The 72,089-nt window shown below is 44.4% G+C and overlaps 1 protein-coding gene across 1 annotated transcript; it reads right to left on the bottom strand.

Annotated features, from left to right (window-relative positions):
* Positions 1-21,711: 21,711 nt before the first annotated feature.
* LOC124795096 (glucose dehydrogenase [FAD, quinone]-like) lies at positions 21,712-69,268 on the bottom strand. Its single transcript, XM_047258930.1, is given in 4 exon segments — positions 21,712-22,150; positions 22,152-23,367; positions 51,290-51,640; positions 69,240-69,268. Coding segments are annotated over 3 exon segments (1,896 nt in total). The 5' UTR covers positions 51,626-51,640; positions 69,240-69,268; the 3' UTR covers positions 21,712-21,806.
* Positions 69,269-72,089: the final 2,821 nt, after the last annotated feature.

Here is a 72,089-nt window from a genome sequence, read left to right as displayed (position 1 = left end):
ACAGTCATGCTACGGAGTCAAATTTGTTTGGCAGACCAGGAGACGGGTCCACCTGCTCACTGGAGTCCACTGGGGTTTCAGAGGCTCATGGGAAAGTACCTACGTTCCGAATTAACCGAATGCGAGACTGCGTACTTACATTTTTCGGGAACGCGCAATTAATAACAGATTGCTGCCGTTCACGACTTAAGTCGCCGAACGCATCGTGGTGTGCCACCTTGACTAGCAGGAGGGTAAAGTATTCGCTGCTGCGGCGTAGGGCTCTAACCTATGTTTCTCAGCACCCTGTTCTTTCGAACCATATTTTTCTTTTTTGAATAGTATAGATGCTTGGTGGTGGCATAGTTTTGTGCCATAACCTGCATTCACGTGTATGAAGTCAGATAAAGTGATTAGTGTTCTGGTTAGTGTCGTGTGTCGATCCCCAGCTGATCACTTTGTACACCATAGACCCCATGTTAATGAAAGGGTTTGTTAAATAAAAAATGTTTGTGTAATGTTTCTTTCGTCGTTTTTGCTGTCTTGCAATGTTAATAATGAATCATTTAGATCATAACTTCTCCCTGATTTCTGATTAACAGTTCCTTCCTATTTTGTTATTACAGTCTGGATTAGAAACATATGTAGAAGCTTTTCATTTGGCGTCCCCTGACAGGATCTCTTACTTTTTAACGATAGTCTTCCAACCGTCTAGGGCAGGAATGAGGAAGGGAATAATACCACCTGGCGTGTTGGGTATTGGTGGAACCCTGGCTGGTTCAATCGATCTTTCTTTTCTTGCTCCTTTCTGCTTCAGGGCGCCTTTAGCTGCATACAACGATGACAGGATACAGTTTTTCATGCATCATTTGACTGTCATCTTTTTCCTTAAGCGCCCTACGTGCAGCGCTCGTAACTTGGCTCAACTTCTTCACAACCACTCCCAGCTTAAATTTACCACTCATAGTGTTTTCAGTTGCAAACGCTCCAATGCATTGGCCTATATGAGTACCCCTCTCGCACATGTTGGCTTTGCTTTATCAGCTAAAATTCGAACTACGGTGTGACGATCTTTATTTGCTGCTTATGCAATGCCATGTTCCATACACTCTTCGTCGAGCAGATTTATCCCCTTATAACTGCATGCCCATTGAATTTGAAGATTTGTTCCAGGTACACAGTAGTTATGTCCAAGAATGTCTAACTCCACTGGTAGTTTGTCGAGAACATCGCCTCCTAGTCTAAAGCGTCTCTTATCACGCATGTTATGCTACTGAGGTGGTTGCGTTCAGCGCACCCTGTTTATAGCAAATCGTCAGCGTCAATCCAGCTTTTTTGTGATGATGGAAAACCAAGCCAATTAGCTAACGCTCTATTCCTTCGACGCCGTATGGCCCTTTCTATGAGCTGCACATCTGGTTCCGAGCCCTTCTGTAACTCTTCTGTGTAAAATCATCCTGCAATTTCAATACCACTGCTGTCGTTTGAGAGGTAGGTTCTCTGCACTTTGGACACTGCGAATATCTCGGCTGATCAGCTTGGCATGTATGACTTCTCAAACGCTGTCTTCCGTTTTGAAATGCGTATTAAATCACCTACATTAAACTGCTGTTTGCGCGGTTCTAACATTATAATACGACTGTATACTGTTTCTGGAAGTCTGTGATCACGAACGTCGATTGGTCTCATTTTTATTGTGCGATTACACTGTGCAATTATTTGCGGGAGGATATCGGTCTACTTGTGTGAGCCACGAGAAGTGAATCGCATCCACATTCAGGTTTTCATTGTTCTGTTCAGACCTTCCATGACACCAGCCTTCCGGTGAGTGAACGTTTAGTAGTAATGTATTCCATACTGCTCCATCACACTCTTGAAATATCTATTGTAAAACTTGCCACCGTGAACTGGTTGAAGGTTGTCTGGGCTCTGATTCGTCTCTGTCTACAGCAATCCCTCAACACATGCGCGAGATCTTTCCCTATTTTCGCTTTCACGGGTAATGCCCAAGCACGTTTAGAATAAGTATCAAGACCATTAAAATGTAGTTGAATCCGTTATTCACGCGTGCCACAGGTGGTCGAAACCTTTAATCATAACATGCCTGCGAGCAAATGTTTTGCGTGCTGGTTTGCGCAGTTCACGAACTACAGTCTCCATAATTATTCAGTGATACCTAACCTCTCTAAGCTCAAAAACTATTGAAAGAATTTCATTCGAATGAGCTGTATTACCACCGGCAGCTGATGCCATGAGCAGTCGTAGCCGGTGTATTAGATCATTGGGGTCGTCGTAATATATACACTGCGGAAGTCAATTGCTCACTCGTTTATGCTGAGTGTCAACCCCATCGCCCCTGTTATTTTTTTCACCATCCAGAATAGATTTTATAATGGATTTGTATTTCACATTGCTTCGATTATTTGCACTTTGTTGCAGGTCAGTCATACACTTGCAGATCTTTAGGCGAAAAATTATAGTTTTCGTCATTTTTATTTGTTTTCCGCCCTTCCCTTAGTTGCTCTAAGTTCGTGGAGATATGTACCGTCTACGCAATTAAATGAAGGCAGTTTGTTTATTGTCCTTCAGTTAAATCGTTTACTTTCTACTCGATTGCATTAACCGAATCATTCAGTGTATTGTCCAGTCTCATAATGGTATGACAATATGTCTCTAGTTGTTTCAGTATGCCTCCAACTTTATGTTCGAGAGTTTCAATTTTCGGTCCATGTACAAGCATGTACACCATTGAACGACATGTCAATTCCTGCATGAACCTGGTAAATGTGTTTTAAATTCAGATGGTCCTTTCTGAATGCTGTAAATAGGTTTGCATTATCCCTCACCAGCTATTTTGGGATTCTGCAATATGACTCAGATAAAATACATAAGTCATATGGCGGCCAAAACAGAAATATTGAAGAATTTGATCTTGGTTTTCCACAGCAGCAACGTCAAGTATGAACACCATGCTCAGCTTTACTTTTTCCGATGGAGGGATATCACTGCTCTCACTGAGCGTATATGATACCGTATACATCGCGCAGTATCTCCTAAAATATTTGGTATTTGGGCAGAAAGAGTGCTTTTGAAAATATATGTACATACTCAAAGCAAATTCCATCCAGATGTGTTAGCACCATTTGTCTTGCTGCGGTTGGATGCTGTGGGAATGGAATACACCATTCTTCTTCCGGTCTCCTTGCACACTGTCAGAGCGCCAATCGCTTAAACAAAATCTTGATGCTTTACCCACCTGCCAAGATACCTTCTATGTCAGGTACTGGCGTGCAACGGATTTATATAGAAAATAATGAATGCTATGCCCTGCAATGATACAAGCTGCATCGGGTACTGGCATGCGATGAGCTTTTACAGAGAATTTAGTTGTTGTTGTTGTTGTTGTTGTGGTCTTCAGTCCTGAGACTGGTTTGATGCAGCTCTCCATGCTACTCTATCCTGTGCAAGCTTCTTCATCTCCCAGTACCTACTGCAGCCTTGTGCAAGCTTCATCTCCCAGTACCTACTGCAGCCTACATCCTTCTGAATCTGCTTAGTGTATTCATCTCTTGGTCTCCCCCTACGATTTTTACCCTCCACGCTGCCCTCCAATACTAAATTGGTGATCCCTCGATGTCTCAGAACATGTCCTACCAACCGATCCCTTCTTCTTGTCAAGTTGTGCCACAAGCTCCTGTTCTCCCCAATTCTATTCAATACCTCCTCATTAGTTATGTGATCTACCCATCTAATCTTCAGCATTCTTCTGTAACACCACATTTCGAAAGCTTCTATTCTCTTCTTGTCTAAACTATTTATCGTCCACGTTTCACTTCCATACATGGCTACACTCCATACAAATACTTTCAGAAACGACCTCCTGACATTTAAATCTATACTCGATGTTAACAAATTTCTCTTCTTCAGAAACGATTTCCTTGCCATTGCCAGTCTACATTTTATATCCTCTCTACTTCGACCATCATTAGCTATTTTGCTTCCCAAATAGCAAAACTCCTTTACTACTTTGTGTGTCTCATTTCTTAATCTAATCCCCTCAGCATCACCCGATTTAATTTGACTACATTCCATTATCCTCGTTTTGCTTTTGTTGATGTTCATCTTATACCCTCCTTTCAAGACACTCTCCATTCCGTTCAACTGCTCTTTTAAATCCTTTGCTGTCTCTGACAGAATTACAATGTCATCGGCGAACCTCAAAGTTTTTATTTCTTCTCCATGGATTTTAATACCTACTCCAAACTTTTCTTTTGTTTCCTTTACTGCTTGCTCAATATACAGATTGAAGAGCATCGGGGAGAGGCTACAACCCTGTCTCACTCCCTACCCAACCACTGCTTCCCTTTCATGCCCCTCAACTCTTATAACTGCCATCTGCTCTCTGTACAAATTGTAAGTAGCCTTTCGCTTCCTGTATTTTACCCCTGTCACCTTTAGAATTTGAAAGAGAGTATTCCAATCAACATTGTCAAAAGCTTTCTCTAAGTCTACAAACGGTAGAAACGTAGGTTTGCCTTTCCTTAATCTTTCTTCTAAGATAAGTCGTAGGGTCAGAATTGCCTCACGTGTTCCAACATTTCTACGGAATCCAAACTGATCTTCCCGAGGTCGGCTTCTACCAGTTTTTCCATTCGTCTGTAAAGAATTCGCGTTAGTATTTTGCAGGTGTGACTTATTAAACTGATAGTTCGGTAATTTTCACATCTGTCAACACATGCTTTCTTTGGGATTGGAATTATTATATTCTTCTTGAAGTCTGAGGGTATTTCGCCTGTCTCATACATCTTGCTCACCAGATGGTAGAGTTTTGTCAGGACTGGCTCTCCCAAGGCTGTCAGTAGTTCTAATGGAATGTTGTCTACTCCGGGGCCTTGTTTCGATTCAGGTCTTTCAGTGCTCTGTCAAACTCTTCACGCAGTATCGTATCTCCCATTTCATCTTCATCTCCATCCTCTTCCATTTCCATAATATTGTCCTGAAGTACATCGCCCTTGTATAGACTCCTTCCACCTTTCTTTGCTTAGAACTGGGTTTCCATCTGAGCTCTTGATATTCATGCAAGTGGTTCTCTTTTCTCCAAAGGTCTCTTTAATTTTCCTGTAAGCAGTATCTATTTTACCCCTAGTGAGATAGGCCTCTACATCCTTACGTTTGTCCTCTAGCCATCCCTGCTTAGCCATTTTGCACTTCCTGTCGATCTCATTTTTGAGACGTTTGTATTCCTTTTTGCCTGCTTCATTTACTGCATTTTTATATTTTCGCCTTTCATCAATTAAATTCAATATTTCTTCTGTTACCCAAGGTTTTCTACTAGCCCTCGGCTTCTTACCTATTTGATCGTCTGCTGCCTTCACTATTTCATCCCTCAAAGCTACCCATTCTTCTTCTACTGTATTTCTTTCCCCCATTCCTGTCAATTGTTCTCTTATGCTCTCCCTGAAACTCTGTACAACGTCTGGTTCTTTCAGTTTATCCAGGTCCCATCTCCTTAAATTCCCACCTTTTAGTTAAATTACGTAATTTTCTGCTGTTGCATGTTTGCGGTGAAAATGCTTCTGGCATAACTTTATACTTGCAATACAGGGTGTTACAAAAAGGTACGGCCAAACTTTCAGGAAACATTCCTCACACACAAATAAAGAAAAGATGTTATGTGGACATGTGTCCAGAACCGCTTACTTTCCATGTTAGAGCTCATTTTATTACTTCTCTTCAAATCACATTAAACATGGATTGGAATCCCTGATGCGCTGATGCAGCCGAAGTGAACAGTAGTGGTGCACAGGCCTTAAGTGGTGTCTTCTATTCCACTACATCCTCTCTTCGTCCATGCAGTATCACTGGAATATTCTGTGATGACACGTACGGTGGAGGCCAGTAACAACCTGCGTCATGCTGCACTTATGTGAGCCAGGGGCTGGCTGGGTGTCTTCGGCCGACAATAACAGCTGACTGTCCTGCTCCATCAGGCGCACCACAATATCCCAGGATGCTGCCGCTGCTGTGGGTCCCGACAGGCTGGCACATGTCGCTGTTGAGGACCTCGACGAGCTGAAGGACATTGCCTCCACTGACTGCAGCTGAGGCTGCAGAGCTGCTGAGCTGCGTTATATCCCTGCTCTGATCGGATGCTGCATTTCTATTGGCTACTGTCAGTTACAAGCGCCTCTGTTGGTATAATTGTGTTCGAGGTTGTACTTGATGTTTCCTTCCAGAAGGACTGGAGTTCGAATCCCGTAAAGGGCACCGCCATTTTGAATTCCCCGCCAATTTCTGTGGAGCGTCACAACAGCCCTATGACAACGAAATTCCCACTAAAATTCCAAATTCCCATCAATATTCGAAATTCCCGCCGTAACTCGAAATTCCAGCCAAATGAGTAGGTGGACGAGGGGAAAGGGTGGGGAGGGGGGAGTGTCAGGGACTGTTGTGTACACAGTTCCGCGTAGTCTGCGCGTACACTACTTTCCCACTGGAGCGGGCCCCGCTAAGCACAACAGCGCAGGTGCAGCGTTCGTTCGTCTCCGCACTACGAGATGGCGCTTCCTTAGGTACGGACCAAATTCTGCTTCCGCCGATCCGCATATTAATATGTAACGCAGCCTATGAGATTGCTGCTAACGTAGAACCTTTTCTCCTCGCGGATCACACTCGCGCAGTGATACATGAACCCGTGAGGTATTATAACGAGTGTACAGACCTCCGATTAGTCAGTCTGCATTAGTCTGCATTTGTCTGCACCTGTCTGCATTAGTCTGTACCAGTCTATAGTCAAGTTTCGGTCTGCGCCTAATAAGATTACAATATTCCTGTACATAGCCATGAAGATAAGTGAATAGACACTTTGTCAAGTTTCAGAGATATGTGAGAATAGGATTAACGTACCAAGACCAAAGGAACTTCAGATTGTCAGTTGTTAACAGCATCCAGAATCAAATTACGTAATGTCTATGCTTTTTATTATTTTAATAAATGTGTGTGAAAATTAGTCAAGTTCTGTTTAAAGTTGATCACCGTCAATCTGCTACTCTAAGCGTGCAAGTGGCATTTCTAACGGCAGAAGATAAACACGCCACGATAAGACCACGAGACATATTGCTGACACTCGCCTACTTCGTTATAGCGACAAGTCAAATAATCTGATGGTGTGTGTACCGAAGGTCTTACAGTACGCACACCACAGGGACCCACATATGACGTCATCTGGGGTGGGGGTGTGTGTGTTCAATGAGTAATTAATTCTTCAATTTAATTAATTTGCATATCTATTTTATGTCAGTTTGATATCGTAATGGCACCACACCTCTTTCACCCTACTACTTACGATGTCAGTTACAGTCGCACCCTAAGTCAACATTATGTAAACAGTTATTTTCATTTTAAACGTAGAGATAGACATTTGCAGATCCTGTGAGCGAATTATCTGTATGAAACAATAGGCCACAAACCAATACAAAACTCAGAACTACCGGACCCCGGCTTATAAAAGTAGAAAAATTAGATGAGGACAAATTTGAGGGAGGCACGTATGACATTTACAACGATGTCAACGTGCGTCTAGAAACAACCACCACTCGAAACATCAACAAAGACAACATAACACCTATGTCTGCAGAGCCGCTGCTCGACCTTATGCTCCAGGTCTGCCTGCGCAGGTCAGAATCATTCGATTTGGACAAAATATATATAGATCATGTAAGACCACATGGACGAACATATTTCGATTATTTACAGACAGGCGGTAAATGTTCTGTGCCCGTAAAACACCCAGAAAACATAGCCGAGAAATGAATATCTTGCAACATAACACAAAAATCAGTACGACAGTAAGCGCGGAAATCCCTAAAATAGCACAAGACTTGCAGACAGACATCAAGTGCTTACAAGAACCTTATAATAGAAATGGGGAACTAATACGTCTACCAAAACATGCTACCACAATAACAGACAGTAATGACTGTAAGGCAGCAAAAGTAATTCTAAACAGAACTTATAACGTAATTAGGGTAACACAGTTATGCAATCAGCACTTAGTTACCATACAGATAATTAATGGGAACGCTACATGGGTGATTGCATCCACGTACGCCCAATATGGCCATCAAATACAGCAGTACACAGATTACATCAGAGACCTAATAATGTATGCCAGAGGCAAAAAATTGGTGATAACTACTGACTTTAAGTCCAGATGGACCCTCTGGAACTCAGACAGAACAGATGAGAGGACGTATAATCACCGACCTCATACAAGAAACACAGTTACATGTAATGAACGTGGAAGGATCTATACCAAAATATGCAGGGTTCTATGGTACTAGCAGTAATATCGACTTCACGATAGCAAATATGCAGCAATGGCATATGTAACAAAATGGACTGTACACGACAACAAAGGGAGTAGTGATCACAATGTCATAACATACACACTAATGCACACTCAGAACACAACGACCAAATCACACACCAGACACATATTGCTGCACAAAGCAGACTGGAAAAATTAACGGAAATTATCCACCAATACTATCTAGAAAACATCAGTGGAGGTATCGACTATAGAGCACACAAGGTAACACAGTTAGTACATCATGCACAAATCACATCAATACCGACAGAAAGAAACACAGAATTCTCACCATTACCATGGACCAACGAACTCAGGAGACTCAAGCAAGTTGCCAAACGCAAACGAAAATTATATGAAAGGGCGATAGCAGATAGGGACAGACGAATAAGACTTGATGCATATAGGCATGCACAAGACTTATACAGACAGACCCTATACACCACGCGTAGGCAACAACGGGAGCTATTTATAACAACACAAACAGAGCAAAATATGTGGGGGGTACCATACAAAATACTGACACAGGAGGTAAAGGACCCACTAAATCTGGGAACGCTAGGGCAGGATGACGGCGCGATAACGAGGGGATGGAGGAATACAGCGGAGTTCCGGCTGTATAAAATGCTCCCTGACGACGTTATCGATACAGTCACACAATATCATACAACACTAAGAGAAAACCTACACACACCTAAAACACTGCAACTGTCACCTGTCCTTTTCCGTAAGAAGAGGTTGTGCTAGCAATCTCAGAGCTCAAAAACAAGAAAGCGCCTGGACCAGATGTTTCCCACTCAGAAACACTGAAAAAACTAGCACCGCGGATCACCCCGTTCCTAACAACGTTACTGAACGAACCTCAAAAGTTGAAGTTTGGACACATGGCAAGGTGAGTGGGATGTAAGTGATAAGAGACTGCACGACTTCCTCCCTGACATAAGGGAGTGGTTGAGAATGAAACATATAGTTCACAGCCGCGGTATGGTACATTTCTTAACCGGACACGGGCCTTATCCCATGCACTTACACCGCGTGAGTCTGAGGCAGACACCTATGAGCACATGCGGGGAAGAAGGTTCTCCAGAACACAACAGATATAGATATATACACAGCAATAAGAGACGAAGGACAATTGGGCACAATTAAACGTATTGACAAACAGTATGTCAGAAACGACACATGAAGAGTACATGCGGACACAAAATAAGAGAGTGGACAGCAACAGCCACAATGACAGCGAAAACGGTAACAATGAGGAGGAACAGGAGGAGGTAGCCGAGATGTGACACTAAATAAGCATAACGTGACGGCGACCTAGCTCAGAAACTACCAAATTCTGTACACGGATGGGCACGTAAAGTTAATACACAAGATTAGTAATAAATAGCATAAGCAGTACTATTTCTCTACTAATAACCATTTGTGTGTGTGTGTGTGTGTGTGTGTGTGTGTGTGTGTGTGTGTGTGTGTGTTTGTTTCTGTGTGTGTGACTGGCGGTCAACGGCTCGAAGAAACTATTCACCGTCAGTTACATTCGGTGATGGTGCTAACAAAACTCTCCTCTGTCCTATCATCTCTTTATATTCTTGTTAAAAAACAACAAAATTTTATTTATATTTGGCCCTTACGTTATTGTTATTTTGAAAAATATTATTCTTCGTAAGTGTTGTAGATAAAACAAGAGAAAAGAAAACTGCAAAAAGATGAAAAACGAAAATTGTAAGACGTACGACCTGTTTTAAAACATCCGGTAACAGGTCTATAATTTGGCAATAAATAAATAAATAATGCTGTCTGCTTGGCTCAGCAAAAGAGCAGGTCACCAGTTTGAATTTATATTTAGAGTGAAAGAATCTGAGTACGCCACACACTAGAATGAAAGTAAAAGAAATGTGTCAAAAATAAGAAATACAGATGCAATTGGTAACTATTACCTAATTATCTAATTGAAGCTGGTAAAGTGTCTTCAAAGAACAGTAAAATCAGAAGTGTTACATTACTTCTGTATCTGCATCTATAATCCTCAAGCCACAGTATGGCACGCGGTGGAGGGTACCTTGTGCCACTGCTAGTTATGCCCTTCGCCATTTCACTCGCAAACAGAGCGAGGGGAAAGCGACTGTGTGTATTCCCCCCGTACGAACCATGATTTCTGTTACCCTACCTTCCTGGTCGTTACGCGAAGTGTGCATTGGAGGCAGTAGAATCGTATTGCACTCAGCTTAAAATCAGTGTTCTCTAAATTTTGACAATAGTGTTTCATGAAAAGAATATTGTCTTCACTCCACGGATCGTCACTTGAGTTGACGAAGCCTCTCCGTAATGCTTGCGTGCTGATTGAACTTTCTGGTTTCAGATCTATCAGAACGCCTGTGAACTGCTTCGACGTCTTCCTTTAATCCGAAATGGTGGGGATCCTAAGCATTCTAGAAGTTGTCAAGAGTAGTCGCACTATGCTCTGTATACGTTCTTCTTTGTACATCAGCTACACTTTCCTATAATTCCCCAATAAACTGAAGTCAACCGACCATTCTCCTTCGCCACTGCCGTCGCCACGTGCTCGCTTTGCAGCGTCACGCTTACTTATTTAATCGACATGGCTGTATCAAGCAGCACACTGCTAATACTGAATTAGAGCAATGACGGTTTGGCTTTCCCACTTATTCCCGTTTAGCTATATTTTTCTATATTTAGAGCAATCTGCCATTCATTATTCACTTGGCCTGTCTTACTTCCTTTGCCCCATATGGGTACATAGGGACTCCACGAGAACTCGTCGACTATCTCTATTTTAAGTCACTTCCCAAATTTCTGCAGAGGTCCTGATCTCTCTCCTTGCCTCTCCTTCCACTGTCCTGTTCGATGTACCTCTCGTTCGAGCTCTTTTGCTTGTTCCTTGGGTCTTCCATTCCGATGCCTTCTTCTCGAATGCTCCGTCTGGCTTTCTCAATGCGTACCTCATCCATCTCCAGTTTCTCTCACGTATCTGATCTTCTACAGGTATCTGTTTCGTTTTCCCCCAGAGATCCTCATAAAATATTTTTTATGATCACCAGATATTCGTTATGTGCCGGAGACATCTATTTAAGAAGCTCTGTAACTGTGATGTTATCTTGTCTACTTTCCAACTTTCATTGGTGTCCAGAAGTACAGCCTTCATACTTGTTTCAAAAATACGAATTTTAGTTTTGGATGCGATGTTTCTGTTTCTTCATATTTGATACTGCTGTAAGGGGGCAGCATTTGGCTTCTTCGAAATCCGAGTCCTTGGGACGTTCATAGATCCCTCACTGGATTCCTCGTCTCCTGCCTGCTGTGACTCTTCTCGTAACTGAGTTGAGGACAAGAAAGAAGAGAGTTCGTGTTAAAATACAACGCTGCTGGACTACAGCTGTTACCTCAGCTAGCTGAGTGACATTTCCCTTGTAGATCACGCAACACTTGTAGCCGTCATACAGATCTTTGATGATGTTTAGAATCTTCTGTGATAAACCAAACTTCTGCAGCATCTGCCACAGCACTTGATGTTTCACAGAATCGAAGGCCGTTTCAAAGTCAACATGGCTGACTGGAATTCTTTATTACTTATCAATATGTGTGCGAAAACCGGCCTATTCTCTGTGCAGTAGATTTTCAAGTGAACCTTAAATTCTGTTTAAAATAAATCTGGTGAGGACGTTCCTGGGCACAGGCAGCAGTGTACATAGCTTTAGCACCAGCACATTTTCCCACTCCTTTCGCGATTTCTCTTCGAGTCAGATTTGCTCAAGCGACGGATGGAACATTACAGTAGTCCTTTCGATATCGGCTTTTAAGAGCTCCGATGCATTTATCACACCAACTGGAAATTCTGTCTAAGTCATGCTGTATCATCGTACAGTCACTCACCGACGACACCTTTCCCCTTTCTCTGCACCACAGCATCATCATCACCGTGTCCGTCACATCATTTATGTATACAGAAAACAAAAACGGCTCTATCGTACCTCCCTGGGGTACCTCTGGTGAAATTCTGATTGAACGCTCGGCGTCGAACACAACATACTGGGTTCTATTGCCTAATAATCCTTCGAGCCACTCATATGCCTGGGAACGTAATCCGTGTGCTCACACCTTCATTAAGAGTGTGCAGTGGGGCACCGTCATACACGATTCTCAGAAATCCAGGAATTTGGGATCTGCCTGTTGCTCTCCGTCCATGGCACAGTGGACATCGCGCTGAGAGGAGCTGACTGAATCTGGCACGAGCGATACTTTCCAGATTCGTTCTGTGGGACAGAAGCTTCTGTGTCTGAAGGAAATTTACTGTATTCGAACTCAGAATATGTTCAGGAATTCTCCAGTATACCGAAGTTGGTATGTAATTTTGCGGTTCCGTGCTTTCACTCCCTATCCTATGTATAGGAGTCATCTGTGGCTTACCAATTCGCATGGGACTCTACGCTGGGTGGGAAATTCGCGACAAATGAAAACTAAGGGGCAAATGCCCTAGAATACTTTTTGTAAAACGGAGTTCCTATTGCTCTTCTATGCCAAGAACGGCTGTTTCTATGCCCTCCATACATGTGACACTCAGATGGTCAAACGACCCGATAGGTATGTTTGTACGATCCTCTTGTGTCAAAGATTCCTTAAAAGCGAAATTTTAAACTTCAGGTTTCACTTTGCTGTCTTTTATTTCCACACCAGACCGGTTGACGAGTGATAGGATAGAAGCCTTCGAAATGTTTAGTGATTTTATATTGGACCAGAATTTTCTCGTTTCGTCGGCAAGATCTTTTGCTTACGTATGACGGTGGCAGTTGCATGTTTCGCCAGTCGATCTTTTTCAGATGCGCGAATACCTACTAACTTGTCATCTCCTTAGCTAAATCACAGTCCTATCAATAATATTGAGAATTAGTTTCAGTAAACACGGAACTTTGAGTGTGGCAGAAGAAGCGACTAGGGAGGCCTAAGGAAATAAGAGATAGCGTGACAGAATTATTGAGGTAAGGTTCTTAGGCAATGATTGCGAAACAGAACAATGCTGTGAGAGAAAAGGAAAGGGGAGCTCGTTGTGAGGGCTATAATACGTCATGAGAAGCCAGTGCTTAGTGAGAAGCTTATGAGCTGTTCGGTGGCTGTATAGGGAAAAACTTTTTAACCTCTTTTAAAAGTAATTGAAGAATAACAGACCAATATAGCACATACGAAATCTGAAGCCTTAGACGTTACGTCATGTCAAGAGCTGGCAGCGACTCAGAGAACGGCGAACAAAATACTAGGACCGGAGGTCCGGCAAGCAAACAGAAGCAGATATATTCAGAAACGAGCCACAAACACATGATATAAGAATTGGTACAGCACTTCTGGGACAATAACGTCCCTGTTACCGTGTGGCGTGGCCTATAACGTAGTGCGCGTGACATGCGGTTTGGAAGACTTGACCCACCTGGTCTGTGTGGTCGGACAACTCCTCGACTGCTTAGGATCCCCAACAGTCCGGATTAAAGAAAGACGTCGAAGCAGTTCACAGGCGTCGTGCTAGATCTGTTACCGGTAGGTTCAATCAGCACGCAAGTATTACGGAGATACTTCGTCAACTCAAGTGAAGATCCCTGAAGACGATATTCTTTTCACGAAACACTATTGACAAAATTTAGAGAACACTGATTTTAAGCTGAGTGCAATACGATTCTACTGCCACCAATGTACACTTCGCGTAACGACCGCGAAGGTAAGGTAAGAGAAATCAGGACGCGTTCCATTTGCTTTAAAATATTAAAAACGGGTGGAGTCACAAGCAACTTGTGACATAATATAAGGAGAAAACGTAAAACTTAGCATTTCATTTACAGTTTAAAATAAAAATAGAACGTAACGTTTCTTTTCCTTCATCCTTCGCCACTTTCACTACAAGCTCACTCCAATCATTCAAATCTTCTTCACAAATAAATCACTTGTCACAGGACATTGCGACCACACTGTTGCTGTGTATCTCTAACGAAAACACTGAGGAAGGAATGCAAATGGCTTCAAATGGTTCTGAGCACTGTGGGACTTAATTTCTGAGGTCATCAGTCCCCTAGAACTTAGAACTACTTAAACCTAACTAACCTAAGGACATCACACACATCCATGCCCGAGGCAGGATCCGAACCTGCGACCGTAGCGGTCTCGCGGTTCCAGACTGTAGCGCCTAGAATCGCTCGGCCACCCCGGCCGGCGAACGAAAGTAACATCACGTCTTTGCACAGAGAGAAAAACGGCAGTGAACGTAGGGGAACGAGGGAACCGAGGACTGTTAGGCTCGAAGACCGCCCCTGTGATTTAATAAAGGGGAAATTCGAGGTCACGAAGGACGTAAAGATCGGTTCTTCTGTGGTTTGCCGGGTAAACGTTTTGCAAGGTAAGGAAAAGCAGGTGAAATAATTTATTTGAAGAGAAAAGGGCAATTTATTTATTTATGTATTTTGCCACTTTCCAAAAATTACTGATTTCCCCAATATTTAAACAGTCTTTTGTGTGGAAACCAGACGACGTCCAAAAAATGTTGCCGACATAAATGGTGGGTAATATTCTCCTCTTTATTGTACAATTTTATTGGATAGTAGCTTGTTTTTAGTAGTTTTTTGACCATTTATCATATTTGCGGGAAACATTTTGTTGGACAAGTTCAGATTCGTGTTCAGCACCCTAGCAAACATTGAATGAACCACTGGAAACACTTACAGCAGAACTTTGCACAAGGAGCCCTTTTTGTGCACCGTTTGACTGGACCAGTGCTGCCACGCGGCTTGTATCAAGCTATGGGCTCAGCTGCCGGCAGCAGCAGAATTGCGAAGACGCTCCGAACCCTGTGGACTTTTGCACCTGCCCCGTTCCCCACAGCACCGCGTCCAGCCATAGTCGCCATGCCGCAGTGCTGAAGTAATGGCAGGTGGGGGGGTCTTACCGACACAGTGCGACTGTAAGGCGTCTAACAGCTCCTTACTGAATTCTGCTCACCAGGTTTTGACTTGCGGCAGCTGCGTAGGGCTCGCTTCACATCTGTAAACTACCTACTATTGCCAGTCTAGCCAAACTCATCATTGTAAGAGCCAATTCAAAATTACTTTACATGTATTTATTAAAAATAATGGCATGCATCTCATATTTTACTACTTAGCTGCTGTTTATGTCATGAAGAAAGAAACCCTATATAATCAACAATCAATATATTTCATTGCAGATGCCGCATCCATTCCTAATGAATGACTCATTGATGAATTAATTTTTTACTAATTTTATTTCTTGTGTCCCAAGACATTAAATGTAGTTTTACTCCTATGTAAAAGTCCAGAGGTAGAAGAGATTGTAACATATTTCTGACTTACTGGTGGACAGTATTCCTGAATTCAGTTTCAAATACCTTGAGAGGATTTATGATTTGCTCAATATGGCGGCTACACTCACATTGAGACAAATTTTCAAATGGCTGATTTTCTTCCTCGAGGAAGTGCAGTTGTAAGATGGCAAGAACTATGCTCCTTACATGAAGTCATTAAAGATCACCTAACTCACGTTGAGCGAACAGTAGGGCTGAACAAAAATGACTGACAAGGCACAGTGCATCTTGTAGAGGGTATAGTATGGATGTATTGGAATAATTAATGTCGGGTGATGGTTTTAAAGTAATTCACACGACATGAAAAACTTTGTGGAAACGCGTCGATTTACTGGAGGCTAGTTTATCCCAGGGAAGTATACAGAGTGACCGTGGCCGGCCAGGTGGGGAGCACTGAAGGGAAGCAACAATAGGCTTAGGGTGGCTCAAGCTCTGAGAAAGTGGTAACGCGGCGTGGCCTCCAGCTGCCTTAACATGAGTGACAGTGAGTCGCTGCTTGACCCCATGCTGGTGTACCGGGAAGCAGACGCAGAACTTGTTCACCTGTTGATAAATGGCCGTCATCCCATTTTCAGCGAAACATGCGAGAAAGCCGCGCAAAGCTATGGTGGAGCGGTCTACAGAGGTCAAAATATGCGTGTCCGTGACTATAGCAACTTCACGCTGAATTCACATTCCACAGAGTGTGAAGTAAATCAGGTGAAGAGCTACAGAAAGAAATACGCCGGCCTCCAATGGGAACATAGAACCAAGAAATTTGAAGTACTCTCCTGGGAGTCAGAATTCCGGAAAAATTGGGGTTTGTGCAGACGCTAACCTTGATGGGTGGCCTGGGAGGAGCTAAATAGCAGAAGTTGAGAGGAAGGGAAATTTTGTGGGAATTTGTTCACTTCCCAGAGCAGGCATTGGTCGGGGAGCGATGCATAATTAACGCGACTTGCGCTGCAATTGGCGTAAGCGATTTTGCTGGAGGGGAAACCGGGGTGAAGAGCAGACTGTGAGAAGTCTCCATAGTGGTCTTCCATTCCCAGCTTGCCTAGAGTGCGGATGTGGCGCTCTTTACTCTGCTTTCCTGAGAAAGAGTGAGCATCTCTGCAGTTTAGGACTTAGCAAATGGAACGATTGAGCTTGGAGATAGAAAGTTTTGGTTCAGTTATGTACTGAGCAAGATAGCTAGGAGTGAATAGACGAGCACAGTCTTGCAGCACCACGAGGTCGGCCGACGCCCACACAATGAAGTCGCTCAACCACGCTGTATTCGGTGATATTGCGCCCCCTCTGGCCACTGATTAGTTTGTTGGATCACGTCAGCAAAGTTTCCACGAGGGTTTCATGGCCCGTGTATTGTAGAATTCTTCTTGCACTTTGCATTACGCCTGGATCAGTCGATAGGAGTTACTTTTGAGTTATCACGCTTTACTCCACACAAACGCAATTTATTACCACTGCCAGATAGGAGAGTCTTGTAATGTGATGATTGAAGGTCGGGAGTTAAAATAAATTTGTGCTAATCGACTGCATCTGTTTTCAATAAAGTAGTTGAAATCCCAAGTCACTTTCTTAATTAATTTTATGTTCAACATTTGCATCTGGTGTTCAATAGCTGAATATAACATCAATGTGCACCCATTTTAATTAAGCGTGATCAATTCTGAATAAATTAATGTCAACACTGCCACCGCAGTTCAATCAGGAGTCACAGGGCCATATTACGTTTTTGCGTTATCCGATATTGCGGCAGTTTTGCACTCTCTGTTGATCTGTTAGTCAATTACTTGGGGTGAACACACGCCAAAACCAGCTAAGTGCCGGGTGGGGTGTTACACAGTAGTACAAAAACGACTGTCTTTAAACGGTTGAAGCCAAGGCAGGATGTGAAACGTCTGTAGACATAACAAATCGTCAGTTCTCCAAATCGCAGCAGGCAATCCTTGGCAGCTTCCTCTCCCAACAGTTGCTACTAGCCATATTTTTTTATGTCGGAAGCACACCGGTGTGCAGATGTTCAGAAGCCATGATACTAGAGACGGCCACAGTCCCTCCCTGGTTCGGCAACGTCTGCAGCAAGACGGTTCTGACTCTCCGCACTTGCTGCGTAGAGTGAGAGGAAAGTTTGCCTCTCGTTACTTCGAGCAGAAGAGAGTAATGCCGGTCGCATGTGGGCTCCATCGTTTCCATTGGACGAACGTTGCAGTGAGACTACACTCTCCACACAGCGTGCTTAAAAACCATCCCTGTAGACTGTTGGGTCTCTCACACGAATTCAACTCTCACCAGCAGTTTAGTATCTGGGCCAATTCATTCATTTGACGGTTCAGTGTGTTGACCCCTGTCTACGACTAGGAACGATGTGACTCCTTTCTCCAGTCGAGACTCGTATATTTCACACATATTTAATAAATTTCACGCGTTTTTGTAACGTATTTCACCTGTATGTCTACCAAATTTTGCCCAACAGTTTCATTTCCCCCCAGCTCAATGTTTATGACGTTTATCCCCTGAACTATCTGCTGCACAATCATACAATTTTACAAGGAAATTCGGCGGTACATGTCCCTACTCTCTGCAAATTGCGCTGTGAATAGAGTTACTTGTAAAGAAGTAATAATTAGCACATGATGCGACAGTTTATGACGTCTTACCTCCTGAAATAGGACAAGGATATATCTTTGTAGGTACATTCAGTGCCATTTGCGGATACCGCCTGCGAAATGTATTTCTAATATAATTAGCAGCAAAAAGTAATAAATTAAAAATTCGTGCCTGATGGGGCAATTTTCACGCATCTTAATATTTGACGTCATAGCTCCTGAACTATAAGTCGTAAAATGATATATTTTTGTATGTACATTTAGCGGCAGATGTGGAGAATGGAAAGCGTCGCTAACAGCAACCAAGTTATGATTGTAAACGTCTTGGATGATTGAGTAGTTTTCCATGTACCTTAGCGTTTATAACGACATACCTTCCGAACTAAGTGCTGTACAATGATGGAAGTTTCTTGATCATTCAGTGATACATGCGCATACTGACTGTAAAATGTGTCTCGAATACAATTAATAGTGAAGGAGCAGTAAATTTAAACGGCGCGCTTCATGTGGCAGTTTCACAGTACGAACAGCGAAAAATGTAGAAAGCCATGACCCTTCTTCCTTTCGTCAGTTTGTGAGCATCCTCAGCGAGATGTTTCGTAACAGTTCGAAATCATGTGTAGAGTTTGTTGCAAGTTCTCATACTCAAATATGGACGCCTAAAATGCGGATGTTCTCGCGTCGTGGGCTGCACTGCTTCTTCTCATCCTCCCCAAGCCCTCTGATGGGTGGGTGGTTCTTACCCGCACAGCGGTTCTTTCTGCAGAGTAAATGATTCGTGCACTAAGCTTGGTTGAAATTGGCCGAGTGCTTTAGCAGGAGAGGTAGAAGATAGGTACGTATATACATACGTGTATCCATTTTTATAATTCGTGTGGATAATGTAACTTTTTTTTAATACAGTTGTCAAAAATGGCTGCTCCGCGTCAATCTGTCGCTGTTCTGTGAGGAAAGGTATAATGCTTTCGATCCGCTGATAACAAGCGTGTGCTCAACAAAGAACACAGTCAGACTGCACTATTTTCACAGAACGTTCCCATTAATAAGATGGATTACTTTCTCCACTCTTGATATACTGCCCATGAAATACCCTGCCCGAAACATCCCATCCTATGTCTATACAACGCAGTGTTATTCCTTACTCTATGCTAAGAGCTCACAGTTAGATTCTTGCATCTCTTGTAGAATGCTTCAGTGCTCATAACGGGTTACCCAGCTGGAAGTATTATGTCTCAGTGAAGGTTTTGCGAATAAAATCATATAAAAACTATATTTTGACAGTTTTATTTTGAAAAATATAAACTTAGTACATATTAAAGCTTACACACACACCAGTAAAATTTAAATTCATGTAGAAAATCATCATTATATATGTTTTACATACAGTTTACTATTAATATGTTTGTAATTGTCTTATCTGTCTACACACTTGCGGAAGGTAGCTGCCGAAGAAGTAACTCCAGATGCCTCAGGTATGTCTGCGAATCCGTGCAGGAATGCAAGTCTGACGACTTTCAATATAATACGACTCCAAACAGGCTTAGTCACACTGGAAAAGATCACAGCAACATTACAACATTCCGCTAGAGCACTCAGTTGCTGGGATCCACTGGAACAGGAAAGGGAGGTAATGACAGTGGCACGTAAAGTGCCCTCCGCCACACACCGTTGGGTGGCTTGCGGAGTATCAATGTAGATGTAGATGTAGATGTAGATGTAGATGTAGATCGTGAATCTGCTGGTACCTACACCAACACCGTTGTGTGAGAACCAGCACTCACGTCCGCTGTAAGGAGAAAGCCCATGTCTCTTCGCCTTCTTGAGAACATATGGCGGCGTTAGTGTATTTGTGTAATAATAAACAGTAACGTGAGAAATTCGTAGAACAACGGATTGCGAGAGCATTAAGGAGGTTTAATTAAATTTTTCAGGTGTAGATACTACTTTCTGTGATGGTAGTAAATAGCTTGATGGCAGCAAATAGCTTGAATCGGTTAAAGGCCGCTGGGTAAATGCTGAGCACACTTTTGCAACTGACACCGGCCGCATCTCTGCTGCAAGGAATGTAACGTCTCCCTGGGCGATACGGTGGTTCTCAGTGGGAGAGTGTGACCTGGGAGTCCATTGTTAAGGGGTGTGGGGAAGCCAGAAACCTCGCACAGCCGCTCGCGCTCGGTCGATTGCTGTGCCATTGGGAACTCTGGCCTCACTAAAGTTAGCTGACGAGTAAAGTTGACTGTGAAACATTTATGGCGTCTGGTAAAATAGGATATAACACATCTCAAGGTCATCGGTATGGAATGAAACCAATAGTACGACGACAATTTTTGTGATCATAGACAAGAACTAAAGAAAGAAATTCTGTATTGGGAATAGCTATGACACCACAGTGGCCCTGTGGTCATCAGGGTTGTTAGTGTGCACCCAAAGCCTCTGGGTCGTCAGCTGAAAAAGGTGCTGTTTCTTTGATGAGCAGTCTCGTTGGCTTCTGGACTAGGACGAAAGCGAGAAACTAAAGGGATCTTACTCGACAGCGAAGTAGGACGGGAGCATGTGGGCATAAGAGCTCTTTGGCGTTGTTGTTTAGGAGGCCGCCGATCGGAAAGAGTTAAGAAATTTGAAAGTGTACCAAGCGACGGCACAATGGGTGTGGGGTACTGAGTACGATAAGTGAGTGGTGGCGAGTCTGGAGGGGACTGACTTGAGTAGCAAGAGCTCTCACTGTGGCGGTGGACGCCTCAGTGGAGTAATTCTCACAGCGAAAGTTGATGGGGGATTGCAGTAGCTTTTCTAGAGAAAGAGGAATTCTGTCGCTGGAAAGGAGGAAACTAACTGCAAGAAGAGGCTCTGAGTTTCAAAGAATGTTAGTAAGAGGAACATACGCTTTATACGCAGTGTGAGTAATAATATGAAGTTGGTAACTGAATATTTCGGCAGGTCTCATTTTAGGTAAGAAAACTGTAGTAGTAAATTGTTCAACACCAAACCCATTTGCGTGACATCTTAGTGATCCTTACGTGAGATAAAACAAAAGGTATTTCCCGGATAATTCATGTTGGCGTTTCCTTCAAAGTAACATTTTCCTTTGTATTGTATTGTCAGCATATTATGTGTTGTCGCTGTATTCTGGTGAGAGGACAACTCTTTGTTCAGGTTAAGAAGCCCAACTTAAATTCAGTGTTGCCTATAAATTTTGTTTTGCTTCTGTTGATTTTCTAGCGTCGATGTCACTATGAAATGACAGTGTGTGTTTTAGATACGAACAGTTGGAGGTGCTTGACGCTGTGTCCTTATAATACGACTTTCGTCCTACAGGTTTAGCATTTTACATTCGACTACTGACCCAGTCGTTTGCAGATAGCTGTGTCGGTGGGTGGTGCTGAAGGCTTTCGAACGTGGGGGGGGGGGGGGGGGGGGGGTAGCTAGAGGAGCGGTACGTCACAATGTGGACACTGCGTGCAGTTAAAAATTCGCGAGACTAGGGCGACACCGGCCGTCAGTGGTGGCGCCAGTCCTCGGCCACCATGTGGGCGCACTTCTCGCCGATCATGACGGAGGGTACGTTGGTGTTGCCCCTGACGACGAGCGGCATGACGGAGGCGTCGGCGACGCGCAGGCCTTGCACGCCGTGCACGCGCAGCCGCGGGTCCACGACGGCGCCGGGGTCGGCGGCGGGCCCCATCTTGGCGGTGCCGGCCGGGTGGTACAGCGTGGTGGTGAGGTGGGGGATGGCGCAGCGCCAGTACTGGTCGGTGAGCGGCGGCAGCCCGGCGCAAGCCGCCACCGGCACGTCCCTGACGAGCACGCCGGCGCGGCGCATCGCCTCCGTGGTGCCGAGGCGGTGCGCCAGCCGGATGCCGGCCAGCATGTTGTCCAAGTCCCTGGGGTCGCTGTAGTAGCCCGCCTCGATGACGACCGGGTCGGCGGGGGTCGCGGCTGCGCAGCGACACGCGGCCGCGGCTGGTGGGCCCCAGCAGCGTGGGCAGCACCAGCACCACGTCGTGCCGCTCGGCCAGCAGCCGCAGCGCCGTGCGGTACTCGTCGCCGTAGCTGCCCGCCTCCAGGAACGCCTCCATCCACTCCTTGAAGGTCGGCTCGAACCTCGCGTAGTGGTACTGGATGTCCGAGTAGGTCTCGTCGTCGTCCGGAGCACTGTCCGTCCTCACGAAACCCTGGTAGCTGGTCAGGCCGGTGTTGGACAGGATACCCGTCCTGTTCGTCAGGTACTCGAAAGCGCCCTGCAGCACTTGATTCTTCTTACGCTCCAAATCTCGCTCAGAATTCACCGTGAGGTACGCGAGTCCGGTGTAAATGGTGTGATCTTGAAGGTTGTATCCGACTCTGAGGTCTTTCACCACCGGTATTCCCAGTTCCTCCAAGTGTTCCTTCGGCCCGATACCGGACAGCATGAGAACTTGTGGGGTGTTGACGGCTCCCGCAGACACTACCACTTCCCTCGCGACCTTCACCTCGCGCTCGTTTCCGTCTTTGAGGTACTGGACTCCGTACGCCTTCTTCGTCGCGGGATCGACGAGGACTTTGGTGACGTGTGCGTGCTTCACGACGTGGAGATTCTGTCGGCTCTTCGCCGGTACGAGGAACGCCTTAGCCACGTTCCACCTGGTCCCGTTCCTCACCGTACCGAAGTTGTTGGTGAAGCCGAGGTAGCCGTCCGAGTTGAAGTCGTCGACGACCTTGTGGCCCGCCTCCCTGGCGGCGTCGCTCAGCGTCCGCATGAACGGGTCGTCGGGGCCGAACTTGGAGACGCGCAGACCGCCGCCCGTGCCGTGGACGGCGGCCGCGTGCGGGCGCCGCCGCAGCTCGTCCGCCTCCACGTCCTGCGACTTCATGAAGAAGGGCAGCACGTCGCGGTAGGACCAGCCGTCGTTGCCGAGCGCCGCCCACACGTCGTAGTCCTGGACGGGCCCGCGCACGTGGATCATCCAGTTGAGCACGCTGGAGCCGCCCAGCGCCTTGCCGCGCGGCCACGCGCACCGGCCGCCGCGGTAGGCGCGGCAGGCGCGGGGGTCCGGCTCCGTCTCGAACTGCCAGTCCGCCTGCAACAAAACACCCCGCCTCACGAGTGCCATCAAACTCCTAAAGAAAGGTTCACGTAAGACCGAGAGAACGAACTAAAAAGTCATCTCTAAAATTCTAGCGAGAAGTGTCAAATAAATGAGGCCCGTACACAAAGCAGCTTCCGTATTGACAAAGTGTGACAATTAAATTACTTATGCTGTAACGATACGAAGCACCACGAACACTACAAGCAGTACTGTGTCCAGACTAAACGCCTCCAACTCTCGCTTCCCGCGAAGCAGACCGGTACAACGGGCCCCGGTCCGAGTAGGGGTCAGCCTGGCCAGTCGTCCCGGAAACACAGACGCTTCCCAGAGCCCACCACGAGGCGTTCACGGCGCCGCAAGAGGTCGCTAGCGCCGCGGACCTCTTTCCTTCCGCTCGACACGTGACTGCAAATAGAGCCAGCCATATCCATGCGCCGAGCAATATTTAGGCTTGCCCAGGAGCCTGAAGAGGCGGTTCACGCCGACCGAGCCCACTGGTGTCATCGTAGCCGCCAACGTACCGGAGCCATCCTCGCAGGGCCTCTACTCGTCCTCGGACCCAGGTGACGGCAACGTGGACTCCGCGCCGCTCTTCACGAGACGCCCGGGACTTGGTTTGGTGAAGTTGTGTGGTTACTACAGACAGTTTATGTTTGGAAGAATCTCTGATTTAGTTATTGGTAGGCTTGGAGGATCAGTGCTACCTCACGAATATTGTTTTGTAAATTTTGAAGAAAGACTTTAGTGTAAATAAAAACGCTATACCTCACACTGAAATATTCCTATCCGCGGACGGCGGATATATTAAACAGTGTGTCCACGTGTTAGAGTGGGTAGACTTGTGCCATTTCGTAGTGTCCAATCCGTAGATATGTTGACACCTCTCCACGACACTCGAACGAGATTGGGCCCTAGCATGTCGTATAAGAAGTAAAAACTACTGTTCAGTACCTCCAGAGACCCATTTCGCGTTTGAATATGCAAAGGATGGGCAAAAATATGTAGATGTTCGCCAAACATGCGCTGTTGTATCTGAGTACCAGTGGCAACTGTGCAGCGCCCTCCATAAGCTGCAGGTGCTAGTTGTGGTCAGATGGGCGTTTCGTGCAGCTCGAGTGCATTATGTCGAAACTAAGTGAATTCTGCATCTACATCTACATTTATACTCCGCAAGCCACCCAACGGTGTGTGGCGGAGGGCACTTTACGTGCCACTGTCATTTCCTCCCTTTCCCGTTCCAGTCGCGTATGGTTCGCGGGAAGAACGACTGTCTGAAAGCCTCCGTGCGCGCTCTAATCTCTCTAATTTTACATTCATGATCTCCTCGGGAGGTATAAGTAGGGGGATCTGGTACGGATCCCACACTGATGAGCAATACTCAAGTATAGGTCGAACGAGTGTTTTGTAAGCCACCTCCTTTGTTGATGGACTACATTTTCTAAGGACTCTCCCAATGAATCTCAACCTGGTACCCGCCTTACCAGCAATTAATTTTATATGATCATTCCACTTCAAATCGTTCCGCACGCATACTCCCAGATATTTTACAGAAGTAACTGCTACCAGTGTTTGTTCCGCTATTATATAATCATACAATAAAGGATCCTTTTTTTCTATGTATTCGCAATGCATTACATTTGTCTATGTTAAGGGTCAGTTGCCACTCCCTGCACCAAGTGCCTATCCGCTGCAGATCTTCCTGCATTTCGCTACAATTTTCTAATGGTGCAACTTCTCTGTATACTACAGCATCATCCGCGAAAAGCCGCATGGAACTTCCGACACTATCTACTAGGTCATTTATATACACTCCTGGAAATGGAAAAAAGAACACATTGACACCGGTGTGTCAGACCCACCATACTTGCTCCGGACACTGCGAGAGGGCTGTACAAGCAATGATCACACGCACGGCACAGCGGACACACCAGGAACCGCGGTGTTGGCCGTCGAATAGCGCTAGCCGCGCAGCATTTGTGCACCGCCGCCGTCAGTGTCAGCCAGTTTGCCGTGGCATACGGAGCTCCATCGCAGTCTTTAACACTGGTAGCATGGCGCGACAGCGTGGACGTGAACCGTATGTGCAGTTGACGGACTTTGAGCGAGGGCGTATAGTGGGCATGCGGGAGGCCGGGTGGACATACCGCCGAATTGCTCAACACGTGGGGCCTGAGGTCTCCACAGTACATCGATGTTGTCGCCAGTGGTCGGCGGAAGGTGCACGTGCCCGTTGACCTGGGACCGGACCGCAGCGACGCACGGATGCACGCCAAGACCGTAGGATCCTACGCAGTGCCGTAGGGGACCGCACCGCCACTTCCCAGCAAATTAGGGACACTGTTGCTCCTGGGGTATCGGCGAGGACCATTCGCAACCGTCTCCATGAAGCTGGGCTACGGTCCCGCTCACCGTTAGGCCGTCTTCCGCTCACGCCCCAACATCGTGCAGCCCGCCTCCAGTGGTGTCGCGACAGGCGTGAATGGAGGGACGAATGGAGACGTGTCGTCTTCAGCGATGAGGGTCGATTCTGCCTTGGTGCCAATGATGGTCGTATGCGTGTTTGGCGCCGTGCAGGTGAGCGTCACAATCAGGACTGCATACGACCGAGGCACACAGGGCCAACACCCGGCATCATGGTGTGGGGAGCGATCTCTTACACTGGCCGTACACCACTGGTGATCGTCGAGGGGACACTGAATAGTGCACGGTACATCCAAACCGTCATCGAACCCATCGTTCTACCATTCCTAGACCGGCAAGGGAACTTGCTGTTCCAACAGGACAATGCACGTCCGCATGTATCCCGTGCCACCCAACGTGCTCTAGAAGGTGTAAGTCAACTACCCTGGCCAGCAAGATCTCCGGATCTGTCCCCCATTGAGCATGTTTGGGACTGGATGAAGCGTCGTCTCACGCGGTCTGCACGTCCAGCACGAACGCTGGTCCAACTGAGGCGCCAGGTGGAAATGGCATGGCAAGCCGTTCCACAGGACTACATCCAGCATCTCTACGATCGTCTCCATGGGAGAATAGCAGCCTGCATTGCTGCGAAAGGTGGATATACACTGTACTAATGCCGACATTGTGCGTGCTCTGTTGCCTGTGTCTATGTGCCTGTGGTTCTGTCAGTGTGATCATGTGACGTATCTGACCCCAGGAATGTGTCAATAAAGTTTCCCCTTCCTGGGACAACGAATTCACGGTGTTCTTATTTCAATTTCCAGGAGTGTATATTGTGAAAAGCAATGGTCCCATAACACTCCCCTGTGGCACGCCAGAGGTTACTTTAACGTCTGTAGACGTCTCTCCATTGATAACAACATGCTGTGTTCTGTTTGCTAAAAACTCTTCAATCCAGCCACACAGCTGGTCTGATATTCCGTAGGCTCTTACTTTGTGTATCAGGCGACAGTGCGGAACTGTATCGAACGCCTTCAGGAAGTCAAGGAAAATAGCGTCTACCTGGGAGCCTGTATCTAATATTTTCTGGATCTCATGAACAAATAAAGCGAGTTGGGTCTCACACGATCGCTGTTTCCGGAATCCATGTTGATTCCTACAGAATAGATTCTGGGTTTCCAAAAACGACATGATACTCGAGCAAGAAACATGTTCTAAAGTTCTACAACAGATCGACGTCAGAGATATAGGTCTATAGTTTTGCGCATCTGCTCGACGACCCTTCTTGAAGACTGGGACTACCTGTGCTCTTTCCCAATCATTTGGAACCTTCCGTTCGTCTAGAGACTTACGGTACACGGCTGTTAGAAGGGGGGCAAGTTCTTTCGCGTACACTGTGTAGAATCGAATTGGTATCCCGTCAGGTCCAGTGGACTTTCCTCTGTTGAGTGATTCCAGTTGCTTTTCTATTCCTTGGACACTTATTTCGATGTCAGCCATTTTTTCGTTTGTGCGAGGATTTAGAGAGGGAACTGCAGTGCGGTCTTTCTCTGTGAAACAGTTTTGGAAAAATGTGTTTAGTATTTCAGCTTTACGCGTGTCATCCTCTGTTTCAATGCCATCGTCATCCCAGAGTGTCTGGATATGATGTTTTGATCGACTTACTGATTTAACGTAAGACCAGAACTTTCTAGGATTTACTGTCAAGTCGGTACATAGAATTTTACTTTCGAATTCACTGAACGCTTCACGCATAACCCTCCTTACGCTAACTTTGACATCGTTTAGCTTCTGTTTGTCTGAGAGGTTTTGGCTGCGTTTAAACTTGCAGTGAAGCTCTCTTTGCTATCGCAGTAGTTTCCTAACTTTGTTGTTGTACCACGGTGGGGTTTTCCCGTCCCTCACAGTTTTACTCGGCACGTACCTGTCTAAAACGCATTTTGCGATTGCCTTGAACTTTTTCCATAAACACTCAACATTGTCAGTGTCGGAACAGAAATTTTCGTTTTGATCTGTTAGGTAGTCTGAAATCTGCCTTCTATTACTCTTGCTAAACAGATAAACCTTCCCCCGTTTTTTTATATTCCTATTAACTTCCATATTCAGGGATGCTGCAACGGCCTTATGATCACTGATTCCCTGTTCTGCACATACAGAGTCGAAAAGTTCGGGTCTGTTTATCAGTAGGTCCAAGATGTTATCTCCACGAGTCGGTTCTCTGTTTAATTGCTCGAGGTAATTTTCGGATAGTGCACTCAGTATAATGTCACTTGATGCTCTGTCCCTACCACCCGTCCTAAAGATTTGAGTGTCCCAGTCTATATCTGGTAAATTGAAATCTCCACCTAAGACTATAACATGCTGAGAAAATTTATGTGAAATGTATTCAAAATTTTCTCTCAGTTGTTCTGCCACTAATGCTGCTGAGTCGGGAGGTCGGTAGAAGGAGCCAATTATTAAGCTAGCTCGGTTATTGAGTGTAACCTCCACCCATAATAATTCACAGGAACTATCCACCTCTACTTCACTATAGGATAAACTACTACTAACAGCGATGAACACTCCACAACCGGTTGCATGCAATCTATCCTTTCTAAACACCGTCTGTACCTTTGTAAAAATTTCGGCAGAATTTATGTCTGGCTTCAACCAGCTTTCTGTACCTATAACGATTTCGGCTTCGGTGCTTTCTATCAGCGCTTGAAGTTCCGGTACTTTACCAACGCAGCTTCGACAGTTTACAATTACAATACCGATTGCTTGCTTGAAACCACAAAATTTGTTGGCCCTCTTATGTTGCGTGCTTTCGTAACCGAGAAAGACAAACTGTTTGGTGTCTCAAGAAGCATCGTATCGAACCGCATATAAGGAAAGCGGGAAACATAATCCACTAAGTCGCAACGCAGGCGAAATTGTGTGTCGAGTGTTCGCGAGAGACGGTCATTGAGGAGTACTGTGTCGAAATATAAGAGGACGAGAGTTGCGAACGTCATTGCGGAACTGAGTGCCGTTCTGGTGAACGCTGTCAGCAGCGAAACAACACGGAGTTCCATAAGCAGGGAATTGCACGTGCAGCTGGAATTCCAAAACCACTCATCAGTGACGCAAATGCTCGCCACACGAAAACGTGATGCCGAAGCGATAAAAAGGGGGCTATGGAGCAATGGAAGAAACTTATTTCGTGGAATCATTCTTGTTTCACTCTGTTTCCAACTTCTTGGTTAGTTAACGTCCCAAGAGTGAAACATGGCGAGGATTTAGGCCCCACGGTTACTTCGCAAGGTCTCATTATTGCCAAGGAACATTTGACTATTTTGACTGATTATGTCCGTGCCGTGGGGCAATGTTTGCTCCCCAACAGTGATGCTGTGTTCCGGGACAACAGATCCCTGTTTACACACCACGCATCGTGCAGGGCTTCTTTTGGAGCACAGGCGCGCAATTGTTGCATCTACCGTGCCCACCTGCGTCACATCATCGCAGTATCATGCAGCCTTTGTGGTCTTCTTTGGAGATGAGGACGCGTGATCGCTGACCAGCCTCCATCATCTCTATCTGAGCTTGCCACTACTTCCTTTGAAAACAATGCAGAAACTATATTTATCCATTGTGAGCGAACCGTCCGGTTTGCTTTTGTCAAATTCTTTAGTGCTGGTTTTACTGTGCTCTCTAACATCTGGGATACTTGGATTGTTGTCTCTAAATTCTCCCGTGCCAAGTTTCCTTGTGCGGCGAGTGCGAGGCTGTACGAGCTGGTGTGCGTTACCGCGGGCGGCGGTGGGCGAGTCTCACGTGACGAGGGTCGCCTGTGTAGCGGCGCGGCCCGGCCCGGCCCGGCCCGGCCCGGCCTCCAGTTGCCGGAAGTACCTGTGTGTCTGGGTGGGCTCTGTCAGTATCGTGAAGAGCACGTAACGACACTGTCTGCTATTTTGTAACTCGGCAGTGCACTCTTCTAGACCTGACAATGAATTGGTGACAATGTGCCACAGTAGTGTGGGAGTCTTGTCTGTTATTCTTACTCCAGTATCCTGTCACCACTGTTTTAATTCTAGCTGGTCTAGAGAGCTAAGATTTTTGGACGTAGTTTTCTCATACCGCGTCCTCTAGAAAGAGGTGAGAATTTTCTGCTGTTCCCGGATCCTGGTTACATCTGAAAGCTGAGTTACGTTTGTTATATCAACGTTTGAACAGAGCTGTGAACTCAAGTTTGTCGTGTTTCGTTAACATTCTATTCAACAGCAATAGCACGTAACAAGTGTGTAAGTGACATCGATTACGTTTCAGTTATGTTGGTTCCTTGCGGTAACAAATCTATGTTTAGCTATTTCCATCCACATTTTGTCCCTTCTTAACGCACTGCAGAGGGATTCTTGATGACTGATGTTCTTTTAAAACGCCAGGAAGTAGCCATTTGACAGTGGAGCTTGTATCCGTGTGCTATTACTTAGAGCCAGTCTCTTCATTTAAGTAATCTGGGTTTTAATTTACTAAACTAATCAGAGTCAGAATCTTAATTTGTCGTGTTGTAAGCTCGTCAGTGGTAATTTTTACTTGTGTTGCTATTTAATTCTAAGCTCTCACTACTGTTTTCTTGATCCTAATGAGATACCTTACCTCTTATTGTTCTGGAATTGATTTACGTCAAAATTCGGGAAAGCGCAGGTACATTTTCTAGCTCAGGCTTTAGTTTGTACAGTTGTTAGCCAAACTCTAGAAAACTAATGTTAGGTTTAAGACCTTCTTTGCTGAGTTACAATCGGTGTGTAAAACTTGTAACTTGAGCATGATTTCATGTGCGTTGCCATCAAACTGCTAAGCTGCTGTTTTTGTAGCATGGTGTCATTATAAATTGCAATATGAAGTAAAGAAGCGCGGGATTAGCCGAGCGGTGTGAGTCGCTGCAGTCATGGACTGTGCGGCTGGTCCCGGCAGAGGTTCGAGTCGTCCCTCGGGCATGGGTGTGTGTGTGTGCATGTCCTTAGGATAATTTAGGTTAAGTAGTGTGTAAGGTTAGGGACTGATGACCTTAGCAGTCAAGGCCCATAAGATTTCACACATATTTGAACATTTGAACAAGTAAAGATATGTGGCGTTTAGCTGTGAAGGAAAAGTAAGCTTTGAGATTTAATGCTGAAACCTAATCTTCGTGTAATAAATTATTTTTTGATAATATGTGTAAAGTAATTTTGGCTGTGCATTTTAGAGCTTCGTTCCCGCTCCTACCGGTATAGGGAGACTACTGGAAGCTGTTTCGAATGCTAACGGGTTTCGTACAACGTATTACGCTTGGTAATATGTTTTTGCTGCTACTGTAATTTTTGACTAACTCGAGTAATTCTCATTAGTAGCACAGCAATTTTATGCAAATATGACTTGAGATACTTCTGCTTCTTGTTTCCGCCCATTATCTTGAAAGCATTTAATGCTTCCGCGAGGATGGAAAGAAGGTAAATTAAAGTGTTCACGAGGGGCGTGGATGAAGAACCACAAGGAGAGTTATCAGCACCATCCGTGAGAGTGCAGATTGGAGGTGGAACCCTGATTTAGTTGGATATCAGCGCAATAAAAATTTAAACGGCCACATTCTGTCGGAGGTACCGTCTTGTCACGGGCTGGCTTATGGCTGAAATGGCGTAAGGCGGGATGGCAGTGGGGCAATGATCTTAACCTGCCCCTCCCAAACGCGATTTTACTCTCTTAAGAACTGCGGTTCCTTGCTCTATACGCACAGAATTTATGTAAGCATACTACTACGCATTAAAATTGCAGCACAGTGTAGGCGGCATGCGACAGACAAGTTCTCTTAAAATGTAACACATGTGCGGATATACAAATGATGAGCATTCCAGCGCAAGTGCACAAACTAGATAGGGTAACGGATGTCTACATTCTATATATAACAGAATATTGCTTAAATGGCCTCCCATTCAGATACCCTGTCTGACTGTTGCTTCTTTGTGAGAAGGTCGTGTGTTACGCTTCGTGTAAGAGGTTGAAACGCCCTGCAATTCGGCAGTGACAGGCGGCTGTTGCACGAAGACTGTTCAGCATCGTCGCTGCTCTCAACAGCCCAGCGTCACCAGCGTCCGAGAGCACGGACTCCCGTGGTTCTCGCCCCTGCAGCACACCACACGCCTCGAGTCAGCAGATGGCATCCTTTGCAGGAAGACAGGCACCCGCATCCGCGGCGGGGGGGGGGGGGGGGGGGGCGGGGCGGCGCCCCCAGGGCAGCACGAGCTCTGACCGCGAGGAGCGCCTGCCAGCGCAGCGCGGCGCGCCCTCCCTGCACGCGGGTCTCCGTACCCCAGTGTGAGTGGCCGATACCAGCAGACGGCATTCGCCAGTGTCGGAGCTGCACAGCATCTGACGTGCTGGTGTGCAGCGCTGGTAATTTGGACAGCAGGCCTTATTGACACCTTGGTCAACGACATCTCCACGACGTTATCATTCAACAAGATAACGCAAGACCGGCTGCTGCCTGTTTTGTCAGAACCTGCCACATACAGACGGTGTTCCGCTCTTTTCCTGGCCGCCACGTTTTTCCAAACCTCGAACCCAATGAGGACATCTGGTCATGGCTTCCGAGGGACTGGCACTCAACCACGCACCCGTAATTATCATCAAATCTCACTTCGATTCTAGGCCCAGTTGTGTTACAGCCATTTCTGCTTGTCGGAGTTGGCAAGTCTGTTCACCAAATCTCTCACCCTTTACTTCCCAAACTATACTGTAAACACGCAGTAAGCAAAATTTCTTCTCTGGTGTTGGAACTTTTAGTGCAACAATGTATATTTCATTACTCTCTTTCACTCTGAGGACGATATCGTTGATCGATATCCAGTGTCACTTTTCGGTGTGAACAAAAAACTAGTATATTAAAAAAACTAGAAACCCGCCTCGATTGCGAAAAAAGCACCTAGTGTTAACCTAGGTTTCGCCGTAGATAACTACACCTTCTTCAGAACGCGTTTTGTGGCTGCAGTTTATGGCGGGTCATGGCCTATCGGACATAGGCCGATGTGAGGTGGAGGTCACACCATTAAGTTAACTAACGGTTTAGACTTTGTACATATGTACTGTTTGTGTTTTCCTTTTTTTCGTTTATAAATGTATAGCTATGGTGTTCTTTTAATCATTGAAAAAGGTCTTCTTAGGCACTTGCGGGTTTTAATGTTCTGAAGAAGGTGTAGTTATCTACGCCGAAACCTAGGTTAACACTAGGTGCTTTTTTCGCAATCGAGGTGGGTTTCTAGTTTTTTAATGTACTAACCAACGATTGCTGACGCTCTGCGATGTTGAAGGTTCTTAAAAAAACTAGTGATGTGCAGATGATGCTGCAATGAATAAGAAAGCTTTGGACCGTATTTCGCACTAAACAAAATTTAATGGACTTTTCTATAGCTCTCGAACAACTACTCGCTACAACATAAAACTAATAACTACTGAAAATGTTCAGATTATAAAAGTTTTATGTAGCTGCTTCGTGACCCCACTGTTATCTGCCCCAAACGAAAGAAATACTATCTTACGCTCCACAATTTTCGCTGTTTTCAGGGGGGATAAAATGACGTTACATTAGTAATATTTGGCACACTAGAGAGCATGTAGTCTCTATAATAACGCCCGCCCAGCTAGCCGCGTGGTCTAGCGCGCTGCTTCCAGAGCGGGAACGTGTGTCAGTCCCCGGCACGAATCCGCCCGGCGGATTAGTGTCGAGGTCCGTTGTGCCGGCCACCCTGTGTATGGTTTTTAAGGCAGTTTTCCATCTGCCTTCGAGAATGCGGGCTGGTTCCCCTTATTCCGCCTCAGTTACACTACGCCGGCGATTGCTGCGCAAACACTGTCTCCACATACGCGTACACCATAATTACTGTACCACGCAAATATTTGGGGCTACACTCGTCTGGTATGAGACGTTCCTGGGGGTGGATCGGGGGGAGAGGTCCACTGTTGGCCGAACCACTGACGGCTACGGCAGGACGAAGCCTCTCCGTCGTTTCTAGGCCCCCGGTTCAATACACAATACATTATAATAACTAAGCACAAAATCCGTCCATTTTGCTCGTTTGTTTATACCCAAAATTCTACTTCTTCTTTCTCTTTGTGAACGATTAGTCCTACGTATGTCAGATAAATTTTGTGCCACATTTTGCAGTCTACATTCTAATATTTTCATATCTCCTTCCCATTTCTCACTTTACCAAAACTTGTATCTCTAATGACAAACTGTGTATTTTCAAACTTTTGCGTGATCCACACACATTTCTGGTATACATTGAGTTGAATACTATGACTGTACTCTCTCCTAACTTCTTTAGTAGTATCGTCATTTACGTCATTTACGCAATCTTTTGGACTTCTCGGGAGCTTACAATTTTCATGCATAACCTAACTCGTAGTGAGTCGACGTATGTGAGTTACAGTTGTGAGATCTTAAGCGCCGGCCGATGTGGCCGAGCGGTTCTAGGCACTTCAGTTTGGAACCGCGCTGCTGCTACGGTCGCAGGTTCGAATCCTGCCTCGGGCATGGATGTGTGTGATGTCCTTAGGTTTAAGTAGTTCTAAGTCTAGGGGACTCATGACCTCAGATGTTAAGTCCCATAGTGCTTAGAGCCATATGAACCATATAGGTCTTAAGCTTTGGCCGTAAATAGTGCTTAGAAAATTGTTTTCCCATAATTGCAGCGGGTTATTACATGATTACTGCAATTCAACATTTTCCGCTTGTTGAAAGGTTCGTTCCAAAGAAGTGAAAATACCTCATACGAAGTCAATTGCTGTAGCACGTTATTCAGTTTGCGAATAATGTAATAATGATATTGTGTTCCAGCGAGTTTCCTCTTTGAACAGCGATGCATCTTGTCTGCGTCTGCCGCAAAATTCCACTGTTCACTTGTTTGTTACGCGAGTCCTTTGTGGGCTTAACTTTGACAAACCAAAAGTTCGAGACACAAACTCCTCACTAGCTTCAATGAATTAGAAAATTTTATCTCAAGTTCCTCTGGCGTTGTAAAACAAGCGACTTTCAGTAGCGTTGTAGCTTCCGTGCTTAAGGGAAATTTGTAATGCATCTACTATAAGCGATAATACTCGAGGTGGAATGGAGCCGATTGGAAGCTGCTGTGAACGGATGCACTGAGCGATGTACCACAACTCACTCACCGCAAAGAAAGGTACCTCAGGTACTATGGTCTCCTAAGGATACTGTCCCCTCCTCAAGAAACGCTTACGAGATGAGACAAACCCACTAAAGAGACAGCCTACATTACACTTGTCCGTCCTTTGCTGGAATATTGCTGCGCGGTGTGGGATCCTTACCAGGTAGGATTGACGGAGGACTTCGAAAAAGCGCAAAGAAGGGCAGCTCGTTTCGTGTTATCGCGCAATAGGGGTGAGAGTGTCACTGATATGATATGCTATTTGGGGCGGCAGTCACTGAAACAAAGGCGGTTTTCTTTGCGGCGAGATCTATTTACGAAATTTTAATCGCCAACTTTCTCTTCCGAATGCGAAATATTTTGTTGACACCCACCTACGTAGGGAGAAATGATCATCGTAATAAAATAAGGGAAATCAGAGCTCTAACGGAAAGATTTATGTGTTCCTTTTTCCCACGCGCCATTCGAGAGTATGAAAATGGTTGGATGAACCCTCTGCCAGGCACTTAAGTGTGAATTGCAGAGTAACCATGTAGATGTAGATGTAGACGAAGAGTGGTAACTATCACCACACATCCTCCTGGCTGTTAGTGGCGATCAGGGGGTCCGTACACAAGATCTGGGGTGCTGTAACATTCTGTCTGAGCCAGTGTGAGACACTTCACGTGCAGCAGTGCCTTCAGTGTCCTGGGTCAAGCGAAAGTAAACGCAAAAGTATAGAAGCACGTTAATCGGCGGCAATTCAAACGTATGGCGAATAGCAGTATAGCTAAAGGATGACAAGGTTCACCTTCGCGCTAAGTGTATTTTCTTAGGAGACTCATTCAGCATGTTCGAGTCATTTTTTCATCAGTTCTTGAGACGTAAGTGTACAATCAGCTGAATATTTTATTACATGTTCGAACAATCTATGTCATCTGGGCTATGAGTTTATACTTGAATAATTCCACCGACTGTGAGAAGAGGTTCAGAACACCAACCCCGGTCAGACATTTGCAAAAAAGCACACAGTCTGAAAAGCTGTAACCAGAGCTGATTATGGCGTCATCGTTATGAATCGACTGGAAGCTTCGATTCAGATTTTGAAAGTTCTGTGCCAGGCTAGGCAGTGTCTTTCTTGCCTTGCAGCACAGCCTCGAGAAACGTTGGAAACCTGTAAATGGCTACACATCGCAGGAGGCTGACTGTATGTGCAACACATACAATGTTTATTTACTTGAGGCACTCTCCATACAAACCAGAAACTGATAGTGGCAGTATATGTCGATACGGAAGCGTAAAACCCCAAGAAATGTCCCTACAGATGAAACGATTAAAATGGTAGTCATCAGTTGCCAAAGAATTAGCAAGCACGTTCCAATTTTTCAAAGTGTCCAAAAAATCAGCGGAGTTCATGATACTACGTACAGAAAAATGGCTAAAGGCCGAAACTGACAGCAGTGAGAATTACGGGGTAACTCAAAACGTATATTGAAAGAAGGGGCTCTTCTGAAATGGAGGTGGTGTATTTGTCGCTCTAGTCAAGAAAGTCAAATCCCCGAAATAAAAACTGAAGCTACATGCGAGACGGTTTCGTGAAGCCTTAGAAGCAAGCGCGACAGTAAATTTGTAATAGTATCTTTCTGTAGACCAACAGAGTCACGTGTTGTAGCAGGAAACTTTTAGAGAAAACCTCAATTTCTTTCGTTAATAGGAATGATCTCCTATCACACTGTCCCCATTGGAGGACATTTTAATCATCCAACAATCGATTTGAAAAACTGCAGCTTTTTTAGGTTTGGTGGACTGACGAGAATTTCTGCGAAACAGTACTAATCGCATTCTCTGACAACGATATACATCAGGTACTTAAGAAGGTCACTCATGACGAGAATATATTAGATTTAATGGCAACAAAGAGACTTGAACGCTTTGAGGAAGTCCACAATGAAACTGGTGTCAATGACCATGAGGCAGTTGAAACAACAGCGGTTAAAAAGTAGAAAGGACAACTACAACAGTTCAAAATGTTTACATATGCAATAATAAATCAGATCCATTTGCGTCATATCTCATGGAAGAATTATTAAACACTTTTAATTTGTTACATGAGCGTATAGAAGGACTGCGGTTCAAATTTAAAAGGATAATTGACCAAGCAATGGATAAATTTGTCCCCAGTACATCAATTCAGGATAGGAGATGTCCTCCACAGCACGCAGTCTCTGATTTCTTCTAATGACTTGTAAAGAAACTCTTTACTGCAAGGAGTTGTAGAACAAACTTAAATCTGTACGAGAGAGAGACTAAATGAAACTCTTTTGGCAGTTAAAAGAGCAATGCGTGAAGCAAAAAGTTATCGAAACACCTTTCAGAAAATCTACAGCATTTCTTACCCTGTGTAAAGACTGTCAGTGACTCCAAAGTTGGCATTCAGACGCTCGTGGATTACACAGATTCCGAAATATATGATACCAAACAAAAGCAGCAATGCTAAATTCTGTTTTCCTAGGTTCCTTAGAAAGGAAAGTGTAGAAGTAATGCCCCAGTTTAACTGTCGCATCTTCACAAAGGTGACTGATATATATGTTAGGTTCAGTGATTCGTATCTACATAGATACCCTGCAAACCACAGTATAGTACCACTACTACTCATTTCCTTTCCTTCCCCACTACAAATAAAGCGAGGAAAAAGCGACTATCTATATGCCTCCTTATGAGCACTACTTTCTCGTATCTTATTTTGTGGTCCTTACGTGAAATGTGCGTATTGGCTACGGCAGATTCGTTGTGCAATAAGCTTCAAATGCCGATTCTCTAAGTTTTCTGAGTAGTGTTGCTCGAAAAGAATGTCGCCTTCCTTCCAGAGGTTCCAAGTCAAGTTCGGAGCCGTCTCTGTGGCGGCTGGATTCCGCCAGTTTGAATTGCCGCCGACTGGCGCCTCGGGAGACCGCGCTCTGCGCCCTTCCGCGCCTCTGCTGCTGGCGCCGTTACGCCGCAACCTTCTGCAGGTGGACGACGTAAACTTCTCGCAGCGACAGAGAGGGCTCACCGAGAGTGGTTGCAGTTCCGTTGGACTGGTCGGGGCACACGGTCTGACAGCCGGAGGCTCCCACCCGTTGTTGGGTCGAGTGGCCACGAAGAGCTTTATGAATTGGGCTCCTGGAATTGCTGCGTCCTGCCATTCGCCGAATTGTGGACTCAGCGACGTAAAACGGCCACTTGAAAAATAAGGTGATGGTGGTCGAGATGGCTGTTTGCAACCGTTTAGCCTATGTTGATTTCAGTGGCCGTTACAGCTCGTAAAGGCGTATTCACTGGTAGGGCGATCGAATAACTTAACTATTTGCAGTGAAGTACGTTATCGGTGAGCATCGTAGTTATTGTATTGAGTCCACGTGGTCCTGGATGGACGTGCTTGCCTTGACAGAATCGTATTTGTTACATTTTGTGCCATTCAGTTTACTGTGTGTCCTCTCATTCATTTCATCATTGCTGACAAAGGTGTAAGTCACATTTTGGAAGGAGGGCTGTATATGAGTAAAGTTAGCGTGTGAGCTATCAATTCACTATAATAATTGACTCGTCTGTTGTGTAAGGATTACTTGTGGTCATTTTGATATTATTTATTATGAAATGCAAGTCGATGAACTCGGTGCGTAAATTTAAATCTTTTCTTGCCAATTGCTAGTGAGACCTTTATCTGTCATCTTAGTTAACGGGATTCGTTTATGTAAAGATTATCTGTGGGCGCTTTAAAATTGTTTATTCCAAATGTATGAAGGTGAACCCAGCACAAAACTTGAAAACTGTACGTTTATATGATATTGTTTCACTGTTTTTTGAAGGTAAAAGGGAAATGGAAGGGCAAATTGAAATTTGTCCTGTTCATTGATCTTAGAAGTTGTATTTTTTTTAAACGGAAAAGCATTGTGCAATAAAATTGTAAGAATTGAAAGAATTTCTATTAAAATATTTGTGTGTACTAAAAGCATGAAACTTTGTTCATTGGAATCTCATTAAGTATGTGGTGTCACCGCCAGACACCGCACTTGCTAGGTGGTAGCCTTTGAATCGACCGCGGTCCGTTAGTATACGTCCGACCCGCGTGTCGCCGCCCCAGTTGTACAGCGGACTTTGCTAGCGATGGTTCACTGCCTACTTACGTTCTCATTTGCCGAGACGATAGTTTAGCGTAGCCTTCAGCTACGTCATTTGCTAGGACCTAGCAAGGCGCCATTATCAGTTACTATTGATATTGTGAATCATGTACCGTCAAAACCGACGTTCATCATTTATGGATTAAAGTTAAGTATTCCACCAGCTACGTCCGTTTTTCTAAATTCTAATTTCCTTGTCCTGTTCCAGACCTCACGCCAGCCTGCATGAGCTAAAACGCGTGCATTTCGGCCTCCGGTGTTGGCTCTCCTGCCAACCACAACATTGGCGACGAGGCAAACCCGCGTTCTTATCGATATTGCCCTGATTTACTTGTGTAATGGCTTCACCACAATCTCCAGTTGTACTGTCCGAATTTTATCGCTTACAGAATCAGCAGACGCAGGCCTTACTGGATGCCCTTGGACAGCTTGTCCAGGGTCAACGTGCAATGCAAAACGATGCGGCAGCCGCCGCTCCACCGCTATCACAGCCACAACACGCTGTTGCACCAACTTTTCGACCTTTTGATGCTGCACTGGAAAGCTGGACGGAGTGGTCACGCCAATTTGGATTCCATCTCGCCGCCTACAGAATTAAAGGTAACGAGCGGCAGCCATTTTTGTTGTCTTCCGTCGGCGTACAAATGTACCGTGTGATAATCACATTATTTCCCCGACGCGACGTAGCAACTCTGTCCTACGAAGAAATTTTGTCTGCATTAGATGCATATTTCAAAGAATCAGTCAATGTAATTGCGAAACGGTATACCTTCTTTCGTACAAAACGTATGGCAGGTCAGACTAATCGGGAGTGGGTTGCAACCTTGCAAGGCCTTACTAGGGATTGTGCTTTTGAGTGTCAATGTGGACTCCCTTATTTAGATACTATGGTACATGATGCAATTGCACAGAACGTTTCTGATGTTCATATAAGGTAACAGATTTTGAAAGTAGTCAATCCCTCCCTTCAACAAGTGATGGACATATTGGATCAGCAGGACACACTTGACTTTGCTCAGGAATCATTTGCAACTTCACCAGCCGTGTGTCAGGTTAACCGGCCTGCCGGGCGCGCTGCACGGAGCAGTAAACAGCCCTCGCGCCCGGCAAGGCCGCTGCCGCCAGACTCTCAGCCACGTGTGCCACGTAGGCAAGCAAATGCAGTGCTAAAATCCTGCTCGCAGTGCGCTACTAGACATTCGCGTGAGAATTGCCCGTCACGCCAAGCTATTTGCTTTTATTGTAATAAAAAAGGACATGTTCAGAGTGTTTGCCAGAAAAAGCTCAGAGCGGAAGCTCAAAACCATTCCAGGCCCTTTGCTTCGCGCCAGAATCGGAATCGAACCAAGGATACTCAGGCTTGCGAAACTTCGCCCATGGAAATTCATGTAGTTCATTTCACTCCACCCAGTGCCACTCTGTCTAACAGTGACTGTGTTTGTCCCACAAATAGTGTGCGTCGACATCGCCGGAACTCCCGTCAAGTCGCAAGTGATTTTGTACCAGTGTCAGTTCACGTTGCATGAGACGGTCGCTCTTGTCATCAGCACAACAATAAACGTTTTGTGGATTTGTACATTAACGGCAAAGTGATACCATTCCAGCTTGATACCGGGGCTGCAGTTTCACTGATCAATCAAACAACTTACAAACTGCTGGGCACACCTCCGTTGCATGCCGCAAATGTTAAGTTAACTAACTATTCAGGTCAAGACATCCCTGTGTTAGGACAGTGCAGCCTTCTTGCAACATACGAAAGACAAACAAAACTTGTGTCATTTTATGTCCTTTGTTCTTCTTCTGCAGTGAACTTGTTTGGTTTCGATTTATTTCCGTTGTTTAACTTGTCTATAGTGAATCAGGTCCCATCAGTGAACCAGACTGTGCCTTCAGACAGTGTTTCTCGTCTATGTGAAGAATTTGCAGACATTTTTGCACCAGGCCTCGGTTGCACTAAGAACTATAAAGCACATTTGGACCTGAAAGTAAACGCGCAACCGAAATTTTTCAGAGCGCGCAATGTTCCCCACGCATTGCGTGATGAGGTCGCAAAAACATTACACGATTTGCAATCACAAGGTGTGATTGAAGATGTGCAGGCTTCTCTCTGGGCATCACCCTTAGTAATTTTGCCAAAACCTTCCGGAAAATTGAGACTTTGTGTGGACTTCAAGGCAACAGTGAATCCACAACTAGTGATTGCAACTTTTCCTTTACCCCTCCCGGAAGATCTTTTTGACAAACTGTGCCCGGGTATATATTTTTCAAAGTTGGACCTAGCAGATGCGTACTTGCAAATACCGGTCGACGAAGAATCCCAGCGCGTTTTGGTGGTTAATACTCATCTTGGTTTGTATCGATGCAAACGACTGCCGTTCGGGTGTGCACCCGCCCCTGCATTGTTTCATCAATATCTAAAAACTGTTTGTGAGTCGGTCCCTACTGCAGCAAACTATCTGGACGATATTGTGATCTCCGGAAAGACGAAAGAAGAACAGTTAGCCAATCTCAGAACATTATTTCAGTTCTTGCGACAAAATGGTCTTCGCTTGCGGAAGGACAAATGTGTGTTTTTTGCTCGCGATTTGCCATACCTGGGACATGTACTCGATGCCCAAGGCATACATCCCAGTCCCACGCACCTTCGTGCCGTACAAGACTTGCCTTCGCCGCAGAATTTGAAGCAGCTACAGAGTGTGCTGGGAAAAATAAATTAACAGATATGTGCCATATGCCTCTTCCATTTCAGCTCCGCTTCATCGCTTATGCCGTAAAGGTGTTCCGTTCGTCTGGACGACGGAATGCGAACGCGCCTTTCGCCAGTTGAAATCGGCGTTGCTTTCCAATACTTGTCTTACGCCATTCGATCCCCAGAAACCCCTTTTGTTGACGGTCGATACAACGGATTTCGGGATCGGTGCTGTGCTTGCGCACAAAGATGGATCGCACGATCGCCCTATTGCCTTTGCGTCCAAATTGCTCTCGTCTGCGCAAAGAAATTATTCACAGATCGAGAAAGAAGCATTGGCTCTCGTATTTGGTGTTACAAAGTTTCATGATTTCTTGTATGGTCGTCATTTTACCATAATCACACACCACAAACCTTTGAAATCGCTTTTTCATCCGAAAAAGCCTGTACTTCCACGTACAGCGCAGAAATTCATTCGCTGGTCTATTTTCCTCTCGCAGTACCGCTACGATATCTTGCATCGGTCCACTGCTAAGCACGGAAACGCCGATGCGTTGTCCCGTTTGCCTGTTGCTGAGGACAGGGCATTCGATTCCTCCGAACTTGCTTGCATGTTCATTGATGCGGAAACCGATGACGTGGTCGAATCGTTTCCGATTGATTTTCGTCGTGTAGCTACAGCCACAGCTGCCGACCCTGTCCTTGCTACCGTTCTGCGTTTTGTTGCTACGCAATGGCCCTTGTCACAGTCACGGATTGGGGACCCGTTGGTTCCCCGATTTTTTGCTCAGAAGGAGAAACTTTTTGTTCGACATGGTGTGTTGCTGTTGCGTTCTGATAATGATCAGTCCAGGGTTTTGGAACCACGTTCATTACAGTCCTCTGTCTTAAAGCTTCTCCACCAAGGACATTGGGGTATAGTGCGAACGAAACAACTTGCTCGTCAGCACTGTACTTGGTTCGGAATCGATGCCGCGATTACGAATATGTGCTCTTCTTGCATGGCGTGTGCCGAACAACAATCCGAACTACCACGGAAATTCTTTGCATGGCCAAAAGCCACTTCCCCTTGGCAACGCTTACACATCGATTTTGCTGGTCCATTCTGGAATGCTCGATGGTTGGTTCTGGTCGATTCATTCAGTAATTTTCCTTTTGTTGTCCGGATGTCTTCCACGACGTCATCTGCCACCATCCAAGCGTTATCTGCTATCTTTTGCATTGAAGTTCTTCCACAGACTATTGTTTCTGACAATGACCCACAATTCATGTCTGCAGAATTTCAGTCATACTGCAAGGCCAATGGTATTCCACATCGGACGTCCGCGCCGTTTTCGCCACAGTCAAACGGTGCCGCTGAACGATTGGTCAGGACTTTCAAGTCACAGATGTTGAAGCTGAAAGAGTCGCATTCTCGGGAGGACGCGTTATTTCTCTTTTTGTCCTCATATCGCTCTCAGCCCCGAGATGGTCGCTCGCCGGTTGAGTTGCTCCACGGTCGCCCTCATAGAAACTTGATGTCTTTGCTCCATCCGCCGCATCAGGTTCCTACGCAACGGCAGACACCTGCTTTTGCCCCAGGCGACGTTGTCTGCGCCTCTGTCGTCGCACGGGATCTGCCGCTCGCCGTCCGCTTTCCGCGACGGTGCCGTCCGTTCAGCGCCCTTGGAACCCATCTACTGGTTCGCCTCAGCCCCAGGTGTTACCGACGCTACCTTCCATTTTGCCCCGTGGCGACGCGCCGCCGCCACCGCCGCCGCCGCCTGTTCTCCCGCCGGCGACGCCCGCAGTGGACGCGTCGCTGCAACCGCCGGGCGCCTCCCTGGGTCACGCGCCGCCGATCGCTTCCCGTGACCAGTTGTCCTCCGACACGGAAGTCTTGCCCGCTCTGGACCATATGTCGTCTTCGCCCGTCGGGTGCCCCGGCCCGATGGAGGTCGACCCTTCGGCCCCTCCTGTCTCTCTGCGGGCGCATACACTGCATGTTGGCGTGCACCCTGGACTAGGTTTTCAGGCGTTTCCTAGCTCCCCGCGGTCCGAATGGCAGCGTGCGGGTGGCACAGCATCGCCTGTTGTTAGGCTCCCCACCTCGTCGAATACGTCAACATGGGGTCCTCCCCACGGCGGGCGGAAGCCTTTTGCCACAACCGTACGCCGATTTGTGGGGGAGGAATGTAGTGTCACCACACTTGCTAGGTGGTAGCCTTTAAATCGGCCGCGGTCCGTTAGTATACGTCGGCCCCGTGTGTCGCCACTATCAGTGATTGCAAACCGAGCGCCGCCACACGCAGGTCTAGAGAGACTTCCTAGCACTCGCCCCAGTTGTACAGCCGGCTTTGCTAGCGATGGTTCAGTGACAAAATATGCTCTCATATGCCGAAACGATAGCTTAGCATAGCCGTCAGCTACGTCATTTGCTGCGACCTAGCAAGGCGCCATATTCAGTTACCATTGATATTGTGAATCACGTACCGTCAAAACCGACGTTCATCATTCATGGATTGAAGGTAAGTATTGCACCAGCTACGTCGGTTTTTCTAAATTCTAATTTCCTTGTCCTGTTCCAGACCTCACGCCAGCCTGCGTGAGCTAAAACGCGTGCATTTCGGCCTCCTCTAGTAACACGGTGTTGGCTCTTCTGCCAACCACAACAACGTATATCTCAGGTAATTTTTACCACTGTGTACAAAGTCTAGGGACTGATCGATTAAAGGATAGAGATCAAAAGAGGTCTAATGAACTCATATCCGGCAATGCATGGTTTCCATCCTAGAGACCATGTATTCAGTGATACATTGTTACAGGGACTGCGATCTAATACGCGCTGTGCCATGCAGCCACAGTTAAAGTATATGTTCAAAATCGATGTCATGCGCCTCAACGCTAGCACGTGTGTGCCTTAGTACGGTCTGTCCGACACGTTCACATCGGCCAGGCTGCATCCACATGAATACGCTGCCCCAGTGTCTCCTCATCTGGAATGGGCTCTGCATGCACGATACTTTAGAGATGGCCCCATAACCAGAAATCGTACGGGTTGAAGTCCGGTGAACGAGCAGGCCATCCAACTAGACTCCCTCGTCCGATCCGACGACCAGGACACGACTGAGATGCGTCCGGACGTTAAAGACGAAGTGGGCTGCAGAACCAACATACAGCAGCGACATAACCGTTCCAATCATCAATGGCACTTCTTCCAGTAGCGGATGCAAAGTCACCCGCAAGAAACGCCGATAATACCGTCCTGTTAGGCGACGTGAAAGGACGACTGGTCCCAAAATACGGCCACTAGTTAACTCTGCCCACACATTCCGGCTGCACCGCCACTGTCACCATACCATGGAGGTCTTCAAACTATTCCACAGATGACTGTTATGAAAGATGAAGATACCACTCTGCATAAAGGTGGCCTCATCTGTGAATAGGATAGATGACAGAAGCCTCGGTATCGTGGTTGCCTGGTGAGGAAACGAGTGACAAAATTGCTCCCAACGTGGAAATTCTGTCGGTAGTAAGTGATAAGGGTAGTGACAATTGTCATGGACAATGTTCCATATGGTCGCCTGGCTATCCTGTACTGGCGGACCAACTGTCCGGTACTGACACGGCGGTCGCCTTCCACAGTGTTAATCACATTTTTCTCCTCACATTTTTCTCCAAGTCTGGTGTCCGAACATTTCGGGTACGTCCTTCATGATTTGCTGCATCCTGAAACGACCCTGTCTCAGAGAAGCGGCGAAACACTGTTGCAAACATTGAAAACTGTGATGGTTGTCGAGGAGGATAGATCTCCTGATACAACCTTGTTGCCCTCCGCTCGTTGCCATTTGCCTTTCCGTAAGTAAACACCATGTCGGCGAGCTCTCGATGCGAATACGGGACCATTGTGTACTACGCTGTATCAGATCCACTACAATGTGAGTCAGCAGAAGAAGTGAATCGGACACAACATAACCAATTAAAATAGCAGGAGAGGGCACTAGGGCATGACGTATGAGGAACAGTAGCACCGGCTAGGAGGGAACCACGCATACTGTAACTGTGGATGCACGTATTAGACCGCAGCCTCTTTAAAAAAAGCATGATTGAATGAAAGGTGTCTAGCATGGAAACCGTGCACTTGCAAACATAAATTTGTAATACCCTTTTACGTACGTATCATTTTATCGATCAATCCCCAGAGTTTGTACGCGGTGGAAACCCGACCACCAGCACTTCACTTGTATGTTCTTCGATCCTACCGGTAACAAATCTAGCTGCCCGTCTCTGAATTGCTTCGATAACTTCCTTCACTCCGTTCTGATGCGGATCGCAAATACTCCAGCAGTACTGAACCATGGATCACACTAGAGTCCTATACGCAGTCTCCTTTACAGATGAACCACACTTTTCCAAAATTCTCGAGCATTCGCCTTCCCTACCACAATCGTCACACTCTCGTTTCATTTCATACCGCATTGCCACTTTACGCTCAGATATTAAAACTATGTGACTGTCAACCAGGACACTATTATTGCTGTATCCGAACATTACGGATTTGTTTTTCCTACTCATCGATGTTAACTTACATTTTTGTACATTTAGAGCTAGCTGCCACTCATCGCAGCAACTACAAATTTTGTCTGAGTCATCTTGTGTCGTCCTGCAGTGTCTCATCTTCGACACTTTTCCGTACGCCACAACATCTACAGCGAGCAACCGCAGACTGCTACTACCTTGTCCGCCAAATCACTTCCCTTGGGCGTTCCTGGCGATACCCACGTCTTTGATGAATGCTCGCCCATCGAGGACGACGTACTGGGATCTATTACTTAAGAAGTTTTCGATCTACCCACATATCTGGGAACGTACTCCATTTGCTCGTAGTTTCGTTATCAGTCTGCAGTGAGGCACCGTGGCAAATGCTTTTCGGAAGTCTGGAAATATGAAGACTACCTGTTACCACTTATCCATAGTTCGCATTATATTTTGTGACAAAAGGGCAAGCTGAGTTTCACACGAGTGATGCTTTCTAAAACTGTGCTGATTCCTGGACCCTAGCTTCTCGGTCTCTAAAAAATTTATTATTCAAACTGAGAACTCGTTGAAGAATTCTGCAGCAGACCGATGTTACTGATATTGGTCTATAGTTGGCGACTTCGTTCTTTTACCCTTATTACACATGAGAGACACCTGCTCTTTTTTTCTGGTCAGTTAGGACTTCGGCGCGAGCGACTCGCTATAAATGCAGTTTCCCAGGCTGGTGCGGGGTACCCTGCAGCAGAGATACACAGGGCAGGTGCTGAAGCCCTGTCATTATCAACTGGATCATTATCAGCTGGATCGAGAAAATGATTGACACTGGTGTTTCTACAATGATAATCTGAAAGATATGGAGCAAGGCAAGGGTCGCGGCATTGCTTGAAACAGGTAAAGAACCGATTACCCTTAGGACTTCTGACGTGTATCACTTCCATGCCACTTCTTTAATGTTCTGTACAGAATAATTTTAAACAATTTCTGAGTCTGTCGACAGTAACATAATTAAACAGCAGTTAGGTTTCAGGCCAAGAAAGTCATGTAATAGTCAGATGCTCAATGAAGTGAACCCGGCACATCTTGGAAGCGTAAGAAAGAAAACAGATTACAGGAGTTGCCTTTATCTATCTGATAGCTGCTTATGATACAGTGAATCACAACACAAAAACTAAGGACTACTGATTGACGCAGTTTATTCAGTGTCTATTGCAGAAAAGACGATTTTTTTGTCACCCAAAATCACAAAAGCAGTAGACGAGGAATGTAGAAGGACAGCCTTCTCCGGGGAAGCGTGTTGGCACCAGTATTATACAACATGTATACCAATGGCCAATCACCCAGTAATGGAACTCGATCTTTGATCTATGTAGATCACCCAACTGTCGCTGCTCAGGGAGTAACATTTGAAGAAATGCCGTGTATCTATAATTAAGGTGCCGCTACTCACAGAGATCCAGTGTGATTACCGTGTGGCAGCGAAACTTGGTAGATATTCTAATGCGTTAATGCGGAAGCGATTTAGGCTGGAAAAAATTAGTTCCAGTTTTGGCCATGAGGCTCAAATCTGGCGCTGTGAATGAAAGAAAGACATATATAAATGTTTCCATACGTATGTATTAAGAACGGGGCATGGATAGAAAAGATAAAAAAAGTGAGAAGGGCATAATGTTGTTTTTATTACTATGCGGCACATACACAGTCTGTTCAGTATGAGCACCAGAGACGTCAACGAGTGCTTCACGGCGCTATATTTGCACCTAGTGACCAAAACTGGAACTAATTTTTTTCTTTTCTTTTCAGCGGAAATCGTTTCCGCGTACCCACCAAGTTACGCTGGTTAAAGCCTACATCGGAGCTCCACGAGTAGGTGCAGTTCAGTTACAACCACGTGGTATAGAGCTCTCGAAGAACTTGTCACCCACTACGACGACAACCACTTGAAACCCAAGCCGGATAAAACCCGAGAGCATGCGTTCCACGTACGCAATGAGGAGGCAAGAAGATAAAATCATCGGAAAGCCCCGGATACCTAGGGTTAAAGATGCATCGTGCCTTATCCTACACCCAACACTCAGAGATACAGGGGAAAAGGTACGCACCAGGGACAGCCTCGTCCACAAACTGCCGAACACCACGTGGCGAATGCTGTCCCGCTTCCTCCGCGCCTCAGCACCTGCCCTGTGTCTCTCTGCTGCAGGGTACCCCGCACCAGCCTGCAGCAACTGCATTTACAGCGGATCTCTCGCCCAGAAGTCCTAAGTGACTGGGAGGTGTCTCTCATGTGTAATAAGGGTAAAAGAACGAAGTCGCCAACTACAGACCAATATCAGTAACATCGGTCTGCTGCAGAATTCTTGAACGAGTTCTCAGCTTGAATAATAAATTTTCTAGAGACCGAGAAGCTTGTGTCCACGAATCAGCACAGTTTTAGAAAGCACCACTCGCCTGAATTTCAGGTTGCTCTTATGTCACCCACACCTGGAGCTTTCTTACTTTTAATTCGATGAATAACACTTCTCAGTTCCTCGGTTATCATCGGTACGCAACCGAAATCTCTTGCATACTTCGTAACTATTCGTGCATTGTCGGCAGCTTGACATTATTCATATGTTAACTGATTTAAGTGGTTTACTGCATCTTAGTATTATCGTGTGAAAGCTCTGATGACTCGCAGCCCCCTCCTGGTATCTGGTAGGTCAAAAATAGATTTCGATAACAAATATTTGATAAATAGAATTCTGAGATTTGTGCGTGAATGTGTGTAGTTCCCCTACGTATCGATCGCCATGCAAGAGTGTTCCTCAGGGCTCGCTACCTGTTCCCAAGCCAGCGAGTCACTGTTGCGCCGTGCTACCGACGACTTCTGCGTGGGAACCGACTCCCCACTCTGCGCTGCTCAAGTCTGAGTTACCTGTGCTAGCCGCAGAGTCGGAATAAAATGTTACCTTTAGCAAGCAAAATGCCGTCCAGAGTAAGAGGAACCTCACAAGAGATGCAGCCGCCCATCATCTTCCAGAGTGATGGGGCACCCCCACCTTGGAGTCCGAACTTGGCGGATATGCCGAATGACACATTCCCTGAGAGGTCAAATGGCCCTTTATGGTCCCATTGCCTGTGATCTGTGATCTCCTATAGTATTAACGACAGAATTATTTTTGTGGGCTTATATCGAGGATCGCGTGTGCACAACAGCACCCTGCGTGGACGAATCAAGGAAGCGATCAGAATTGCTGACGCTGAAATGCTGACGCATACATGGGCGTAACTAAAATGTCGTCTTGGTGATACACAAACAAGCAGTAGAGCACACATACAAGTTCTGACATTACAGAAAAATCTCTGAGAACTGATAAAATTTTTATAACAAATCGTGATGTTCTCCCTTTAACCGTTTCCAAGTCATAATTCTCTGAAATAATGCCAGCACTTTATGGAGACAGTGTATATCACTTCACTGGAATTGTCATCCAGTCACCAGCTCACAGTTGCAGACTGCCTATCTAACGGATTCCAGAGTAAATAAAAATTTTGTTTTCAGCATTTCGTTCAAATATTGACCGAATGTAAGCATTTAAAATTCTGAAGTACTCCCGCTTAACAAGTATGATCTTACGTTAATGTTTCAACACAATAACACAAGCATTAGAGCTAGAAACTGTGTACATGTCTCGAGGAATAACTCACAGTGCGCAGATTACTCTATATTCACACAATACTTTAAAGACAGAGGGAGCGTTTAGTGACTTCCATCAAACCTTACACATGATTTCAAATATATTCGAAACTTTTTCTCGTGGCACTCCCCACAAAATAAAGTGTGTTAAAACATTTATTGCCAACTACATTTTCCTGTTCATCCAGTAAAATTTCAACATCAGGCGTGACAGTTTGATTTAATAGTTTTTCTACTAATAACTCTATTCACAACATGTTTTGCTGACAGTACCTACATATGTTCTATTGAATGTATATGAAAATTATCATTGTACGACACATAACTGAGGAGACCCGACGTTATGTATAACAAGATATGTGATAATCTAGATTTTCTGGAAGCTTTAGAGAAGAGAGTTGGACTTTTTTTAAAAACCTTAGCGGTAGCACCATTGTTACTTGCAGGCACTAGCCCAGACCAGTGGCACTCACATCGTTCCAGACCAGTGCAGCGTCCCTGCTATCGCATATGACTGCAGCAGCCCTGATATTGCATACCAGTGCAGTGCCCCTGCTATCCCATACCACTGCAGCAGCCCTGATGCTGCATACCAGTGCAGTGTCCCTGCTATCCCATACCTCTGCAGCAACCCCACTGTCGTATACCAGTGCAGCGTCCCTGATATCCCATACCGCTGCAGGAGCCCTACTGTTGCATACCAGTGCAGCGCCCCTGCTATCCAATATCACTGCAGCATCCCTACAATTGCATACCAGTGTAGCATCAGTGCTACCCAACACCACTTGCAGCAGTCCTGTTGCATACCAGTGCAGCGCCCCTGCCATCCCATACCACTGCAGCAACACTACTGTTGCATACCAGTACAGCGCCCCTGCTATCCAATGTCACGGCAGCATCCCTGCTGTTGCATACCAGTGTAGCATCAGTGCTACCCCATACCACTGCAACAGCTCTACTGTTGCATACCAGTGCAGCTGCCCCACTGTTGCATACCAATGCAGCGCCCCTTCTATTCCATACCACTGCAGCAGCCCTACTATTCCATGCCAGACCAGCACCCCTAGTATTTCACATCACTACAGTGTCGCTGCTATTCCACACCACTGTGGCGTCCCTAGTGTTCCACACCAACACAACGCCCCTGCTATCCCATACCAATCCAGCGTCCCTGCCGTTGCATACTTGTGCAGTGCCCCTACAATTCCATCCCTGTGCAGTGCCCCTACTATTCCACACCAGTGCAGTGCCCTTAGTACTGGATATCCATACGGTTATTGGGAGGCGAAAGTAGCGTGGTGGCCTCCGAATGCCGTTCTCCGGTTTGGGGCCGTACCTCGGTCTTCTGTAGCGTCGGGAAGAGCCGCGGCACGTCGGAGGTGGGCGGCGGGTCACCGCCGGCCTCGAGCAGCAGCACCGTCCAGTCGGGGTTCTCCGAGAGGCGGGCGGCCACCGTCGCCCCGGCCGACCCGGCGCCGACCACCACGAAGTCGTACTCGGAGAGCGGGCTGGCCGTGTCCGGCGGGTAGGCGCTGCGGTCCCCCAGCAGGCACTGCGCGTGCAGCAGGGTTGCCAACAGCTGCGCGAACAGCGCTCCTCCGGCGCCGCCCACGGCGCAGGTGTCAGGGGCGACCGCCGCCCCCGTCCAGTGCGCCGTGCTCGCAGTCTCCATGCCGCGTTTCTCTCGCTGCCGACACCAATGGTGGACGGTGAGTGTGGTGTAGGAAGACTACGAGACAAAATCTACTTTTCACGAAGGCAGAACTTCGCGATTAAATACTAAACTGAATCCTTGTTTTCGACAACATAGTAGTCCATACTAGTACAGCAGTGATTTCAGCGTAGTGTACTACGAACTGCCGAAATTACCTTCTTCTTAACGGGTAAAAACTGGGCAGTAGCCCTCACAACCACGTATCTGATGGAGGTCAGCTAAAATATCAGCACAAATTGTGGAAATCTTAAACGACGATGAACAACAATAATATCGTATTTCTTTATCTCTACTTGCCGAATACGTTAATTCATTTATTACACTATTCTAGGTAGCTACCTCATTTCTAAATGCTCCTGTTTAATAACAACTAAGAAGTATCTTCTCTTCTAAGCTGTTCTATAAAGGATATTTTTTCTTTTTTTCTGTCACTGGGTATTATAATGTATTTTCAAGATGGGACTACATCTGTTACGAATACTGTAAACATTTGCAAGTCATTGTCCCATGTATTTATTTCATGTTTTAATGTGAATCAAACGTAACGTATCATATGATTCCGTTGTATTATTTCGTGTAAATTTAATGGCACGTCATTTATGTAAAAGCGCTTTGGTCTGGTACGAAATATTATCTGAGCCGTTGTAAAAATTGCTGTTTTGAACAGCGCAACGCAGCGCGTAGTGTAAAGCAGTCGCCCTCCGTTGCTGGCGGCAGTCGCAGCTTTGGTGTCTCCCTCTGGTGTGAAAGGGGAAAGCTAGCCTGTTAACATGCATTTAAGGGGCGCTATGAGCTCTGCAAAAGGTTAGTCTGTCAGTCGGAGGCAGTTGGTCAGCCAGGGGAGTCTGTCAGTCTCGGCGAGTCTAGTAGGTCGATCAGTCGGAGTGAGGCTAGGTCAGTCTCGCGTCACCAGTTGCTGGTCTGGCTCTCGTTTGCATTTCTGCGGCAGTTAGTGTCTGTCTGTCTGTCGTCGGAGTGCTAATATGTCTATCGTTTGGATCAAACCTTAAAGCCGGCAAAATGAGAGTCTTCCCACTCCGCCAGTAACAGAACTCAGCTAGTGGTCGCCCGGTCGGGGCTGAGGTCCTGCATCTGATTCTGCGCGTTAGGCCCCCAGTCTGCTCGAGTTGCTCGGGCAACAGTCATTGGCGGTTGGATTGTTTGTTGGTCGGTCGCACACTGGGACACGAGATGACTTGTCCGCCTGGAGCGTCGGCGCATGTGAGATCGCCACGTGAGTCCAGTGGGCCGCGCCGTATAGCGAGCGGTAGTGACTTCACGGTCGACACGAGAGCAACAGGAGTCAACCCACGACATCAGTCTGGCCGGTGCGAGCTGCGACGCCGTGAGACGGGAGATCGGCGCGCCTTCCTGCGTCCGTTGAAGCGGCTGGCAGCGGACGGTTCGTGAGAGCGTTTTGGGTGTGCTGAGCCAGGTCTTCACCAGAAATTGCAGTTATTAGAATCTGAGTCATTAGTGATATGTTGTTTCAGTTACTTGTTAAATTCTACTTGTGTTGTTGGTCAGTCTCTCGTCCCCAGCTTCTTCGTTTCTCTCTCGTCCGCATTTGTTAGGCGGTTAGTGTCGGTCTGTCTATCTGTCGGTCTCCCATACGTTAATAGCTGCCTCTGTCATGTCTGTCGGATTCGGTGTTAACGAATTTATGGAATTAAAGTAAAGGCCGAATTCCTGAAATATGTTTTTATCTTGCCTATCATCTTACGACGCGGTATATGTGTAATGTAGAGCGTGTTGTACACTTCATGTAAGTCTGAATTTCATGGGTTTTATTTAAATAGTCGTTTTTATGAAGTTGCCACCCTTCCACCGTAAAAGCCCTTTTAAAAACAAATTGCACTTTTTGTGGAAAATAAGTTCTTAGTGTGAGTGTTTGTACCATTTCCCGGTGGTCTCGCGGTTCTAGGCGCGCAGTCCACAACCGCGCGACTGCTGCGGTCGCAGGTTCGAGTCCTGCCTCGGGCATGGATGTGTGTGGTGTCCTTAGGTTAGTTGGGTTTAAGTAGTTCTAAGTTCTAGGGGACTGATGACCACAGCTGGTAAGTCCCATAGTGCTCAGAGCCATTTTTGTACCATTTCCATCCCTCTTACGGGGTGCATACTTAATGTGTTTGTGTGAGTTGTTAAAGTTTTTAGTTTAAAGTAATCTGGTGCGTTGCAGATTTGCACCAGTGTAGTCTTTCAGAGGTCGCTGTGAGCAGTCGTGACTGCGGCCGTGTTGAAAGGGGGCGGAAGCTCCTCAGCCCGAAGGCGCCTACTGTAAAAAACAACTTTTTTTTATTCTGCCTCTGAATAATTGTAACATGACATTTCGAGGGTGCTTTTCTGCTTATAATTTTAAACTGTTTTGAAAAAGCTTTTAGCAATAAATTCACATTTGTTAAATTGTAACTTGATATTTCGAGGGCGCTTTTCCGCTTATAAATTTTAAATCTGTTTTTGAAGAGACTTTTATGAATAAAATTTCCATTGGTTGAAATTTAGTTTGTTTCCATCAACTACTCCTTGGCAACTACTTCCACGCTCACATAGTGTGTTAATGTTCTTGATGAATCGCTAGTAAATAAAGTAAATTCTTTAAGAAGAGATTTTGAAAGTAAATACCACGGTTCATTATCTTTCTAAAATTTTGTAGAAGCAGAAGAAAAGACGAATAGGACAGTCTAACTCGGGGCTTGGAAGTGTAAAAATGGATGGAAGGAGCGTGTCAGGTTTTTGGTAGAAAAATGTATTGTATTTTGTACGAAGAAGGTGTTTTTTTAGTAATTAATGGGCGGAGTACTGTGAAGATGAGAACACGAAGTTTGAAGTACAGTTAGTCTTGTGGTAGGACTCGCTCACATAATGACTGACGGGTACAGACGTGACGTTAATTATTCGCAAACTAATTATTTCACGGGAGGAGGAGAGGTTTTATTTCCGGTGGAAGTCGGAAGACTTTAAGAAGCTCAACAGCACTTTTTTCGCTGTGGAAGTTGGACGAGTTTAAGAAGAAAAGAGAAACATTGTACTGAGATAAGCGTGACATACAAGTTTCCAGAAAAGTGTTGCATAAGCATTGTCGCAGTAAAACACTACATTTTGCAGAAGACACCTGAATTCAATGCAGAAGATGCGTCGCAAGATACATTTAGAACAAATAAGATTGCAAGAAACAAGATTTTTGAAGACAGATGGTTTAACAAGAAACCAGCACAAAACACGAGAGGTCAAGAATAACAATGCGTCGAGAAACGAGAACGGAAAACAGTTTCATCAGAAGGAGCTGTATTGTGGTATCACTGTGGCAGTGAGCAGAGTTATTATCCACCCTATTTTGATGGAGAAGAAACTGAACTACGCCAGTACCAATGACAGTGCTATGAAGAGGCACTGTTATCAACTATTTCGTATACTAAGAGGCCGAACTCTGAAGATTTTTGCCAAATAAGTCTATTACGAGTAAGGGCTAAGGTCCACTTTTGTCTTGGAACATAAAAACTAATAAATGGTAAAACAGCTGCTAACTAAATTTCAATGTGGTTGTCCATTGCTGTGTGCTAAAACAGTCTGCATATTTCAGTCTGGCACAATCCAGTCCCACATCTTTACCTCAAATAGTTCTGAAGTTTAACAGTGTGAGCTCCATGGCTAGGCAATGCCTAAGAGCGCCGACAGGAATTTATTTGGTATGTTTTCAAATTAATTTGTATATACCATCTTGTCCAGTCGCACGAATCGCCAAACGTCTGCAACTCGACAACACTAGAGATTCATTGCAGCAGAGATAGCGTCCATGGGAGATAAGACAACCAACGTTTTCTGTCCCGCTAAATATAATCCTTAGTAGATTTTCGCATGCTCATTTACAAAACACAAAGAAAAATGGAAATCGAATCAGTTAACCAAATGAATGATTGGATATTTAATGCATTTTTTTTTCTATCAGTCAAAATCTTTCTCGCGGTTAAAATATATTATTGCGCCACTAAAGTGGTTTACGAGAACATTAATGCTGAACAGTAAATCTACTGTATGCGACTGCCGGGAAGACAAGTTACGTTGACATTTTTCCAAATATGTTTATTTCCAATTGCTCAGATTTAGACATACTTAATTAGATGAGAACTAAATCCGTACAGTAGCATAGCATATGGTAGATGTTTCAAAATACATTTTTATGATATTTTGAACTTTAAATATTATACGTTAGTGGTGCTACAGGTTTCAACACGTTGTGTGTATTTGTACGTCAGCGACGCTTCTCTAATCCAACTGTTTTCACTGGTTTGCTACCAATATTTTGACTGAGAGTACTCGTTGCTAAACTCAAGCAGAACGTCGCAGAGAAAGGAGTGCTCACCAGTAGAGCTGCAGAGTGCTCACGAACGGACAGTTAATAGCTCTGATTCCTATTTTAAATGTTTTGTTTGCTACAAGCAGTGAAGAACTAACATAACGGTTGCAGTGGGGCAGTGTGCATAAGCAAACAGACAGTGGCGGTTCAATAGCGTTCTACTACATGTTAGAAAACAGAAGACGTAAACAATGATATTTTAAGTCCTTTAATCGATACACTCATTAGTTACACGTACAAACAAGGCCATCAATTTCTGTAGTTCCAAGTCAACATACGTACGAACCTACAAAATAACGGATCAGACAAATATGGCAAATAATTTCTCATAGGTAGAGTTTAAGAAATTTTGGGCGAGGAAATAGCTCAATACTAGAGCGATTTCAGGAACGGAAAATATTGCACACAACTGATTTAGCCAAAGAGTGTTAACCGGAAGACGTAAAATAGCATTATTTACTGATTTCAAAAAAGGTATTTGACTTTGAGGACAAAGACACGAACGACAAAACCATTAAATAATTTGGTGTTAAAAGTAAGAATGGTCAACGAAATTTGCAGCTCTGCCACATGCACATTAACTCAAAGTAATTCTCAGAATATTTCCACCATTTTTTTAAAAAAAAAGAAAGATATGCAATTTGGAGTTCAAACATTCCAAAATACTAGGAACGAAATGTAATGTAAAGCAGTTGCAGATCGCAGTACTTTAAGGAAGTCCGAAAGAAGCAAATACTCAAAGGACTAATTCAGAGGAAATAGGAAAAATGAATTGGTCCTAGAGCTCACTCTGAAATAGAAATAAGATTCATGGCAAAGGTAAAATGTGTTCCAAAATATATAAAAAAACAGACGTAGGTAGGACAGAAAAAGCCGTCAATTGAAGTGGGGGAACAATACAAGAGGACGAATTGAAAATTTCTGCAATAGACATAAGAATTAGTAAAATGATATGAGCATATAGTTTAACGGAAATCATTTAGAGTAAGCTTATTTCTTCGAACACAATACTGAAACACTATACTGCATTGTCTAGATCAAGTGATGCAGCAGTGTGTTTCGAATCCGACGTTTGACTTAACCTCGGTTATTTTCAGATAAATACCAGGCATACTTGAAAAACGCCAATGGGGTTCTCAACTGCTACTATATCTGAGGGTATTACGACTTCTGTCATTCTCTTTATAACAAAGGGAAACGTCCCACACGTTTAGTCAGAATGAAGAGATTGCAACCAATTTCAGTTAATTTCAGTGACAACGCTTAACACTGCTCGAGACAAAATAAAATAAAAGTATGTTTGTGTTTGTTTATCTGCTGCAGTGGTGAGACTAAAATCTTAATATACATGTGAATTCTTAAGATTGAATTACAAGGTGGATACTCTAGAGGCACTTGGGATCATTTGGTGTTTCGGAAAATGTCTACGACATAATAAGGGGCTACACGTCTTTGGACATTGCTGCCAATGAAAATGCGCAAGCTAAGGAAAATTCTTGTACTTCTGGAGAGAGAGGTCAACCGCAATTTCGCTCGTCACATGTACAATATAACTGGAAGCAAACAACAAAATAATATCAAAAACGAATATAACCTGTTAAGGGACACACATGTAGAGGAGGCGATGGAAGACTTCAGAACTTCTTTTTTTTTTTAATTGGTCTTTTACTTTTAATGGACTATCGCTTGATGGCTTAAGGTGGGTCTTGAAATGGCCACTTAGCCGCTGTGTCCGGTTGAGTGATCTGAGGGGGATCACATCTGGCCCCAGCACCAGCTTCCGCAGATACGCGCTACATGAAGGTGGGCCTGCGCCTGTTGTTCATGTTTTTCTGCAGCTTTTTTAAAACCAGTTAATTGAACATGAAATTTGGCAATGGAAGTATGTAATTGTAATGCTTTTATGTGTAAGCAAAATAAAAAATAGAAGGTAGGACCTGGGTGAGCAACTTGGAATTGTTATTTCGATCTGTTGACCGCCAGTGACAACTGTTGGAACTGTAATGATAATTAAATCAAGACCGTAAGCTGTCGACAGGCGTTGATATACATCAAGGGGGACAGCTGAAAATGTGTGCCCCGACCGAGACTCGAACCCGGGATCTCCTGCTTACATGGCAGACGCTCTATCCATCTGTACCCTCGGGGACTCAGATGAATAGAGCGTCTGCCATGTAAGCAGGAGATCCCGGGCTCGAGTCCCGGTCGGGGCACACATTTTCAACTGTCCCCCTTGATGTATATCTTCTCTAATTTTACCCTAAGACAGCGAGAATGCTCTGTGACTCTGATACGCAGAGATATAGATGTAAATTAAGTACTGTGCTCGAGGTGTTAGAAATATGTGGAGTGCTGCCCTGGTATACTTTGATGATTTGTGTGTCCCAGAATTAACACTGAATGGACGTACTGAGCAGTAATCTATCTACATTCGCAAGGATACTCGCAAAGTAAAGAAGGGTCGGCTTAGCTATAATACTGAAATTGGGGAAACATGCTGTCACATCCTTGGCCGGCGTTGAAGTTACTGTAAAATTGCTAAAATTGTTCGCGCTATCAGCTGTGTTGCTTACTATAACAGCACATCGGCGGTGTCTTTTCCATCCTATCCATACATTGGTGTACTGTTGGATACCACATAATGATTGACTGACAACGCTTCTTTGAGTTGGGGAATGAGTTTTGTGGATGGGTGGCACCTTCTGGGGGTTGCTAGCGGCGAAACAGTGACAGTGTACATGACTGTAATATGAGGAATCACTCGAAACGGAACACAGAGCCATCAGATATTCGGTCAGTGTGACAGATGAGTTTAAATGTTGTTTGGAAACCCACGCCAACGCCGTAAAAGTCTTCCAATTTCCATATGTTGTAAATGACAGTTATTTAAAATCACCCAGTGTTATGGTGACAGCGGTAATAATATGGTTTACACAGCGCGACGTGTAGAGGTAGCCCAGTCGACCTATCTTCAGTCCAAAATTGAAACTTCCCGCCATGGTGGGCTTGGCAGTGGGTGTGTGGCGATTTCCAGCCACCTTGGGTAGCGGTACTCGCGTCATCAGCTAATATTACGGCAGTCTACTTGAATGATGTCAATCGCCTCTTTGTACTTTGAGGTGTTGTCCTTGTTGGCTGTGAGAGGCTGCAGATCAGAACGTCTTAATTAATAATGTCAATTGTGTCACAGCAGCTATCTTGAATGATGTCAATCGCGTCACAGTGCAACATCATGGATAATGGTACTTTGGGGAGATGTCCTTGTTGTCTCTGAGAGGCAGTAGATCAAAGCTTCTTAATGTCAGTTTAGAACCTGACAAAGACCTCGAAGTCGAGGTAGAAAAACAAAATGTTTGGCAGTGTACCTATCGTATTAGAGCAGAAAAAAATAATGTTTAAAACAACGAGACAGGGTTACGGGGCTCTTGTGGCTTTCACTGTGCTCTGTGGGGTATACAGTACAGGTGACTGGTCTGTGCAGTTGATCAATAGGATAATAGGATCGTCACATGTGCTCGATGCCTGCACGCATGCGGTATTTTTTTTCGATTTAGAGGGGGAGGGAGATGAGGTAAAAATCTTATTAGTTATCTATCGGCTTGAGTTTTTATACGTCGTAATTTTTGTCTGATGGATGGTACAGAATAACGAAGGTAGCATGTTGGGGAGATAGATGTGAATGGACATGGATCTGTAGTATTTGTATGTAGTTTGGAGAAGCACTACAATGCAGTAGCAAAATCCATGTCCTTACCCCAATTCCTGTACTGTCTTTTATACTATTTCATGTTGGAGGAATAGGCCTCATTTCCATCGAATGGTCAAAACACAGTTCTGTTGCAGTAACTCAGCTTCGCTTGTTTCAGCACGGATTGCAGGAGGTGGTAGATACAGTTTCCTCTGACCCCTACTCAGTTCCGACTTACGCTGGAACGATCACGTGTGCAAAGGTGCATGGATGGTCGCATACAGTCTGAGGAGGCATTTGCAGGATGCATAGGGGCTACCTAAAGTGATGTGGTAATTTTACTGTAGCAGACAGATTCAAGAAAGGTGGATCGTTCGGAGAAATGGGGGTGCCAGAAATATGGTTGAGTAATAATTGTAATCATTAAAGGACCCATTGCAGGTATGTGCTTGAATGGAAAGACTTGATTCCGAATCCCAGACAGCATTTCTAGTGAATAGTGTGGCTTTAGAGATGGGAAAAGCTTGTTTACATTTCTTGCGACCTCAATGATCACACCACCTACTACTGTTTGTGATCCTTGTCAATCAACCATTGCCTATAGCCCAGTGGATATATCATCGACCCTCTGACGCTGCATCGAGACAACATGCTTTACAAATACTATAGAATTATACAGCTGTGGCGGTGTGAGGGAGTCGCAAATAGTGCTTACTTACCACGTTCCTTAGCCGAATCACTTTCAAAATGCGGTAATTTTATCACAAGGTTGCATCGTGGGCTACGTGTTGGTCTGATAATACACATTCCTACGATCACCATCTCGGTATTTCACTGGAAAAACCACCTCGTTCAGAGTTAATGTCGTACCTCGATTTATAAAGCCAGTATAGCTTTTAACATGGATACTTGTATGCACCTATAGAACCAGGACCGCTTGAGACAGTTACATACAGTAGTTGCTGCGATCGGTTTTTTTTTAACATCTGGCCGATTACCTCTCTCTTTCTAAGAGACAGTGGTAGCACTTGCAGGAAAATACCTATGAGACATGCCCACACATCATTAATTTTCGGTCAGTATTATTTTGCACCGTGTGGAATCATCTATTGGTCAAGTATTGCACTTAGTAGTAGTAGGGAATGCGTGATAGCTTCACCTTGAGCATCAGTTTTATCATGTATGTGGTTGTGTTTCTACATGTACAAAAGAGAATGACTATGTCCAGTCATAAATAAGGTATGGATTTGATGTCGAGTACTGTGATAGCAAAGGGAAGAGTATGTGAAGTCATAAGAATGGCACCCATATTTCTATTTCCAGAGCCACAGCCGTCAACAGGGTGTTTTTGGATACTTCGCTCATTGTCGAATGTCATTCAGCTGAGATCTCAATGGTAACGTGAATCATCCCCACAAATGTCACCAGCACTGCGCGCCAAACGTGCACAGGTTGATTCATCACCCTAGGAAATCGGTCATTCATATATATACTTGACCGGTTTCCTAGGGTGATGATTCAACCTGTGCATGTTTGGCGTGCAGTGCTGGTGACATTTGTGGGGATGATTCACGTTTCCCACTAACGGTAGAAGCCCTCCGAATGGAGAGACCTGTTGGAGTGCAGGAATATAGACGTCTTAACCAGATTGTCCTCTAGATGACCGAATAGCGAACTAATACTTAGAATGTGTTGGATAGCTTTCGTGATCGCGTGGAAATTTGACTAGATTCAATATGGACATGTGTTTGCGCTGGGCCATTATTCCCTCCCATGTGAATTGTTCAGTTGACTGCTTCTACACATTTCGCATCTTTATTTAGTTGAGAGAACGTCGATTGTGTTGTGTGCATCTAGCATGTAAAAGACACATTTGTGAGTTCTCTAGATGTGACAAACACCTTAGTTGACCTTGTATTATAGGTATGATTTGGAATCTGTTACATCACCAACATCGGTATTCGAGAGTGGAAATATCAGTTTCCTCTATTTGTATCGAGTTCTCACACTCGTCTGAAACAGACGTACAAAGAAACAAATGTATAAGCTCAGTACCTAAATTTTTTGTAAATGTCTTTATGGCAACACCTCTTCATACTCGTAGTTCTATAGCCGCTTATTGTTTTCGCGTACAGCCGTTTGTCCTTCGCAGTTGAAAGCTGTGAAAAGCGCTGCCAGGTGTGAGAGATTTCTTTAAGTTAAGTCTTAGTAGTAAAGAACAAATGCATTAAAACCTCATGCATGAGGAGCCATTTTTTCATGCCTCTCAGTGTTTGTGACGTCATATTCTCGAAATTTGAGCCGTGTAATAATGTATTTGTTGAGGTACATTTAGCAGCATATGTGGATACTATTTTCGAAACATATTGCGAGGCCGGCCGCTGTGGCCGAGCGGTTCTAGGCGCTTCAGTCCGTAACCGTGCTGCTGCTACGGTCGCAGGTTCGAATCTTGCCTTGGACATGGATGTGTGGGATGTCCATAGCTTAGTTAGGTTTAAGTAGTTCTAAGTCTAGGGCACTGATGACCTCAGATGTTAAGTCCTATAGTGCTTGGAGCCATTTGAACCATATATTGCGAATGGAGTTAGTAGCAAAGAAGGAATAAATTTAAACGTCATGTATGATGTGGCAGTTTTCTGATCATCTCATTGTTTATGACGTCATATCTTCTGTACTATAATAACTAAGTGGCTCTTACCCCACAGCGATTTTTGCCTAACTGCCTGTGGTGTGCGCTCTGTCGGAAACGTCCGAAAGACAGACACCAAGTATGTATATGTAGTTAAGCCGAGGCGGCCAATGATCTCTTCAGTGCAGATGCACACCAGGCTCTAATTCTTACGGGAATCGGCCAAATGCCGCGAGTAATGAAGATAATGGCCAAGGGGAGCTATGTTAGTACGTGGATAGGTTGAGGATTTGGGTCTGGCAGGAGGCGTGCCAGTGTAGTCCGTGCAGCTGCGGTGACCGCTGTGTCCAGGTGGGTCACTGGTCAGAGCACCTGCCTGCTAAGCAGGAGACGCGGGGTCGAATCTCAGCCCGGCACAGATTTTCAGCCTTCCCCAATGACTGCAAGCAATGCACGCTCACGGCCGCTTCTTAAGGCGCAGACAGGGTTTTTTTCTTTCAGCCCTCCTTATCGTCGAATATTTAACACAAAGAATCATTTGTAATCAGACGTTTGAAGTACATGGGAGTTCTATGCTTTTAAACAATCGAGAGTATTGGTGTTATCTAACAGGATACTATATAAACAGTTTTCGTATAAATAAGGCAATGTCCTGACTGAATGACTTCTTATACCGTTAAGGATAGAAACTTGGAATTTGGTGTGGGTATTCATCTTATACTGCATCTGTCGTTTAAGAAGGGATTTTTAGAAATTTCACTCCTAAGAGGGTAAAACAGGAGATCAAACTATTTAAGAAAATCTTTCGATATATTAAAAAAAAATAAAGCTAAATCTTCGAAAACTGGTATTTCACTTCTCGTTAGATAAAAAGAAATATGTGTTAAGGGATGAAAGTTTCTATGGGAACATCACCACAAAAACGCAAAAGGCGTGATTAACAAAAACCTACCAGAACCGCTTTTTGGTCAGAAGTACCTCCGAAGAAGATCAAGCCTCTACGACCTCAATTAGGAAAAAGTTTAGGTGTTTTATTTTAAGTACAAGTTTTTTGCCGCGCTATTCATTTGTTTACGCGTAGTGATACAAGTTAAACGACAAGTTCGTTTCGGCGTTTTGATGTTATCAAGTGTACCTGCGAAGATGGTATGACAGGTATAATACTGAAATTTCCTTGCAGATTAAAACTGTGTGCCGGACTGAGACTCGAAATAGGGATCTGGACGCGATAGAGCACTTGCGGAAGGCAAAGGTCCCGAGTTCGAGTCTGGGACTGGCACACAGTTTAAATCTGCCAGGCAGTTTCATATCAGCGCACACTCCGCTGCTGAGTGAAAATCTCATTCTACATATAATACTGTTCATTTCGTCTATGTTAGTTGATGTCCACATACGGTGCCTTATGCTTTCGTCTCAGCTGGTGTGAAATAATCCACATGCAACATGTAGCGTAAACGTAGGTTGTCTCTTTGTTATGGTACGATCGCGTTATTTATATGTTTACCTTTTATTTGCGTGATCTTGTAAAGTTATAATTGGAGAGCTTTCGTTGCAGCGTTGGCTCTAGCGGCTCTGTATGTTTACAACGGAATTTTTGTTCGTTGGAAAGTCAGTGATTAATTTTTCAGACATAGTATTTTTGAGGTTTTTACGTAAATAAGTGTTCTATTGTTTTGTGTTTATCGCGATAATTTACCCTTTTTCTTTAATTATGTCAATAAAATTTCGAGGTGTTTTGTGTGTTTAAAATCTGGTTGTGCTGTGAGAATTTTTTCTGGGTATTTTTCTGAGGGACTGCATATTTCCATTTCCTCCAAAATACTCGTTGTGTGTCCTTTAGTTTCTTTATTTAAAATTTTTGAGCATTTTCAATATTTTCCGCTTTATGTTGTTGGCGTTTTAAATGTATGTAAAATGTGGATTGGCTGCTTTCACAATTTCGTGTGAGTTATCTACATCTGATTCCGGAACTCCTGCCTATTTGTTCGATATAAAATTTATTTCAGCCGTCACAAGATAGTTTGTGGACGCCTGAATTTGAAAAAGTGGAGATATTATTTTTCGTTGATCGTATTTTGGTTTTCAACCTGTTATTCGTAAGAAATTCTTATTTCATTTTTGTTTTCTTAAACAATTACCGATACTTGGCCTATGATTGGTGATGTAACAAAGATAGGTTTACTTGCGATTTTTCGTCTCTTTTTAGTTTTACTTCTTTACGTATGCTGTTTGTCTTGGTTTTATGTGTTAACATTGTTTTGAAGTGGAAGCTATTTTGTTGCGCTGTGTATTGCAGCCTTTTTAAAATGCTGTTATTCATTGATTTGAAATTTGCGTATTTATGCGAATTTGTGTGACAAGAATTTTTAGTTATGATAGTGTCAGTCGTGGTAGCTTTTCTATATATTTCGAAATGGTGGTCACTGTTGTTGCTTATCTTTAGGTGTAAGAAGATTACCAGTTTGTTCTGTTTTATTTCCATCGTAAATTTTACCTTAGTGTGCAAGTTGTTTATTTGCTGACGGATCATTTGTATGTCTTGGTAATATCCTCATACTAGTAGTTGTGTGTTATCCGCATATTTGCCGTAACAATTAATTTCGTTTAGAATTGGCTTGTTTGAATTGAAACATTTTTCTTCTTACATATTAATAAATATGTCTGTTATGGTCTCTGAGATACAATTTCCCATAGCTATGTACCCCATCTCATTGTTTACTAATTTTATTTTCAAATTCCAAATAGATGTGAGATAAATTTAGTAGTAATAGTTTTATCATTTCCTAAGTTCCAATGACATATACTTTTCTGTTGTTTAGGAGGGTTTTCTTTATGACGTCTTTTGTTTCTGATACTGGCATAGTTGTATATACACCGGTTATGTCAAATGAAATGAATTTTCCCACTTGGCGAATCTGTATGCCTTTTATATTCTGGAATAATGCTCTCGAATTTCTAGTGCATATTTTTGTTGTATGTGTGGGGTGCACCTATCAGTTTATTTAGTTTTTTGATTAAGAGATATTTTCAATTGTATTCTTACCTTGGGCGTTGCATTTGTTGCTGTGGTTTTGCTGCATGTGTGTGATATTTTTATCCAGAAAGAAATGTAGCACTTTTTCTACATATTCAACGAATAAACAGATTTTAAACATGGAAGAATATAATTTAATTGACATTGACATTTACCATTGAAAAATGGTAAATTATCGCAATAAGCACAGAACAATAGAATACTTATTAATTACGTAAGACCTACAAAAATATTACCTCTGAAAAATTAATTGTAATCACTAACTTCCGCGATGTAGAAATTTTATTGTAAACGTAAATATAACATCGCTGTCAGGAAAGGTATCAAGAAATAATTTTACAACACCACGCAAATAAAAACTAACCATATAGAAAGCGTGGGTGTATCACACCAAAAAGCCACCGACATTTACGCTCCATGTTGCCGTATGGGCCACGTCATGAGACGTAAGCATAATGTGCCACACGTAGCCACAGACTATCACAGGCGTAAAGAACAATATTGTAGCTATTATACAATCTTCACAGGTACACTTGATGACGGCAGATCTCTGAAACGAGCTCGTTGTGTAACTTGTATCACTATGAGTAAATAAGTAAACAGTGCATCAAAAAACTTGTGCTTAAAAATAAAGTATCGTCCTTCGACCTCATGCAAGTTGCGGACCCACTGGAAAGGAAATTTCAAAGATGTTTTCACGAACAAATGGAAATGAAATTTTTTCGCTATCTCACAACAAACACAGTTCAATTTTTTGTTTCGTTTCTAATGGGAAATTGACAAAATGGGACAGTGATGGTTCGTCAGCTAGTATATAAAATAAAATGGCCAAGATTGGCCCGTGGGGGTATAATAAATTGTCGTGACGTCACGACATATAACAAAAGATATTCTTCGCATTTTCGGGGACAGGATATAGACAGAACACTTGTTTCATCAGTCTGTGTTAAGGAAAATGCCGGAGTGCAAAAGAAGCCTTCTCATATCACACACGTCTGTCCTTGCTTGTTTGAAAGTATAATAAAAAGATTGTTACTTCAAGTAGGCGAAATACTTACGATTACTGAATCAAATATACCACAAAAACTTCCTAAAATAGTTTCCTGAAGGTGCAACATTTTGTAACATTTTATATTTAAAGAAGGAGCCACATGGGTCGTAGTAAAATACCACGAAAATTTTCTATATATTTTTTGTTTTTCCAGTTCAAGTGTCATTCAGAACGAAATTTTGATCTTTAGAATAATGTCGTACTTCTTTCATTATATATATACGTTTCTCTGCTTTTCGAAGAACAGTAACATTGCTTCAAATTTTGTCTACTACATGTTTTCATCCTTTAAATGTGTAACAAATGTCAATAGGTTGCTTTTTTCGGTGTTACAATGTTCTTTATATTTTGCACATATTTTTCTACAGATTGCTCAAATGGGATTACTCTGTAGTTTATACATTGAAATTAAATATGATTGCCAAAATGTGTGACGCATTCAGGAGAACGAGAATTTACCTCGACCGGGCGTCCCAACGTCGAAGGTGATAAGTATACTGTCTACTGGGCTTTACAGGTTGTTCCGATTGACATGAAGATAAAATGAGGTGTTTCCTCTTCTCAGAGTCGCTACATTTCAGTTTCATCGAACAACGTGATTTTTAACAGAATTAAGATCTCTCTACCCGACACCACCATGTCTCGGAATTGGAACAGTAACTCTGCAAGAACAGTGTGGAACTTCTTTGTGTAATGTTCAGGGTTTATACACATCGATCCCCGAGAGACGTCGTGGGCTTAGATGTCTCTTCACATTAATTCACGCAAGTCTTTCATTGAAATCTTGTGAACTAGGAGTGTCAAACAATGGACATTCTCGAAAAGAAAGATGTGGGTAGGAACACATCAAGCCGTTTACAGTCAGTATGGTGAGGAGACTATAAAATTAATTGTAACGCCTCGGCGGCAGCAATGTGACAAATTAACCCAGCCGAACGTTTCTAGTTGCTGCTGTCATAAGGAACAGCCCTCTCAGTCACCACTAGGAAGTCGCAGCTCCCAGAAACGTGATACATACATGATGTCAAATTGCGTTTTACCAGTACACGTCCCCAAACTTAATTGCGTTATTCTGTATTCATTATCTCATATGCCATTTTCATCAGTCAACGCATTTTATTCACAAACATCGGGTGTAAATTTCTGCTATCGAGCTAGTTTATCTGGAAAGCCTTTTATTGTTTCTCAAAATATTCAGCTTTAAGATTTATTCAGTTTTTCATGCGTTCCAATCAATTTTGAAATATTTTTCGCACTGTTATGCTGGTGCCCCGAAATCATGGTTTCAGTGTTCAACAGCTCCTTAAGGTTGTGAAAACAAGGGAACAAAAAGAATTCGGTAGTCGATAAAATAGTTTATTTACAGGCACTGAAACATTAATTCCGTATTTTTCTCTGTGGTGGGACTGTCATGACTGAAAATAGGTGAAGTTTTCGGTATGTTTTCCTGATATCATCAATGTAGCAATCAAATTGTTGTATGGCGTTCAGTATTAATTCTTCTTAGAAATGCTGAGGCAATGCTTGTAACATGTCGATCGTATCAGAAATAACGAGGGACTACTTTCTTGGAAGAGCGTTGGTAACGAACCACTTTCAACTTTGAGCACCCACGTAGTCGATTGCTCTTTAGATTCCGTCTTGTATAATTATATACAGGTTTTGTCTGCCGAAACGATGCTGAGTACGGATTTTACATTTCCATGGTCGAATTGTTTTCGTGCACCATTTGGCACACGATTGCTTTTAAAATTTGGTGAAATTGTGGGAACTCATAGGGAATATATTTGTGATAGCTTCACGCCAAATCGAATACACTCTTCCATAAGTCAAGGACGCCTCTCTCTCCCGGTGCGTCACACCCTCTTGAATCATTTGAATCGTGTTGTGCAAAGCACTTGTACTCGTAACAAAACGGTCAGTCCAGGAAACAGTATCTTCCATCAAACAGCCGATATTACGTCATGTCAAACTCTGTTTACCAACGGTAAATGGTATTTCTTGAAAATTGTTTACCAGAGTTGAACGTATCTATTCTGCCAGTTGTTATTATGTGAGACGCATTACGAAAATTGTAATAAAATCGTGAAACGCAACTCTTCTCATCAAATTTTCCTGTTTAACGGCGCCGTTTCGTTAAACCCTCACTGAGAAACAGACTGCTCGGCGAATTTCTGAGGCACCATTGTTTTCATATTAAAAAAAGACAATTTCTGAAAGAAATTACTACTGTCATATGTCAACAGCGCTATCTGCTGATCAACTGTGCACCCCTCGTGGTACGGTCTAACGATGATCCGGCAGTTTGAAACACTTTTAGCGTCAAACACTTGAACGCACAATTCCGGTTACGTTTGTGGTCTGTTTGACGCGAAAGTAACGGAGCACAGAACGAAGGGCAAACAGCGGTCGACGCCCGAATATCTCCGCACAGCGTAAGGTGATTGCAAATTAGAGGATCAACGAACTGAAACGCTTCGAGTACGACAAATGTGGACGTACAGTGATATTAACAGAACAATGGAAATGGTGAGAAACGAAAACGTTTGCGAATACGATGCGCGCACTGAAATTCGGCAGAATGTAGTCACTGCAGCAAAGAAATCAAGTGACAGTTGTTACACGTGAGCGAAGTGAATCGGTGAGACGAGGTGGAACACTTGATCGTGTTAATCTTCCAGCCACAGAGCGTCCGTATTAAATTATTGCAGGAGTACTGTTGAGTACTTATAGCGAGTACCGTATTTCCATTAATTATTTTACATATGTGATCCTTACTGAGAAACGTATAACAACGACACTTGGAAAATACGTACCGAGGGCGTGAGGCGACAACTCGGTGGATGTGAGACACGGTGTGTGCGACGGCTCGTGTGCGTCGTCTGCTTTTATAGTGACCTCAGCTGGAGATAGCGGGAGCCGCAATGTTATCACCAGTCACACACTGCTCGTGTCCACCACAAAGTGTCGTCTGTCACTGACGACAAGAAAATTCGGCTCGAAAATAGCATACTACGTTTAGCAGCAGATATCATATCAGATGTAATTTGAAGGACTGTGAGATTCACAGCGAAGAACTCTTCTGAGGTTTGGTCAGACGCGATCGTTTCGTTTCTTCCAATGAATCCCCTCAACTGTATCTGTACCTCGTTTCAGTATTTATTTTTTATTTTGTAAGTAGGCTGTTTAGGTTTTTTTATTGGTGACGCCACCTCTGTATAAAAATCACTGGCTGTGCTGTGTGCAGTCTGTGTCTAGTTTGCATTGTTGTCTGCCATTGTAGTGTTGGGCAGTGGCAGCTGGATGTGAACAGCGCGTAGCGTTGGGCGGTTGGAGGTGAGCCGCCAGCAGTGGTGGATGTGGGGAGAGAGATGGCGGAGTTTTGTAATTTGTCATGAACTGCTATATATATTATGACTATTAAGGTAAATACATTGTTTGTTCTCTACTAAAATCTTTCATTTGCTAACTATGCCTATCAGTAGTAAGTGCCTTCCGTAGTTTGAATCTTTTATTTAGCTGGCAGTAGTGGTGCTCGCTGTATTGCAGTAGTTCGAGTAACCAAGATTTTTGTGAGGTAAGTGATTTGTGAAACGTATACGGATTTCTGAAAGTCAGATTGCGTTGCGCTAGAAAAATATTGTGTGTCAGTATAAGCACAGTCATTTGTAATTTTTCCAAGGGGACGTTTCAATTTTACTTATAGTTTACGGCTCATTAGTTTGTTTCTCGGAATCTCGTACCCAAGCCTTTGGATCCTTGTATAAATCTTCTTTCAAATTTCTTCGTTACGTATCCTCTTCCATTTCCTTTTTCTTTCTTTCTGCACGGGATTTTCCTCCTTTACTCACGTACTGATATTGCCATCGTTCACCCTTAGTCTCATCACATGCCCATAAAACTTTAAACGCCGGTGGTATGTGCGGGGAGTTTTGCTCATTTCATTGTTTGGGACCTTGTCTCACCTTCTAAGTGTACAAAGTCTCCTCAAAAAGAATTCCCTTGCACGGCTGTAAGTCTTCTTCTGTCTTGTTTTGTCATTTCCCAGGATTTCGCTTCCGTATACACAAATGCTTTCTGGTATTGACTCATGTAACCCTTTGTTCTTAATTTCATCCGACGAAAAGATGGAATTCAGTTTATTGATTGTTTGTTTAGCTTGTGTTGTCCTCTGACTTATTTCTTGTTTTCTGGACTTCTGATCTGAGATAGCAACTCCCAAGTATTTGTACTTTTGAACGTGACTCGATAGAATTTCCCTTTATTGTTTAAAACTAAACATGAACAGTCACAGATGCAAGAAACTTCTTTTTTTTTATATGAGATGATTGGTTTCGGTCTGTGTTAGACCATCTTCATACGTGACACCAAGATGGCAGAAGGTGGCTATGAATGGAGGTGGCGCTGGACTTCACAAACGCTAACTGCTAACTACTGTTAGCGTTTGTGGAGTCCAGCGCCACCTCCATTCATAGCCACCTTCTGTCATCATGGTGTCAGGTATGAAGATGGTCTAACACAGACCGATCCGATAATCTCATACTTAAAAAAAAAAAAAAGAAGTTTCTTGCGGTTGTGTCTGTTCATGTTCAATTTTAAGTAATAAAAGAAAACCGCTGTACTCCAAGAGAAATGCTCAAAAAAATTAAGAAAAATATTGTGTTTTACAAAAATTATTGATTGTCCGGCCCTATTGTATGTTTCTATGATTTTCTTCATATGTACTCATAGTCATCAGCGAATAGTACACTCGACAGGAACCGCCAGCTATGTCTACACCCATTGGTCAACACTTTTTCATCCATTTTTTAAGAATTTAATTCAGATACTATTTAAAGAGAGCGCATGGCACACTATTGGCGGAACCACAAAATATATACGACGCTTTAATTTTCATTTGATGTCATTTGAGTTTTTGAAGTTTTCCTGACTGGTGTATCTGATGATCACCTTCCGTTATATCTACTACCTCTAGCTTTGTTCTCCTCATCACCGTCGCCTCGTTCACCTGTTCCCATTTTTTTTTCTCTTTTAAACCGTGGCAGAATAGTGATGGTGAGTGCATCTTAAGTGTGGTAAACATAACTGCTGTGAGCCGCGCATGGCTCATGTTCCCGCTATCATGTATTTTACATCCTGCTTTTAACCTACTTCTAACTTACTACGTTATCTTAAATTACTACTGTCACTGAGTTGCTGCTTTGCCTGACAGTGAGTGGCGTTAGCAGCGCGTATCGATATATCCCCTCTCGTAGTATCTTTGCTCGTCTGCTATTACTAACCGGTCGTTGTCTGTCGTAGGTAAGTCGGGTCGCGACTTCGGGTTGTGAGTTCTGCCAGTCAGTTGGAACCCGTCTGGAGTGCGGTCCGGACCTGCCAGTCGGGGAATTGCAATGCGCCACTAGTGCAGTCGGGTTGGACCAGCAGTGAGGTCTGCGTCGACATGGCTCGCCCGACAATTGCCGCCACGTATCACTTGAGCCGGGCCACAGTCTCGGTGGATGGTCGGTCGGTCGTCCTAAAGGACGATGCGTTTTGGCTCGCCGATCGTTCATGAGTCGGCTGTGTGTGCGTGAATATGTGTGTGTGTGTGTGTGTGTGTGTGTGTGTGTGTGTGTGCGTGTATCGACTTTTGATTTGTCTTCCTGTGTGCTTAGTTACTGTTG

This window comes from Schistocerca piceifrons, chromosome 4, assembly GCF_021461385.2.
Source record: "Schistocerca piceifrons isolate TAMUIC-IGC-003096 chromosome 4, iqSchPice1.1, whole genome shotgun sequence".
NCBI classification, from domain to species: Eukaryota; Metazoa; Arthropoda; class Insecta; order Orthoptera; family Acrididae; genus Schistocerca; species Schistocerca piceifrons.
This window is presented reverse-complemented; position numbering and strand designations above follow the sequence as displayed.